The 72,089-nt window shown below is 34.3% G+C and overlaps 2 protein-coding genes across 4 annotated transcripts in view; one reads left to right on the plus strand and one right to left on the minus strand.

Moving 5' to 3' along the window:
* The window catches only part of AGL20 (AGAMOUS-like 20), a 15,524-nt gene extending 4,712 nt beyond the window's left edge, over window positions 1–10,812 (plus strand). The window contains exons 3-9 of one of the 2 annotated variants that reach the window (XM_039021399.2): window positions 400–484; window positions 1,304–1,351; window positions 8,678–8,748; window positions 8,889–8,988; window positions 9,077–9,118; window positions 9,260–9,301; window positions 10,304–10,812. In XM_039021399.2, the coding sequence (XP_038877327.1) occupies window positions 400–484; window positions 1,304–1,351; window positions 8,678–8,748; window positions 8,889–8,988; window positions 9,077–9,118; window positions 9,260–9,301; window positions 10,304–10,462 (547 nt within the window). In that variant the 3' untranslated portion in view covers window positions 10,463–10,812. The remainder of the gene's footprint in view (window positions 1–399; window positions 485–1,303; window positions 1,352–8,677; window positions 8,749–8,888; window positions 8,989–9,076; window positions 9,119–9,259; window positions 9,302–10,303) is intronic. The other variant, XM_039021400.2, reaches the window with a different exon arrangement.
* Window positions 10,813–41,412: 30,600 nt separating this feature from the next.
* On the minus strand, window positions 41,413–47,075 carry AGL6 (AGAMOUS-like 6). 2 transcript variants are annotated; one of them, XM_039021398.2, is made up of 8 exons: window positions 46,753–47,075; window positions 46,420–46,495; window positions 45,302–45,363; window positions 45,099–45,198; window positions 44,517–44,558; window positions 42,466–42,507; window positions 42,195–42,315; window positions 41,413–41,681 (listed from the first exon to the last, which is right to left on the minus strand). In XM_039021398.2, exons 1-8 carry the CDS (start codon window positions 46,932–46,934, stop codon window positions 41,632–41,634), a joined length of 675 nt encoding a protein of 224 aa, XP_038877326.1. In that variant the 5' UTR covers window positions 46,935–47,075; the 3' UTR covers window positions 41,413–41,631. The 2 variants fall into 2 exon arrangements, with proteins under 2 accessions (XP_038877326.1, XP_038877325.1); XM_039021397.2 differs by having other exon boundaries at window positions 42,195–42,343; window positions 46,753–47,072.
* Between the last annotated feature and the right edge of the window lie 25,014 nt (window positions 47,076–72,089).

Genomic DNA, 72,089 nt, shown 5'->3' on the forward strand with positions numbered 1-72,089 from the left:
TTTGTTTTCAAAATCAATAGCATAAATACCATTCTGCTTCATCAGCAATAACATAATTGTTCTTACGTTTGATATTCATTTGTTGGACCATTTATAAATTTTCAAGTCTACAAAACAAGGGAAATATTGCGGTATTGATAAAAGATTAAATTTATGATAAGCCATCCAAAACAGTATCATTGTGGAGAAAGACAACTTTCAAATCACACCTTCAATTTATATTCTTCGATTTGTTTAAACATTCTTATTGAAAAATCATGTGGTGATCATTCTTGGCTATTTAGCATACAAACAAAATAAATATGAATATTGATCTCTGCATAAGCTCATTTAATTTGTTTCATATCCTTTCCAAAGAAAGAGTCTGATTTTCTGTCACTTTTCTGCTTTCTGCTTCAGCATGCAGGGAACTATAGAGCGTTACAGAAAGCATGCAAAAGCCAAAGAAGCCCTGGATCCTCCATCTGTTAATAATATTGTACAGGTTTTTTTCTTTCATTTTCATCTCCATTATTCTGAGTGTCCCACCTATTTTTCAATTAAAAACATATAACCATCTTAATAATGCTTGCATCAAGTAAAACCCATTTGTAAAGGCTAGGGATAACGAGCCCTTCAACATACCTCTACAATGCTATGATATTTTCTACTTTAGGCACAACCTTCATAGTTTTGTTTTGGTTTAACCCACAAAAAATCTCATACCATGATAGTTGTCCTCAATTATATAGTATAGATTTTCCCCTTACCCAGCCAAAAATTCTTCATACCATTGGAGATAGTTGTTATCACTTGTATACCATAAATTTTTCCTTTATCTAGCCAATGTAGAACTTTGGTCACACTCCAACAATCTTTCCCTCCAGCGAAGGACCACCAAAGTGTCCCATCAATAGTCATCTATCCATTTTTACTCTCGAGTAATCACTTTTAACAAGGCCAACTCTTTTCACCGGAGCTCATTCCATGTCGATTAACACAAATCACAATGATTATCATCAAGGCACATTGACATGACTAACTGTAAGGGGCATGTCTCTACAATAGTATGATATTGTCTATTTTGAACATAACCATAATGGCTTTATTTTTTATTTTACCTAAAAGACCTCGTATCATTAGAGATGGTTGTTCTCACTTATATAATATAGCTAGATCTTTCCTTTACTAGTTTGGTCACAGTAAAACTTGTTGGGTATGAATGTTCTTGTGGCTGTTGTTTTTCCCGATTGTGTTGGATGTTTTATTTAGTTGACGGGGCCTTTGGACACTTTGGCAATGTGCTTGTGTTTTTTCTTGGTAGCTTGATTTTGCAGGTATCCATGGATTAAGTGTGACACGTATTAAAGAGGTGAAACTTTGCAATAAAATTTCTTTTACCGATCAGTATCCATAGTCCGTTTGTGGAGGTCTTGAGCTAATTTTTTCGTGCTTATAATTCGAGAGTTAAACTATGGATTATAAAGATTAGTGGCATATTTAGGAAGAATCAGAATCACATTTTTCATGTTGAATATCATTTCAAGGGAAGTGAGATGTGTTGAAAAGTAAACATGTTTTAATTAGATGAATTATGGATGAATTAATTTATGAGAGAGAAAAATTAAAAGATGAGAGTTAATTAAGTATGTTTACTTAAGAATTAATTTAGTAGAGTTTTCACATGAATTAATTGTAGGATTTTAATTGTTCTATATATATTTAATTAGGGTGTGAGTTATGTATTTAAATTTATTAATGACAATCCAATAAATAGGATTGACATTTACATTGTTGATGTATCCAAGTGTGTAGAGAAGAACACACAAAGAGAGTTCAATCAAAAGTGTGAACAAAGTTTGAAGAGTCTTTCAATTAAAAGTGTTTTTGTTTCCTCTCAAATAATCGTTTGTTGGTTATTTATTTGTGAGTGTCCATCACATGTTTCCAATAAAGTGGTATCAGAGCTTGAGTTTGAAAAACAATAATTGTTTTGCAAATAACAGATAACAATATGGTTCCCTTCCAAGTGCCTCGATATTTGAAAAAAAATTATAGCAGTTGGTGTATTCGTATGAAAACTTTACTTAATTCACTTGTCAATAATGGTTATGAAGAACCAGAAAGTGATGCGACTTTAAATCAAGCTCAACGAAAAGCTTTGCAAAATACAAGAAAAAAGACCAAAAGGCTCTCACCATCATTCATCAAGTCATCGATGATCCAAATTTTGAGAAGATTTCTGAAGCTCACTAGCCGATGTCATTTTTAATTGACTTAGTTAGAAAAGTATGGAGATTTTAAGTAGCAAGAAGTTTCTTTACGATACAGATTTCTTTTCAATTTCCCTGGTCGAGGCGGATCCCTTTTTTGAATTTAGGGAGACTCCTATCCGATTGACAAGAGATGCTTGCTTGAGGCCTTGCACTAAGCACATACTCGGAGAGGGTCGCGAAGTGCAACTACTGCACATCAACCATGACAAATTTTGGAGAATATATACAAAGGAGTAGATCGAGTCAAGAAGGTTCGCCTCCAAAAATTGAGAGGTGATTATGAATTACTACATATGAAGGAATCTGAATTGGTTTCAAATTATACTTCAAGATTGCTAGCAGTAGTAAATGAAAGGAAAGATGTGGTGAGACGACAGATGATGAGCAAGTGGTAGGAAAGATATTTTGCTCATTGGATGAAAAATTCAATTTCATTGTTGTAACTATTGAAGAATCAAAGGATTTGAGTACAATGTCCATTGATCAACTTATGGGTTCCTTACGAGCCCATGAAGAGAAGCTTCTCAAGAAGAACAAACAAACAACTGAGCAACTTTTTCAGTCAAAGTTGCAGTTAGGAGATAAAGAAGATAGCTAAGAAAAAGGCAAGCGAGGTCAAGGACGTGGTAACAATCTTGGACATGGTAATTTCAGAGGTCGAGGTTGAGGAAAGTACGACCAAAGAAAATTTGATGAGTAATTCAAACTTTAATTCATCAAGAGGTCGTGGAACAAAATTATTCGAGGTCAAATGGAGAAAGATAAAGTAATGAAAAAAGATGTGATATAAGACAGATTGAATATTATAACTGTCATAAATTTGGCCATTATTTCTGGGAATGTAGGAATAAAGTAGAAGAAAATGCAAATTATGCTGAGAAAGATGAAGAAAACGGTGAGCCATCTTTGCTTCTAGCATGCAAAGATGAAGAAACATGTGAAAATAATGCATGGTATCTTGAGAGTGGTGCAAACAATATATGTGTGGATGTAAGTCAATGTTCGTAGAACTTGATGAATCTATTGGTGGTAATATTATATTTGATGATGCCACAAAAATTCCTGTTAAAGGAAAAGGTAAGATTTTGATCAACTTGAAGAATGAGAAGCATGAGTTTGTTGGAATATAAAGACAATATGCAAAGCGAAAGCAAAGATCAATAACGTTCTAATTACATTAAAACTAAATATAAGCATGCAAAAAAAGTTAGAAGATAAAACCTTTGTAGAATCCATTGTAATCTTCCTCTTTGTGCTTGATCAACACCACCAACGAAAAATCCTCGTTATTCTCCTATTGAAGAACACGGTTGTGGGACCATTTTGTTGGTGAAAGCTAAGGAATTTCACTCTAGTAAATAAGAGAGTAAAGGAGATTTTGTGGAAGAGATAATTTCAATATTCAAGGAAATATTAGTTTTTCTACATTTGAAAAACAAAACTATTTAAAGACAAAATACATGTAAAATCCTATCTTGCATTCTTCCACCTCAAATTCTACTAGCATGAAATCTCTAGGTGTCAGATTTGGAAGAGCCACTTCAAAAACCACTTAGTTAGTGGAAGAACCTAACAATTGGATTTTTCCACTAACTAATTTTTTATTATTAAAAAAATTTATAATAAAACAATTTTTTGACAAAATATGAAAGACTATTTTCATATTTAAAAATTATTTAATTAAAATAATTTTAATTAAATAAAATAAACAAATTTAATATCACATATTATATTGACTTTGACACCTAATTTTGATTAATTACATTAATCAAATTTCAAACACTTTCATGCTAATATTTATTTAAAACATACTCTCCAAAAACAATTAATTATATAAATGTAAATTATATCTCATATAAAATACAATTTTCCCTAAAGATCGAATTTGAACATTTCAAATTCTCACTTCACCTAGTTCTTTAATTTTGTCCGTATTGAGCTAGCAAGGAGACCCAATGGACCTAAGATCATGGGCTCTAACGATCCGAGACTAATCGTCAAACTCTTTAACCTAGTTAATCAACATTTGTTAACTAATAGAACTATCCACTATAGCCTGTAGGTGCCCATTTGATATAATCGTCGTCAATAAGTTGATCTTTCACAAGTTGTTCATAACCTTAGCTAGGTCAAATACCGAAACACCCCTGAGTTACATCTTTTCTCCTTAAGTACCACTGTCCCTCTAATGAATAATTGATTTAGGATCTTAATCACTAAATTTATTCTCTCTCAGGCCAATGAGAGGATGTGGCCCCTTGTTCAAGACCCAGGATCAACCCTTAAGGGAACAAACTTTCTACTATCCCTAAAATGGGTAGGAGTGAATTCCACCTTGCAAATTCTATGTCCCTGGCTATCTATCCAGTCTTATCCCTGAAATGGGAGGCATATTGAGCAACGCTGTTGAGCTTACCCTCATCTATGCAGATCAAAGGACAATCCTGAATAAACAGGAGTTCATAGACAGCTCGGGATTCAAATCAAGTTATCTAGGTCATAAAGAAGTGAATTAATCAGTGTTAACAGTAAACGGTATTATTATGTAATAATGATTATTTCATGGTCAGTCTTACACAATCTCATCGTGTAGAACACTCCCGCTCATATGTCTCTACATGAATGAACTGATCACATCATTTATGACACTTTACAACATTTGTAACAATCATAAAGCAGGTCATATTCAATAGTATCTCCATAAGTAGGTACCCAACCTAATCCAAGTACTATAGACTATTTAGGCTATTTTACTCCAACTTGATCCAGTTTATCTCTCTACATAAAGTAAAGTATTCATTACAATAGCCAAGGGTTCGTAGTCTATTGGATTTAGAGTTATCAATTCATTTTCATTTAATAACATTTGTCTGAATAAAATTCATGTATGTTTACTGTTAACAAACTACGAGTTTTAGAACATTCAATCCAACAGAGTTTATCTATAATGTTTATTATGTGCCTAATATGAAGAACAATATTTTGAGTTCGGGACAACTCTTAGAGAAAGGCTATAATATTTTGATGAAAAATTATAGTCTTTTGATAAGGAATAATCGTGATAATATGATTGCTAAAATGCAAATGGCGAAGAATAGAATGTTTTTATTAAACATTCAAACTGATGTTGCTAAATGTTTGAAAGATCCATCTTGGGTTTGGCACTTGAGACTTGGGCATTTAAACTTTGATGACTTGAGACTATTAGCAAGGAAGAACATGGTAAAAGGATTGCATATGTCAAACATCTAGATCAATTTTGTGAAGGTCATCTTTATGGAAAGCAAACAAGGAAAAGTTTTCCACAAGAATCTTCTTCAAGAGCAAGGAGACTGCTAGAGTTAGTTCACACTGATCTCTGTGGACTAATTAAACCAAGTTCTTTTGGTAAGTACAATTATTTCTTATTATTCATTGATGATTTTAGTAAAAAAAAACTTGGGTTTATTTTGTCAAAGAGAAATCAGTAGTATTTGGCATGTTCAAGAGATTTAAAGCTCTTGTCAAAAAAGAAAGTGGTCATTACCTAAAAGTCTTGAGATCATACAGGAGAGGAGAACTCACTTTAAATGAATTCAAAGATTTTTGCACAGAAAATGGAATTCGTCGGCCTATGACAGTTCCATGGACTCCTTAATAAAATGGTGTTGTTGAGAGGAAGAATAGAGTGATACTCAATATGGCTCGAAGTATGTTGAAAAGTAAGAAGATACTAAAAGAATTATGGGCACAAGCTATTGAATGTGCTATATACTTGTCCAATCGTTCTCCTACTAGAAGCTTGTGGAACAAAACGACTCAACAAGCATGGATAGGAAAAACACCATCCATTTCTCATTTGAGAGTATTTGGAAGTATTGCTTATGCATATATACTTGATCAAAAGCGTAGGAAGCTCGATGATAAAAGTGTGAAGCATAATTTTGTTGGCTATGATGCAAGTCAAAAGGCTATAAGCTTTATAATCTTGCTATAGAGAAGACAGTGGTAAGTAGAGATATTGTGTTTGATGAAGAAGCAACATGGAATTGGAATGGTGAACCAAATGAGTATAAGTTTTTATTTTTTTTCCTAATGATGATGATGAAACTAGTAAATTTGCTTCTCCATCAACACCACCAATGTTGCCAATCACTCCACAACTAAACATACTTTCATCATCTACAAGCTCAAGTGAAGGGTATCATGGCATGAGAAGTTAATGAGACATATATGGTGAGATTGAAGAGTTAAGTCAAAGTTTTAACAATCTTACTATTTTTTGTCTATTTGGTGGCAGTGAACCTTTGAATTTTGAAGAAGCTTTAAAAGATAAAAAATGGAAGACTGCCATGGATGAAGAGATAAAGCCATATAGAAAATGATACATGGGAACTTTCTATTCTTCCAAGTAGAAAGAAAGCAATCGGTGTCAGATGTGTATTCAAGACAAAAAGAAATGAAAAGGGAGAAGTGGAGAGGCACAAGGCAAAATTAGTTGCAAAAGGTTAGTCTTGAAGAAAAGGCATGGACTACGATGAAGTATTTGCTCTTGTTGCTCGCTTGAAAACCATAAGGTTGTTAATTTCAATTGTTGCTCAAAGTAAACGGAAGATCTTTCAAATGGATGTTAAATCAACATTCTTGAATGGATATTTGGAAGAAGAAGTATACTTAGAGCAACCTCTTGGCTATGTTGTGAAAGATCAAGAAGATAAAATCTTGAAATTAAAGAAGGCATTATATGGATTGAAGCAGGTGTCTAGAATGTGGAATAGCAGAATCAACAGATATTTCTTTGACAATATATTTGAGATGTCCTTATGAACATTCTCTATATATTAAGACTAATGGTCATGGAGATATTTTGTTGGTTTGTCTGTATGTGGATGACTTAATTGTTACAGGAAATTGTGCAAGTATGTTTGAAAGTCTCAAGAAGACAATGACCGAAGAATTTGAAATGACAGATATTGGGTTGATGTCATATTATCTTGGCATTGAGGTGAAGCAGCCAGAGGAAGGTATTTTTATCTCTCAAGAACGATATGCTAGAGAAATTCTAGAGAAGTTTAAGATGATCAATTTTAATCCTGTTACAACTCAAATTGAAGTTGGGATAAAATTGTCCAAATATGTGAAGAAGAGGATGGTGTTGATCCTTCATATTTCAAAAGCTTTATTGGAAGTTTGAGATATTTGATTTGCACACGATTGGATATTCTTTTCAACGTTGGATTGGTGAGTCTATTTATAGAATCTCCTACAATTACTCATTTGAAAATGGCAAAGAAAATTCTTTGTCACCTCAAAGGTACGCTTTATTATGGATTAATTTATTCTCCATCTAAAGAATTCAAGCTTGAAGGTTATTGTGATAGTGATTGGGCTAGAGATGTTAATGACCGAAAAAGTACAAGTGGATATGTGTTCTTTATTGGTAATACTGCATTTACTTGGAGTTCTAAGAAGTAACCTATTGTGACATTATCTACTTGTGAGGTAGAATATGTTGCTGCAATCTTATGTGTTTGTCATGCAATTTGGTTAAGGAATTTGCTGAAAACAGTTGGAATTTTGCAAGATGATGCAACTGTGATCCATGTAGATAAAAAGTCAACAATTGCTCTAACAAAGAATCCAGTGTTTCATGATCGTAGAAAGCATATTGATACAAGATTTCATGTTATCAGAGATTGCATTTCAAGAAAGGAGGTTCAAGTTGGATATGTGAAGACTAAAGATCACATTGTGGATATTTTCACGAAGCCTCTCAAAGTTAATGTGTTTAACAAGTTAAGAACTTTACTTGGAGTTTTCAGAAAACATGTTTAAGGGTGGGATGTTGAAAATTAAACATGTTTTAATTAGATAAGTTATAGATGAATTAATTTATGAGAGTTAGAAAAATTAAAAGATGAGAGTAAATTAAGTATGTTAATGTAAGAGTTAATTTAATAGAGTTTCACATGAATTAAGTGTAGGATTTTAATTGTTTCATGTATAATAAAGGTGAGAGTTATGTATTTAAATTTACCCATGACAATCCTATAAATAGGATTGACATTTACATTGTTGATGTATCCAAGTGTATAGAGAAGAACACACAAAGAGAGTTTAATCAAAAGTGTTAACCAAGTTTAAAGAGTCTTTCAATTAAAAGTATTTTTGTTTTCTCTCAAATAATCATTTGTTGGTTATTTATTTATGAGTGTCCATCACCCGCTTCCAACAAGATGTAGAGATTTTATGTATAGATTTGGGTGTTTGTCCCTAGTATTGATGTTTTCAAGTGACCTATTATATTTTTGTTTTGTTCTAAAGAGAGTAAGAATATAACCTGTTGCCGAAGTTCATGATTTAATTTGATGAAACTAAGGTTAAAATGAATTATCTAGGTAAGTAACCACATTTTATGATCCACATTGAATAATGTTTTGCAGTTGGAGCATCTGAATCATGAAGAAGCAGCTAGCCTGATGAAGAACATAGAACAACTTGAAGTTGCAAAACGGTTAGATAATTACATAGAACATAGAACAGTTAATTACTTCTTTTTGTTGTTGGTTAAATAATTGAACTTCTTGTAATGCATGAATCGGGGCTGGTCTTAATCCATTAATTTGAATGATATAATAATAATATAAATTACAGGAAAATGTTGGGGGAAGATCTAGGATCTTGCTCCATTGATGAACTTCAACAGCTTGAACATCAGTTGGAGAAAAGTGTTTGCAAAATTAGAGCCAGAAAGGTTTTCATTTTTCAGTTCTCTTTCTCTAGAAAGTATCTCTCTATTCATTCAATACTCTTCCTCTCTAAACCACATGTTGATTTTTCAGATAGAAGTGTTTGAAGAACAGATTAAACAACTAAGGCAAAAGGTGAAAAGATTCAGTTCAACTACTTTTCTTTATTTTTCAGGATTTTTATGGGGAAGAAGTGTTTTTTTTTTATTTTTTATTTTTTCTTTTCATGATGGATAGTGCATTTGTAATAAGCCTTATGGTTGAAATGCAATGCAGGAGAAAATCTTGCAAGATGAAAATGCTAAGCTACTTCAAAAGGTAAACAAATTTCTAAGTACATTTATGGTTGAATGATTAAAAAAAAAAAAACCTATTGAATTTTGCCATTTGTTTCAAAAATACTATTGAGCTTTTAGTGTAGAAATCTCTCATAATTTTGGCCAAAAATTAGAACTCAAACATATTCTAGGCTATTGTCACACTTCTTTCATATCTTAATTTTCATCTAAAAACAAATATTTTACTCTAAAGATAGCAAATATATTTTTGAGAGAATATAAATATCTTCTAAACAAATAATAAAGTCGAGGGTTTTTCTTTTTAATCTAAATTTGTAGTTTGCCTCAAGATTTTACAGTTAATAAAGTAAAAAAAGGGTGGGATTCATGGGTTATATTTTATATCAAGTCCTAAAATTTTAAGAACTAAGATGCAAATTGGTAAACAGTTTATAAACTGATTTTTTGTTTATAAGAAAATTGAAATTCATATTTAATTTAAAAGATTAGGAATCAAATTATTGAACATGAATCTTTATATCAAGATTAATACTTTACCGAATACTGTTTAAGGGAATTTGAAGTAATAAAACTTTAGGGATTAAAATGCAAAACCGGTTAAAATCCATTTTGTATTTAAAAGATTTGGGATCATATGGATTTTGTTGAAATTTATGTTGGGTTTATCATCCTTTTTAGATTCTAGCTTATTCATAAGAACAAGATTTTTTTGTTTTTTTGTTTTTTTTAAATGGTTGTTGGTAGGTTAAGGTATTATTTTGATCCATACATTTTGGATCTCATTTCATTTTTATTCTTGTATTGGCTATACATATTTTTAATAAAGTTTAAAATAGGTCATTTTTTCTGTATAGAAAAGATTGTTTAAAAGACATTGAGGTAATTGGTTAGGAGGGGTAATTTAATTTTGTTCACGAATAAGTTAAAATGTTAATAATATACTGTTTTTCTTTTCCCAAAATTATAATGTATGAGAAGAATTATGTAAGAATAATGAAATGTTTTGATTTAAAAATGACAGTGGGAAAGTGAGGGAGATGGAGGAGTAAATAATGAAGGAGAAAGAGGAGAGAAAATGTTAAACTATGCAGAAAGTAGCAGCCCAAGTTCTGAGGTGGAGACTGAATTGTTCATTGGGCCACCTGAAGCTAAGCCCAGAAGATTTCTTTCCCTTCACTGATTCATTTCCACTATACTCCCTTACCTTTACCTTTACCTTTTACCTTTTACCTTTACCTTACCTTACCTTTACCTTTACCTTACTTTATCTTACCTTACCTTACCCTTAATTAGTAATTACAATCTCTAATATTGCTCTTTTATCTTATATTAACAATAATGCTCCTTTTTCTGTTCCATAGAATGCTACCCACACTCAGAGAGACAGAATGGTATGAAAAATCTCTTTTCATTTTTCTTTCTTTCTGGAAAAAAAAGGGCTTGTAAATAATTCTCATTGGTCTTCAAGAATGGTAATGGAAGGATGTGGAAATATTAAAACTTTATGGAGATGTCTCTTTTTGTTGATTACCTATGGAAATCTATATAGTTGGAGTATACCATTTTTCAACAGATGTAGTGAAAGATCAATTGATTTATTATTAAATTAATTAATAATCAAGGAGGAGACGGTTTTATAACTGTCACCTTATGATCTTGTTAACCGATTTTGACGTGGGTTAAGGAGATAAGATACAAAAGGGTGTGGTTCAGTTTTCTGCTTCTCTCCAAAAAAAAAAAAAAAAAGCAAGATTCTCTTCTCTTCAATTTTACCATATCTTGGAAGAATTTAAACTATGGAGAAATGGAATTATCCTAGTGATAGTTGTCATTGATTGTTCTTCTTACTCGGGCCTTCTATTTTTGTTTCTGCTGCACACTTCAAGAGGTTAGTGTTATTTAAATTGAAATAAACCAACACTGGTATCAGAACAAGGTTGATATATAGTACATTTGAAGAGCTTTACGTTGATATATTATATGCTTATTTTAGCAGAGTATCAAAGAAGTTTTGAACTTTTGAAAGGTTTTTTTTTTTAATGTAGTACCACGTTTTTTTTTTCCTTTATATTTTTTTTCTACATCTTGCTGCTGTTAAAAGAATAAAACTCATCCTTGGTATGTTGGTAGGCATGCATTCCTCTAATTCAAGGTGATGCGCAACATCGGTTAGAGTCTTAATTCCCTCGTTATGGGCAAGATGCACTTTCATGTGCTCCCAATTATATGGAAGGAATCTAATAGCTGCCTTAACCTGCTGTTTATATTGTGATTAGGGTGTTTCTTATGTGTCAAACTTAATTGTGAGTTGCCTAACTTTCATGATAGAAGTTCACCAAATTTCAACTTCAATGCAACCCCTATGTCTGTTGAAAGCGTTGACGAGCCTACTCTATATTCATTCTAAATCTCACAACTTTTAAGAGAAGAAACTTGTTCTCTTAGAAAACTCAAAAACGCACAGGAGAAGAATATTGTTCTCTTGAAACTCAGTTTCTTTTCAAACTTCAATTTACTTCTATTGATTTTGATTCTTTTATCTTGCATACAAATGATGGAAATGAACTCTTTATATAGTACTCAAGAGACACTTCCTAAAAGATACAAAATAAATATACATGTATACATATCATTCATGTACTTGAACAATTATATATATATAGAAATGCATGTAAATTAGAAATGTATCTAGGAATGTGTTATCCATAATGTATCTAGCTTATTAATTTCTGACATATCCCCTTAAGCTAGACTTCCCTGACTCCGAGCTTCTCTTTCATTTTCAAGAATAAGTCTGTCTTTAATGCTTTTGTGAATATGTCTGCAACTTGATCTTGTGTCTTGCAATACTTGATATATATTTCCCCATCTTTGATCAATTCTCTGATGAAATGACATATGATCTATATGTGTTTACTTCCATGAAAAACTGGATTCTTCGAAAGTGAAATAGATGATTTATTGCCACAGAATATGACGGTCCCTTTTTTTTTTAGGACACTTCAATTCATGTAGTACCTTTCTAAGTCAAAGTGCTTGACAACTAGCTACAGACAAAGAAATATATTAAGCTTCCGTTGTTGACAATGCTTCAACATCCTACTTCTTTGATGCCCACGAAACTGTTCCAGAACCAATATTAAGTACATACCCAGAAGTACTTTTGATCCATTGAATTTTTCCATTTCTCATCTTGAATTGCTTCTTCAAAGTATATAGGATCAACATCTGCAAATAAAGCAAAATCAACTTGTTCATCATCTTGTATTCTTCTTGAAGTATTGAATATTTCTTGTCTTCCTTGGAGTAGTTTCTTCATCACTTGTGGAGTGTGATGAAGAAGGTGAAGTCAGTGGTTGAGTCTCTTCAAGCTCTAAGTCTCGAGCATCTTCGTTGCCATTCATGTCAACAAGTAATGGATTCTAGTCTTTATTTAGTGCATCTTATTGCCAGAATTTTGCTTTATCGAACTTGACATCTCGACTAATAATAACTTTCTAACTTACAGGGTTGTATAATCTGTAAGCCTTGGAGTTCTCACTGTACCCAACAAAAATGCATTTTTCCGATTTATCATCTAGTTTACCTCTTTTCTCATATGAAATATGATAGTAAGTAATACACCCAAACACTCTTAGGTGACTAACAGATGGTTTCAATCCGCTCCATGCTTCTTGAGGAGTAATACCTTGCACACTTTTAGTTGAAGCTCGATTTAGGAGATAAACAGTACAAGTTACTGCATCTCCTCAAAATTGATCTAGAAGCTTCTTGGCCTTTAACATACTTCTTGCGAGTTCCATTATTATTATGTTTTTCCTTTCTGTAATTCCATTTTGTTGAGGAGTTTTTCGAATAGTCTTCTGATGCTTGATTCCATTTTCCTTCAAAAAATCTACAAAGACTATATATTCTCCTCCATGATCCGAACGTAGTGCTTTCAATTTCAAGTTACTTTCATTTTCCACCATTGCTTTGAATGTCTTGAAACATTCGAAAGTAGAGCTTTTTTCTTTTAGCAGATAAATCCATGTTTTTCGACTGTAGTCATCAATAAATGTGAGAAAATAACGATTACCTCCATGTGTAGTGGTTCTCATGGGTCCACATAAGTTGTATGGATAAGCTCGAGAGGTTTTGATGCTCTCCAAGAACCTCTAGTCGGAAATGAATTTCGATGATGCTTTCCAAAAACACATGCTTCACAAAGTTGACCTTCCTTTTTGATATTTGGCAATCCACTCACCATATGTTGTTGACACGTGTGAGAAAAAGTGTCAAAACTCAGGTGCCCGAATCGACAATGCCACAACGATGAAGAGTCATTTACTAAAGTCTCAAAACAAACAAGCTTCTCAAAGCATACTTTAATTGGAAACATTTTGTTGTGAGTCATGCGTACCTTCGTTATGAGACCTCCATTCTTGGTTCTAATCTCACATATGTTATCTTTAGAGATAACATCATGTCCTCTTAGGAGAAGTTGCCCAACACTTAAAAGATTGTGTTTGAGACCTAAAATATAATACACATCAGTAAATCTTTTTGCTCCCTTTTTTGTCTTGACAAGAATATCTCTTTTTCCTTTGACCTCAAGCTTCTTATTGTCACCAGTCTTCACTACATATTGATGAGATTCATCTAAAGATATAAAAATATCCTTTCTTCCTACCATGTGGTTACTACAACCACTATCAAGATACCATTTTTCCTCAGTGCTTGTTTCTTGGACGTTGAATATGAGGAAGAGAAGACCTTGATCATTATCCTATTGGTCATGCATTAGAGTGGTTTCTGCTTGATTAGAATTAGCCTTCTTAGACCAACAGTCTGCTTGAAATACCCCTAACGTCTACAATTGAAACATTATATGTGAGAAAAATCCCTATGTCCACCACTTCTGCCTCTTCCTCTATTTGAAGAAGATTGATTGTCTCTGTTCTCTGACTCTGAATTTGTTACGACGTTGGATCGTCCATTGCCTCTATAGCCACGCCCACCTCTTCTTCCACTGGATCGCCCTCTAGAGGAGGATTGCATATGAAAAGCTTCTTCTGAAGAAGTAGAATCAAACAACTTTAATCTGAGCTCGTGAGATTGAAGAGATCCCATTAAGCTATTCATGGAGAGAGTTGACAAATCTTTGGATACAACAATATACTCATATCTTCTAGTCATGTGATAACTGGCAGAAATTTCAATTATCATAAGCCTTTTATTTAGAATCATGAAGGCTAATAAGTAGAAAATACAGTGATAATACTTAGCATTTGCGAAAATTTGAGTTTTGCGTCGATTAACACCTAAATTCTCACTGACCCCAATATTATGCGTTACTCCAAGTCAAAGTATCTATTTTTGTAGCTATTGCAGGAATCAAACGCACGCATTTGAAATAAGCAATTGCAGACAAACGCATGCGCTGAAGCCAGGCGATCACAAAGACAAACGCATGCGTTGAAAGTTGGATCGCATGCATCCATCGCATGGAAGTTACGGTGATCGAATACGTCCATTGCATGAAAGTTGCGATGATCAAGCGAATGCAACAATCAATTGGGAATTGCGGCCACGGAGTGACAACCATAATAGAAGGACAATCGCAAGATGGGTAAAACGTGTTGATGCTTCAGCTGAATCAAGCTCGGACGCATACCTTGGGAGTATCAACAAGATAAGACGATGTGAAATTACCCATACCGCGACAAAAGCATCAGTGAGCCATAATGCAATCATGATAGCTTTCGGCATTTAAACTCTATAAATAGCCTTTGGACCTTCATTTCAAGAGATCCGAACTTCTGCCTCAAGGCAGAGGTTTGCGATCACAGATGAGATCTTGAACAAGATTTTCAGTGAGAATTCTTCACCTCCACAAACCAGACCGAGTGGCGACCGGAGCTTTCGTCGGAGATAGAGCTCAAGAAAGACATCTCTACCATTCATCTATGGCACCATCGACAGCCTTGATGCAGAGTCCTTCATTTCTCTTCTAATCTCTGTATTGTATTACATTTTAGCTTAAGATATTAAGACATTTTGTGATTAATGCAAATCTTGATTCCTTCATTGCCGTCTTCTTCATCATCTTTATCTCTATCATTGTTTATCTTCAGTGTTTACTTATCAAAGGCGATCACATGCTTAATCGTGTAGCATAGAGATAGGACGCATGTAGTAGCCCACCGAGAGGTGTGCTTTGTGCGAGTATAGTGAGTTAATCCTCTTTGCTTGGTGAAAGTCTGTAGCAACACTTGTCTATGGGATATTGCATTGCTTGTCTATAAGTTAAATAGCCACGTCTAACTGCCTAAGAAGGTAAGAGATGGAACGCACTAAAGCAAAGTTCGCATTGTTTCTAGAGATAGGCAAAATCTTATGCTCGACGCAACCATGCACTATAGAGATATAGTCATGCGGCTGACCAACGAGAAGTGTGTGATGTGTTAGTGCAATGAGCTGGGATTACTAGGGCGATTTAAGATAATAAACATTACTATGCGTTAATGGTTGTTGTGTCTCTACCTATTCTCATCGCAAGTCTTTTATTGCTCTGTTTAGTTAAGAGTAGGAGTAGTGTGTAAATCCATTAAACTTCTTTTTATTTTTATTCATTGCCTCAAACGCATTGCTTCACAAGCATTATTGAGTGACAAGTCCCTGTGTTCGACCTCGGATTACCCGAGAAACTTGCGTTCGCGTTATACTTGGCGCGAGCGTAAGAAAACTTGTGATAGGAATGTGTGGTCATTGCATACTAGATTAACGCATCTTCATTCTGACGCATGACCTTAGACGAATGGGTGCAAACGCATAAGCCATGTCTAACGCATGATTGCATGTACAACCCCATCCGTCCCTAATAATAATCATTTTTCTACCAACATCATGCTTCTAAGGATCTTTTCAAACACCATTTGATCTTTGATTGTTTCTCCATTTGATCTCAATTGATTAACAATTAAGAGAACACGATTGAAAAAATCTTCAATAGTTTCAGCATCTTTCATTCGAATGATATCAAATTCAGCTCGAAGTGTTTGCAATCAGACCAATTTTACCTTTTCTTCTCCTTCGTACAAATTTTGCAATGCATCCCATGCTGCTTTAGCAGTAGAGACTCTTGATATTCGTTCAAAAATATTTTCATCTACAGCTTGGTAGATGAAAAATAATGCATTCTTATCTTTTTTTTCTAGTATCTCTCAACTCATTGAGTTGTGGTGAAAGACCATCCTCACTTTCTGGCTCCGAATATCTTCTGTCAACAATATCCCAAAGATCTTCAGATCCATAAAGAACTTTCATTTGTTGGCTCCACCGTCTATAGTTTTTTCCCTCAAAGCTAGGAAGTTGAGGCTGCAACATATTAAATGATATCTTTCAATCCTTTTTGCTCTGATACCACTTTGTTGAAAGCGCTGACGAGCCCACTCTATATTCACTCTAAATCTCAAAACTTTTAAGAGAAGAAACTTGTTCTCTTACAGAACTCAAGAACGTACAAGAGAATAATGTTGTTCTCTTGAAGCTCAGTTTCTTTTCAAACTTGAAATTGCTTCTATTGATTTTGATTCTTTTCTCTTGCATACAAATGAGGGAAATGAACTCTTTATATAGTACTCAAGAGACACTTCCTAAAAGACACAAAATAAATGAAGTACATGTATACATACCATTCACGTACTTGAATAATTATACATATCTAGAAATACATGTATCTTTAAATTAGAAATGTATTTAGGAATGTGTTATCCATAATGTATCTAGCTTATTAATTTCTAACATGCCCCCTTAAGCTAGACTTCCCTGACTCCGAGCTTCTCTTTCATTTTAAGGAAAAAGGTGCTTTAATGCTTTTGTGAATATGTCTGCAACTTGATTTTGTGTTTTGCAATACTTGATATATACTTCTCCATCTTTGATCAATTCTCTGATGAAATGATACTTGATCTGTATGTGTTTTCTTCCTCCATGAAAAAATGGATTCTTCGAAAGTGAAATAGATGATTTATTGTCACAGAACATGACGGTCTCTTTCTCTTGAGGACACTTCAATTCTTGTAGTACCTTTCTAAACCAAAGTGCTTGACAAATAGCTGCATGTATGTGACATACCAGTGGATCATGTCTTAAGTGACAACCAAAAATAGTCTGTAGTATATGGATATAGGAGGGAAACCTTATCTTGGTAACACTATGGACTCGGCCCATTTTGTGGAATTGTTACAAATGTTGTGACTTGTCATAAATGGTCTGATCTTGATCATTCATGTAGTGGACATGCGAGCGAGGGCTTCCTATACAAAAAGTTTGTATAAGACCTGACCTCAAAGTGTTAATGTCTTGTCATATAATTCTGTTCATGACTAAGAGTACACTTTACTAAGACGACCAAAGGTAACATGACCTCAATCCTGAGTGAATTGGGAACTTCTGCCATTGAGGGCGGTCCTTTGATTTGCATGGGTGCGAATGGCAAGAGTGCCGACTCAAACCTACCATTTTTGGAATTTGTTTGATTAGGGAGCTGGGAACTCAGCTTCACAAGATGAAGTTCACTCGTTCCCCAAAGCAGGGTTAAGTAGATAGCTTGCTTTCTTAAAGGTTGATCCCATGGCTTGAACAATATGGCGCCATGCACCTTCTCATGGCCCGAGAGGTATTCACACATAGTAGGACTACGTTGTATTGTTCATTAGAGGGATCAATGGTACTTAAGGAGGAAGATGTAATTATAGGGGCAAAACAGTAAATTGGTCTGCTACAATTACGATCATCTGTGAAGGGTCATCGTACTGATGATTGGTTATATCCAATGGACGTAGAAATATATCTATGGCAAGAAGAGTTCAACTGTCAGTCTTTAGTGGAATGTCTGGCAGTTAACGGATGGTGGATATCGTGACGAAAGAGTTTAGTTAGCTATTCACGTACCGTTGGAGCTTCAAGCCATAGGTCGGTCCCCTTGGTAGCTTGGATTGGGTTAGTATGAAATGTTCAAATTGACAAGAGGGAGTTCGATTATATATGATATAATTGAACAAGTTAATTAAATATGATATAATTAACTTTATGTATGAGATACATTAATTTGGAGAAAATTGGATATAAATATGATTTATATCTAGTGGAGGAAAATACTATAATTAATATATGATATTAATTTATATGTTATGAATATAATGAGTATAAAGGAAATGGGACGGCGTCTCTTCTATTTTAATAACAAATGAATGTATTGAAAGATCACTTTGAGATGCATAAATAGCTGACGGTGTGTTAAGCATGAGATGTGTGGACATTATGTTAAAGAGTGTGTGATCGCTTAGAAAATCAGTGTCTATACGATAGTGCCTGCATGATCACTTACACATACGATATTGCTAAGCGATCGCTTATCGATTACACCTTCGCGCACTATTTACTAAACGATCATTTACCTTTTTCCTAAGTGATCGTTTAGCTTCTGATATTTACTAAACAATCGTATAGACGATCGCTTAGTTTTTCCTACATGATCATTTAGATGATGATTGCTTATTTTTTCCTACATGATCGTATACTTCACCTAAACGATCAAACATATTGTCTATGCGATAGACGATCTCATCTCCCACTTGTTTGATCGTTGTGTACGGTCTCTCTTCCTCCTTCCCCCTACCAAATCCGAACAAAGCCCACACTTTGGATTCTCACTCCAAGAATACTGAGGGCTCTGAGTGATGGTTTCATCTCCGTTTCCTTCTATTCAAGTGGTGATTGTTCGAGGTAGACGGTTGGGTTTTAGACTCGCTGTGAAGAAGAAATCCCCAATTGGTATGATCTCTTGATCTCTTTAGCATTATGAATGCATATTGGTATGTTTGAATGTATATATGGTAATTCTGTCACAATAAATTGGAAAGATCCGCTTCCATTCGTAAGTACTCTTGAATAAGAGTTCTTTCACGTACACATTATGACATGAGGAGTGGGGCGTCTTGTGCAATGAGTTTGTACAAGATCGGACCACGAAATCAGTCATTCTTACTTTATAAGGTTGTTTACTGTTTAATATTGACTATTTCAATGTGATGACCTAGGTAACTTGATCTTAATCCTTAGCTAACCATTAACTTCTGTTTATTCGAGATTATCTTTTGATTTGCATAGGTAGCGCTGGCTCAATAAACCTCTATTTCAGGGGTAAGAACAAGTAGATAGCTGGGGACATAGAATGCAAGATGGAATTCACTCCTACCTGTTTTAGGGATAGTAGAGAGGTTGTTCCTTTAAATGCTGACTCCGGGTCTTGAACAAGGGGCCCCACCCTCTTATTAGCTCGAGAGGGACTTGATTTGTTGATCGGATCACAAATCAATTGTTCATTAGAGGATCAATGACACTTAAAGAACAAGAGGTAATCTCGGGGGTAAAACAGACAATTGACCCAACCGTTATTATGAACAACCTGTGAAGGGTTAACTTAATAATCATGGTTATATCGAGTGGACATAATGAAGGAAATCAAACACAAGGATTTCCATGAGCAGCGGAAAGATCATTCCAAATTACAATCATATATGAACTTTACAATTACAGTCATAAACAGAAACATACGGTTATGCATTAATTACAAAAATTACAACATGATAATACAAAAGATCAAGGACAAAAGCTACACACTTTTGTAGACTCATCGCCAAGCTCCTTGATCACGAACGCTCGCCCACAGCTACACAGCAACACACGAACGCTCATCCAACACGACCGCTACATTGCACAAACATTGTGCATTCGAACTCGGCGATCACCTCGATCACAAACACCCCAACAACACGAACGGCCTCCACAGACCCTCGACATTGTTGAGTTGAGTATGACACCACCAAGAAGGCTACCTTGATATGTGTGAAAATCCAGAGGGTGGGCTCTGTGTGGACTTGGTTTGAGGTAGAAGATGGAGGAAACAACAATCGTATAAACGATTAAGCAAGTGGGAGATGGCTGAACCTATTGTATAGGTTGATGCCCAATTGTTTAGGAAAAGCTAAGCAATCGTCTGGCAAAAGCTATGTGATCGTTTAGCTCATCGCTTAGCTGAGTGTCTATCGCCTATAAACACTCCACAATCGTTTACCTTATCCAAGTTGTTGCTTCGTAAATCCAATTACTTGTTAACTTCCGTGAGAATATTTCCGAGAGAGGAAATCTCAAATTGACAATTACAAAATGGAAAACATTTTTCCTTTTATCTCACGATTACCATGAACCACCAATAACCTCTCACTCAATTGGTTATTAGAGAAAAATAGTTAATTATCCAATAATTAATATTATTATAAATATAAATGATAACCAACTTATCATACTATATTTATAACCTATAGTTTTAATATTTCATCTCATAAAACAGATAAACCATAACTCTTTTTCTATTCCATGATACTTAATGTAAATCTCATTTAAATTAATCCTCCACTAGATGTATCTCATACATCATACTGATCATATCATATATAATCGAATTACCTCTTGTCAATCTGAACATTTCAAATCAACACCAAGAACTGATCCTCAACTGAATCCATTGAGCTACCAAGGGGACCCTATGGACCTGTAGCTTGAAGCTCCAATGGTACATGAATAACTGACTAAACTCTTTAGTCACGGGATCCACCATCCTTAACTGCCAGGTACTTAACTAAAGACCGACAGCTGAACTCTCCTTACCATAGATATATTATGTGTTCATCTTAACCAATCAGAAGTGCGACAACTCTTCACAGATCGCTCGTAAGTACAGCTGGGCCAATAATCGTTATGCCCTTGTAGTTACATCTAACTTCTTAAGTACCACTAATCCCTCTAATGGACATAAGTCATAGTCCTACTATGACTGAGTACTCTCTTCCAAAAAGAAATTGTGTCCACTATGTTCAAGCCCCAGAATCAGCCCTTAAGAGGGCAATCTCTCTACTTATCCCTGCTTCGAGAAAGGAGTGAATTTCGTCTTGTGGATTGAGTTCTCAGCTCCTAGATCAGACAAGTCCCCAAAAAGGTAGGCATATTGAGTTGGCAATCTGACCACTCTCACCCATACTAATCAAAGGACTGCCCTCAAAGGCAGGAGTTCCCAAAAAATTCAAGATTCAGGTCGTGTCACCTATGGTCATTTAAATGAGATGTAAGTCTCTAGTATCAACGATGTTATATACAGAGTCTAGTCATCTTGTGGTCCAGTCTTATACAAACTCTTTGTATAGGACACCCCCACTTGCACGTCTCCACATGAATGGTCAGGATCTACCATCTATAGTAGTTTACAACACTTGCAAACCTCTAGAAAGTGAGTCGTATCCGTAGTGTCACCAGGTTAAGGTATACAACCTTAATCATTATACTACAGACCTATTTAGGTTATCACTTAAGGCATGATCCACTTGTATATCGCATATACATGCTTAAGTTTACATAAGATAACCATGGAATTTTTTTATTGGATATGAGTAAATGCCAGAATGAAATACCAGTTATTTTATTCATCAAACAATGTGTATCATTACAAACAACGAGACTCCGGGAGAATTAGGACACTAATCCCAACACAAAATATATCTATAGTGAGGGGAGTGCAACTATGGACTTTAGTGGAGTGACCCATTAGTTAACGAATGGAGGTTAATTCAGTGTAAAAAGTCTAGCCAATTAATCTCGGATTATTGAAGCTCATGATCTGTAGGTCCATGAGGTCCCCCTACTAGCTCGTAAATGGATTAGCCTTAAAGTAGCGTGATATGTTAATTTCAAACGTTCAAATTAGAATTAAGGGAATTAGTAATTATATGTGATATAGTTACGCGTTTAATTTTGAAATTAAATCAAATTGAAGAATTAATTAATATTTAAATATTAAATTCATGAATAGGGATTCATGATGGTGGAATTTATGAAAAATTAATTTGATATTTGATATTAAATTAATTAGAATTAATTAAATTGTTTAATTAATTATTTACTATTACTTTTATCAAAAAATTAATCTATGAAATTAATTTTGTAAAATTAATAAAAGTTTTCAATTTTTTGAAATCAAAATTGATTTTAGAAATCATTTTTGAAATTTGAAAAAGATTGGAAAACACAATTTGAAAAAGTTGGATTTCTCCACTACTTAACCAAGTAGCTCACACTAATCCCACTTGATTTTTTATTCAATCTTCCAAGCATGAGGACAATCTTAATTGCATGATTGTCCTGCAATAAATAGAGAAGATTGAAGTGGAAATCGAACATGCATCAGTTGAATTTTTCTGAAAAAATTTGAGTTGAAGAAGGTGTTCTTCAAGAGGGTGCAGCAGTGAGCATCTTTTCCAAATTCCCATCATTCAAGCTTATTTTGAGTCCCACAACTCAATCTAAGGCTCAAAGAGAATAGTAGAGAATACCTTGAGGTGGTTCAGAAGAAGATTTGGAGAAGATTTACAACTGAATTCGAGATTCAAGAGGTTCTACAAAGGAATGTCTTTAAACCCTCTTATTACAGCCAAATTTAATGAATTAAAATACTTATTGATCCTTATTACTTCCGTTGTATGCTGATATATTCCTACAAGTTCGACCTCTAGAACTAAATCAGTGCCTTCTTCATCTGCCACTAGAAAGTGGAAGAAGAAGAAGGGAGGTCAAGGGAATAAAGCTAACCCTGCTGCAATTGGATACGAAGGTCAAGATTGCCAAAGAAAAATGTTTCCATTGCAACCAAGAGAGATACTGGAAACGGAACTGTCCCAAGTATTTGGCAGAGAAAAAGAATGCCAAACAAGGTAAATATGATTTACTAATTTTGGAAACCTGTTTAGTGGAGAATAATGAATCGTCACTAATTATGTTTGTCTTTCTTTTCATGGAATTAGTTTTTTGCAGCAACTCGAGATTGGCAAGATGACGATGCAGGTAGGAACTAGGCAAACCGTCTCACGTGGTAACAGTGGGAGGCGTTAGATTCCTTTTATAGTTTTTTTTTTTTTTTTTGGTTATTGAACAATGTTTATGTAGTTCTTGGTCTAAAACTGAACTTGTTTTCTGTAAAGTGCATGCTTGCACAAAATTATTCTATCATCTTTAATGTAGATAAATGTTGGATTTTATGTCCTAAAACTCGTGGTTTGTAAACAATAAACTCATTCTGTAAAGTTGTTATTGAACATACGAATTGCTTATTTCGTTTTAGAAATAAATCCAAGAAACTTAAAAGATCCATGACTACTATATGATGGATAATTTAGATTACTAAATCGTGAAGGACTTGATAACTAAAATTAGATGAACGCAATATGCATGTTCTTAAAGTATGCGTTGATTATCATGCATTGGAATGAATTATGCGTTAACGAATGTATGCGATGACCGTGCGTTCCTGTCACAAGTTTTCTTGCACTCGCGCCAAGTATAACGCGAATGCAAGTTTCTCGGGTGATCCGAGGTCAAACTCAGGGACTTGTAGCTAGACGTATGCGGTAATGTGCATGCGGCGGTTAAATAAAAGAATGATTGAAGGGTTGTTAAGCTAACACTACTCCTACTCTTAACTAACAGACAATGCAATGAGAATATGAATGAGAGATAAAGACACGACAACCTTTGACTTGTAGTAAATGCATGGAAAAAAAAGATAAAATGTGAGGATGTCTTCACTGCAACATTGAGCTTGACCGCAAGGGCAACTTCAGCCAACGCAAGTTATGCGATCATGCTACACACACTTGCGCCTAATTCTAGGACGTATGGGATGTATATGCGATAGTGTCAAGAAGCCTATGACTGCCTAAACCTCCATAACCCACTCACATGCTCTTGCCGCATGAGCATGATGGCTGCATACCACCGTATCCTACTTCCTGGATGCATGCAATATCCTATCCGTAGGGTGCATACGCTGTGTGATAGCAAATGGAGCTTATCTCTAAGTTCCCCATTCTTGCTTTTGCATTCCAATCCGCTCTCTTGAGTCTTAGATTTGGATGTTAAACTACTCTCTCAAGTATGCCTAAATGATGAATGATGTGCTCATAAGACAAGGTAACCGCATGAACTTGGCTGACGCAAGATTTATTCCTATCAATAGTGAACAATAGCTTACATTGCTTAATGCGACTAACCACTTACCCTCCCAGGTAGTTAGTTGTTGCTGACTTTACTCATAGAAAAGTGTTGCGTCCGCCTATAGACAGACATTGCTACAGCTTCACACTAAGCAAGGTTTTCTCACACACTCACGCAACACGCACCTCTCAGTGGTTTGCTACATGCTTCATATCTCTAATCCACATGACTAACTATGCGATACTCTAGTAATCTCCCTAAGTGATGCAATGAAAGTTAAGGATGCTAAGTAAAGAAGATGGAGATGGAATCGAAGGAAACATAGAAATGCATTGAACACATAATGTATTAATTTCTTAATCCTAAAATGTAATAAAATACAATATAAGAAAAGAAGAGAAAATGAAATGACTAGCTGGAAGCAATATTTTACTTCCAGTAGATGTGTGTCAAGGCTGTCGGTGGTGCCATGGATGGACGGTAGAACTGACTCTCTCGAGATCTTTCTCCGGTCGAAGGCTCTGATCGTCACTTGGAATGGAGGAAGGAGATGAAGAACTCTCAAGCTTTCTTCTCACGCATTTGTCTGGATCTCAAGGATCCACCCTAAGGCGAAAACCTTGGATAAGTTGAAATTCAGTGCATCGACTTCTATAAATAGAGCTTGATCGCTGACAACATTAATGGACTGCTCTGATTCTGACATTCACAGCGCGTTAGTCCTTTTCTGAATCTCTGCTGCTAACGGCGTGGTAGGTGAAATGTCAACATCATCTTTTGATTTTCCTGAGAGATGCGTTGATGCGTCCATTCCACCAACCTTGCATTGATCCCTCTATTAGGCGTTATCGTGTAGCCGCAATCATACAGTGACCGCAGTCGCTTAATATCGCAACTTTTACACGATGACCGCAATCGCCTGATTACCGCAATTCCTATGCGATGGACGCATGCGGCTAATCACTGCAACACCCATGCATTGATTGTATGCATTCACCTTTGCAATGAAGAGTTTCTCCGCATGCAGTCGTCTATGCGGTAGCCCGACTTCCATGTTTGCGTCCACTTCTTGCATTAGCTACAAAAATAGACAATTTAACGCATAATAACGCATAATAATGGGTTAGCCAAGATTCTCAATGCTGAACGCCGCAAGCTCATTTTCTCATGAATTCCTAATATAATTGACACATATTCTGCTTAACAGCCTTCATAATTCTAGATAAAAGGCCTAAGATGACATGCATTTCTGCATGTCATCACCACCCTAATCAAACAATTAAATTAATATAATCGAATTATATTTATTTAATTATAAAAAATAAAATACAATAAAAAAAAACTATAGTTAAACAATAGCTTGAACTCGAACTGGCGACTGCCAGCTTTGTGCGCTCGTCAGCCTCGAACGGACGTAGTGTCGCGATGTCATGGGAAAATTTGTCTTCCACCTCGCGTCATAGCATCGCGACGCTAGGGTTATAGCTATGCGACGTTGCAATCCAGAAAGCTCGATTCTACAAAATTTAATCCTTCAAATTCCGACATTCTTTGCAGCAACATCAACCACGAATGATAGAGACTTGAATAACAGACTCGATTACTTAAAATTAAATGCCCAAAAACATATGTATTGGTGGTTTCATGGTAACCGTGAGATAAAACGAATTTTTTTTTTTCTAATTTTAGCAGTGTTGAAATTTGAGATTTTGTGAATTCTCTCTCGGACACAGAATTTCACGGAAGTTTTCAAGTAAATATAATTTACTAAGTGACAACTTGACTAAGGTAAACGATCGTGTAGTGTTTATAGGCGACAAACACGTAGCTAAGCGATGAGCTAAACAATCGCTTAGCTTTTGCTAGACGATCGCTTAGCTTTTGCTAGACGATCGCTTAACTTTTGCTAAACGATTGGGCATCGACCTATACGATAGGTTCATCCATCTCCCACTTGCTCAATCGTTTACACGATTGTTGTTTCCTCCGTCCTCTGCCTCAAACCAAGTCTACTAGAGCCCACCCTCTGGATTCTTAAACCGAGAATACCAAAGTAGCCTTCTTGGGGGTGGCATACTCAACTTGATATCGACGAGGTTCTGTGGAGGTTGTTCATGCTGTTGGGGTGTTCATGACCAAGGCGATCCCTGAGTTCGATTGCACGGTGTTCGTGCCATGTAGCGTTCGTGTTGTTCGAGCATTCGAGGTTGCTGTGTTCGAACATTCGTGATCAAAGAGCGTGGAAATGAGTCTACAAATGTGTATAGAGATTTCTCTTCTTGATCATTTGTAGGTTCAAGATGTAATTTCTGTAATGAATGCATAACCATTTGTTTTTGTTTATGACCATAATTGTAATGTTCATACATGATTGTAATTTGGAATGATCTTTTCCTTGCTCATGGAAATCCTCGTGATCGATTTCCTTCAATTGTTTTATCGTGCAGACGATCGCGGGCCGTTTAGTATATGATGGTTGGAGACGTGATGCTTCGTTCGAGCGGTTGAAGACCTGGTTTGCATTTTTAAACCAGAGACTCCTTGTTTTTATAATAGTTAGCTTTAATTTTGTATTTTTTAAGGCAATTTTACCTGGTTCATCAATATTCTTTTTTTTATACATGTAATGTATGGTGCTTATATGCCAAAGTGTTTGACAATAGTTTAAAACCCATCTTAGGTTGTGTAATTATTCATGCATCATGTATTATAATTGTTATAATTGAGCATGAAGAAATTACTTGAAAGTATATGCATGCATCATGAAATATAAGAGTTATATTTTGCATGCAGTGAGCATTATCATGAATCATTCTTTTATTATAAATGTTATAGTCCAAGGGTGAATGGAAGCATGTTTTGCTTGTTTCATTGCTGTTTTGTATAAGTGTTATATAAAAGAAGTAGCAATGAATGGACAATGATTGAGCATGACACTTAGGTTGTTTATAAGCGTTATGAATGTCTTGCATGTATTAGCTTATCATTATGGTTTTGGTTTCTATTTATAAGTATTATAAAGGAAATTAGACCTAAAATCAAGAAGAAATAGTTGCATGCGGACTTAGGGTGAACTCAAGTTTTTTAAAAGAGTTTTAAAATTGGATCGAGATAGACCAAAGTTCAAGTGGTTCTAAAGAGTTTAGTAACCTAGATTAATCTTTTAAAATCAATTTAATAGGATTAAATTGATTGGAATAAAAGACTAAATTTTTTTAAATCTATCTATAAGAGACATTTTGTCTAAGGCAGGTTCTGGCTAGGCTGGGGCTCTTAAGTTGACGGAAATGTAACCCCTACCTGGGAACTTACCTGAAAAGGTGAATTAGATAGATTTTCAACAAGCATGCGACAATTTGGTCAAAGACTCCACTAAAGAGTTTAATGGATGATGATCAAAAGTTGTTTAACCATCCAAGGTAAAAGTTACTCTTGGGAAAACCTAAAAGTCACTTAGTTAAAATCCTTAGCCGTGTTTTTTCTAAGTAAGCTAAACCCTAGGTTATAAAATACTCAGTGGGAGGAAGAGATGTATTTGATATGTCTATGATTCCACTCATGTTTCTCCCTGTATGTTCACACCGTTAGATTCATGCTTAGCTTTGTGGTGCCTTGGGAGCATCCCCCTTCGGATGGTGTTTGCATGAGTCAATATCAAGATGAACAGAGAGAGTGTTTATAGTAAGTGAATGAAGGGTGTGTGTCAACACATCCTATGGTGTCTGTCATTGGTTTATACCGTGAGATCATTCTATACTCCCTCGTGGCGTCCTGGGAGTGTCCCCCTTCGGATGGGTTTTGTGCAGTTGGTCAAGATCAACGTGAACTCTAGAAATAGATAGGGTCGCTTTAGGTTTTGCCCCAATCAGATTTTTCCCTTCGGATTGGGTTTTGGGGTGTACCTCTAGGGCCTAAAATGGTGAGTCACACTTACGGAAGATTGTTAAGTAAGTTAATGATCATCTCTTAGCCAAATCAATGATGGCTAGTCGTTATAAGAGCAAGAGTTGTTCTGATATTAATGACTGGTTGAGAACTTCTCAATTCAGAGGAGGGATAACTGACCTCCCTTCGGCGGCTTTTTCTTCTAAACCTTTGAAGCGTCATTGCGAAACTAGATGTCACACGGGGTTCATATTAGTTTTGCTAAAACCTTTTTGGATGTTGTTTTGTTTTACAATGGGTATTTGCTTAAAACCTAATATAGGTCAATGTGTTTTTCTTTTCAGCAACTCGTTAGTATTTCTGTTGACTGCTTTTACTATGACTGACTACAACAGTGGAAAGAATTGTGTTAAATGTATTTCATGGCAAACGACCTCGTATTTTTCATGGTTAGGGAGTGTCCTCAAGTCCCGACCCTTGATGGACCGCGAAGTGTTCGAAATACATATGAGGTGTGGATGAAGGCTAATCTGTTGGCCCGACTTCACATTTTGGCTAACATACCTGATGTTTTGGCCAAAAGGGTTGGGCACATAGTCATTGCACGCGAGATCATGGACTCACTGCAAGATTTGTTTGAACGTCAGTTCTTACTTTTCGAGCATAAAGGGATGGCAAAACCAGTAGTGTCAGTTGTTTCAACAATGATCCCACTACTCTCCAAAAGAGGAAATAAGACAGTAAATCTGATTTATTGGTCTTGTAGACGTGTCTGGTAGAGAATGATGATTATGCTTGGATCTTAGATTCGGGTGCTACCAATCATGTAAGTTCCTAGCAAACGATGCCACGGAGAGAGATGACTCTTCGAGTCGGCACTGGTGAGGTTGTTTCAACTGTTGCTGTAGGCATGCTGAAGTTATTTGTTGACAAGAAACGTTATATGTTACTAGATAATGTTTTTGTAGTTCCTCATATTAAGAGAAACTTAATCTCGGTTTCTTGTCTCATTGAACAAGGCTATATCGTCTCCTTTTCTGAGAATAAAGTGTTTATTTTCAAGGATGGTATGGAGATTGTTTATGGTTCAATGGAAAATAACTTATATGTACTAAGGTCATTAGTTATAAAAGCTTTGTTTAACACTGAAAATGTTCAATATGGCAACAACAGCTAAAAGACCAAAGATTTCTCCTAAGGAAAACGCCCATCTTTGGCATCTGAGATTAGGTCACATCAACCTAATAGGATTGAGAAGTTGGTGAAAAGTGAAATTTTAAAGAGTTTAGAAGAAAACCCCTTGCCGGTATGTGGATCATGTCTCGGAGGCAAGATGACCAAACGACCTTTTACTAGAAAAGTTTACAGAGCCAAGGAAGCCTTGGAGCTTGTACATTTAGATCTGTGTGGTTCAATGAATGTTAGAGCTCGGGGAGAGTATGAACATTTCATCTATTTCATAGATGATTATTCAAGGTTCGGTTATCTCTACCTAATGCAACGTAAGTCTGAAGCACTTGACAAGTTCAATGAGTATAAGGCAGAAGTTGAAAACTTGTTAAGTCAGAAGATAAAAACACTACGATCAGATCATGGTGGAGAGTATATGAACCTCCAATTTCAGAACTATATGATAGAACATGGGATTGCATCCCAACTCTCGACCCTTGGTACACCTCAGCAGAATGGTGTATCTGAAAGGAGAAATAGAACCTTGTTGGACATGGTTCAGTCTATGATGAGTTATGCTCATCTTCCAGACTCGTTTTGGGGTTTTACAGTGGAGACTGCATGTTATATCCTGAATAATGTTCCCTCAAAAAGTGTTTCTGAAATACCTTTTTAGTTATAGAGAGGGCGTAAAGGTAGTTTACGCCATTTCAGGATTTGGGGTTGTCCGGTACATGTGCTAGTGACTAATCCAAAGAAGTTGGAACCGCGTTCGAAGGTTTGTCTCTTTGTATGCTATCCCAAGGAAACGAGAGGTGGATACTTCTATGATCCGAGTGAGAACAAAGTGTTTGTTTCTACAAATGCTATTTTCTTGGAAGAAAACCACATAAGGGATCTTAAGCCACAGAGTAAGCTCGTTTTGCATGAGATCTCTAGTGAAATTGAGACTGCTGAGGGTTCAACAAGAGTTGTTGAACAGGCTGACAGATCGACAAGAGTGGTTGAGATTGGGACGTCTAGTCAACCAGCTCAAGAGTTAAAACTGCCTCGATGTAGTGGGAAGGTTATGAACAGATCGCTATATGGGTTTGACTGAAGCCCAAAACGTCATTTCAAATGATAGGGTCGAAGATCCGTTGTCTTTTAAGAAAGCAATGGAGGATGTTGACAAAGATGAATGGGTTAAAGCCATGAACCAGGAAATGAAGTCAATGTACTTCAGTAACGTCTGGGAGCTTGTTGATCCACCTGATGGGGTAAGACCTATTGGGTGTAAATGGATCTATAAGTGAAAGAGAGGTGTAGAGGGAAAGGTGCAAACCTTTAAGGCTAGACTCGTGGTAAAGGGTTATACCCAGGTCGAAGGAGTTGACTATGAGGAAACTTTCTCACATGTTGTCATGCTCAAGTCTATCTGGATTCTCTTGTCCAAGCCACATTTTATGATTATGAAATATGACAAATGGACGTCAAGACTGCCTTTCTTAATGGTAATCTTGAGAAGACCATCTATATGACTCAACTAGATTGGTTCATAGTTCCAAATCAAAAGCAAAAAGTTTGCAAGCTTAATAGGTCCATTTATGGGCTGAAACAAGCATCTAGATCTTGGAACATCATATTTGACACTGTTGTCAAGTCGTTTGGCTTTTATCAGAATGCCGATGAGCCTTGTGTATACAAAAAGATCATCAATAGCTCAGCAGCTTTCCTAGTACTGTATATGGATGATATCCTACTCATTGAGAATGATGTAGGGTATCTGGCTAACATTAAGAATTTGCTATTTGCCCTGTTCCAAATGAAATATTTGGGTGAGGCACAACACGTTCTAAGAATCCAGATCATTCAGGATTGTAAGAACAAACGATTAGCCCTGTCTTAGGTATCGTAATTGATCAAAAGTTAATTAATTACAGGATGCAGGATTCCAAGAGGGGTTTGTTACCCTTCAGGAATGGAATCGTTTTGTTTAAGGATCAATGTCCTAAGACACCTCGGGAGGTTGAGGAGATGAGACGGATTCCCTATGCTTCAACTGTAGGAAGCTTAATGTATGCAATGTTGTGTACTCGACCTGACATTTGTTATACAGTAGGGATTATCAGTCGATATTAGTCCAATCCAGGATTTGATCAATGGACAACGGTCAAAACGATCCTCAAGTATCTTCGGAGAATGAGGGACTACATGCTCGTGTATGGAGATAAAGATCTGATCCTTACAGGATACACGGACTCTGACTTTCAAACCCATAAAGATTCTCGCAAATCGACATCGGGGTCAGTTTTCACTCTGAATGGAAGGGTTGTAGTCTAGCAAAGTATCAAGAAGGGATGCATCGCGGACTCCACTATGGAGGCCGAATACATAGCCGCTTGTGAAGCAGCTAAAGAGGTTGTTTGGCTGAGGAAGTTTCTTTCAGATTCGAAAATTTTTTCAAGTATGGATTTGCCTATCACTCTTTATTGTGATAATAGCAGGGCTATGGCAGATTCGAAGGAGCCTCGGAGTCATTGTCGAGGTAAGCACATCGAACAGAAATATCACCTAATCAAGGAGATTGTTTATCACAATGATGTGAAAGTCACGAAGATCGCATTGGAGCACAACGTTGCCGATCCTTTTACAAATGCCCTCATGGTTAAAGTATTCGAGGGTCATTTGGAGAGTTTGGGTTTGCGGGACATACGTCATCTTGTCTAGGACAAGTGGGAGATGATACTGGGGTATGCCCTAGTTTATTGTATATTGTACATTAGTCTCCTAAGTCATTAGGATAAGTGGGAAATTGTTGAGATTGGTGTCCTAATTCTCCCGGAGTCTCGTTGTTTGTAATGTTACACATTTTTTAATGAATAAAATAATTGTTATTTCATTCTGGCATTTACTTATATCCAATAAACAAAGCTCATTGGTTATCTTATGTAAACTTAAGCATGTATATGTGATATACAAGTGGATCATGCCTTAAGTGATAACCTAAATAGGTCTGTAGTATAAGAATTAAGGTGGGATACCTGATCCTGGTGATACTACGGATACGACCCGCTTTGTAGAGGTTTGCAAGTGTTGTAAATTACTACAGATGGTAGATCCTAACCATTCATGTAGAGACGTGCGAATGGGGGTATCCTAGACAAAGAGTTTGTATAAGACCGGACCACATGATGACTAGACTCTCTATATAATGCTATTGATACTAGAGACTTACATCTCACCTAAACGACCATAGGTGACATGACCTGAATCTTGAGTGTTTTGGGAACTCTTGCCTTTGAGCGGAGTCCTTTGATTAGTATGGGTGAGAGTGGTCAGATTGCCAACTCAACATGCCTATCTTTTTGGAGACTTGTCTGATTTGGGAGCTGGGAACTCAATCCACAAGATGAAATTCACTTCTTTCTCGAAGCAGGGATAAGTAGAGAGATTGCTCCCTTAAGGTATGATTCTGAGGTTTGAACATAGTGGACATAGCTTCTCTTTGGAAGAGAGGACTTAGTCATAGTAGGACTATGACTTATGTTCATTAGAGGGATCAGTGGTACTTAAGAAGTTAGATGTAACTACAGGGCATAACGGTTATTGGCCCAGCTGTACTTATGAGTGATCTGTGAAGGGTTGTCATACTTCTGATTGGTTAAGATGGACACATAATATATATGTGGTAAGGAGAGTTCAGTTGTCGATATTTAGTGGAGTGTCTGGCAATTAACGGATGATGGATCCTGTGACTAAAGAGTTTAATCAATTTATTGATTCTAAATGGGTTTTGCATAAGAAGATTTTGAGTTTTTGTCAAGTTGCTAATCACAAAGGGAGATTATTAGGAAGGCGACTGAGAGTTGTTTATTGGAATGGGGGATTAAAAATTTTTTTTCCATCACCGTTGATAATGTAAGTTCTAATGATGGTTATTTCTTATGTTAAGAGAAGACTCAAAAGTTGGAAATCTATTGTTTTAGATGACTATTACACATGAGGTTTTGTGCCCACATTATTAATCTTATTGTGAATGATGGACTGAAAGATATGCATGATTCTATTGCCAGTGTAAGGCTTTTATTTGTTTAGATATGGCAACTAGGTGGAATTCTAATTATTTAATACTTAAACATGCAATTAAATTTCGGAAAGCTTTTAGAACTTTAGAGGAGGAGAAACAGGACTCAGATTTTGTTGATTACTTGAAGGAAGATGACCGTGTAAATAAAAGATTGGGGCCCCCAAGTAAATCTGAAGAAATAGATGATTTGTGGATTAAGAGATTGAGAGAAGAAGAAAGTTCACTGGAAGTGGAGAATAATTTGACTTCTTATCTGTCTGACATGGAGATAGAAGATAAAGATGATTTTGAGATACTGTACTGGTGGAAAATGATACAAATATCCCATTTTATCAAAAAATTGTTCAAGATGTTTTGTGTTTTGGTAGTTCTGATATCTAAAGTCACTTATGAATCTACATTTAGTACAAGAGGGAGGATTCTTGATTCCTTTCAAAGTACTTTGACTCCAAAAACAATGGAGGCCTTGATATGTACACGAAATTAGATTCGTGGCGGCTCAGTGTTACTAGATCTTCATCCACAACTTGAAGAGTTAGAGGCTTGTGAAAATATTGAGTCAGGTAATTGAATGAATTTCTCATTGTACATATCTAACTTGTTTATTGTATATATCTAACATGTATTATGCTTAAATAATTAATATATTTAATTTTGCATGATTTATTTTATAGAAAGCACATCATCCTCTATTGTTTTGAAATAAAGAATTGGATTTGGAGCATAATGATGATTTTAATGATAAGTTTTACTACCATAAGATCAAACATTATTATTACTTATAAATGATCCTCTTGGTTTAATGTATTTGTAATTTTTCCAGGCATTGAGAAGTGAAAAGACCAAAGATGAAGAAGAAAATTCACAAGTCATTCGTCATGCCTCATGGTGCTTTTGAATGATTATTATTGGACTTGGAATTTTATGTAATAGACTAATAGTTATTATTAAACTAGGACTTTTTGTTTCTATTCTGAATGATTACTTTGAACTTGAACATTGAATTATTTGAGTTAGTTTCTTTTGAAGTTTATATTGAATTTATGGTGGTTGTATTCTAATGTAAATGCTAAAAATTTTGCATAGATTACATGTTGTTTGATTGTTAAATTTTTAATAATTAATGTAATATATTTAAAATTAGTTCACTTTTGTAAATATTAAGGTTTATTGACCCACAAAAATCAAATTGTTCAATAGAAGATGAAGTAACGAAAAAAAAAGTCAAAATTAAAAAAAAAAACAAAAAAAAAACAAAACCAGTGACCCAACCCGACCCAACCCAGAAATTTTGGGTTGGGTTGGTTTGGGTTGACCTTTAAAAAATGAACCGATATGGTTCATTATTAGCCAACCCGAATTTTCAGGTTGGTGCACAAAATTCCTCCAACTCGACCGATGTACAACCCTAGCAAAGAATATCTTCCTCAGAGATAAAATCTTCAAGTACATAACTATTCTTCTCGAAAGGATGAAAGCTATCCTTAGGACTTGAGTCATCAACGTCCTCAATTTTCATCATCTTATTCTTACTAAAGACAATCAAAGGAATATCATCATCATAAATATTCTCCCCAGTACTCTTCACAATACCAGGACTAATTTCTTTAATGTCCTCAGATATGTGCTCAATTTTAGCAATATTTTCTTTTTCAAAAATTTCCTCAAGATTCTTTTCAATAACATTAAACTTATGAAGACTAACTTAGAAAATATCACAAGCAGAGCCAAGGCCAGATGCAATAATATTCTCAGTAACTAGATTCTTAGGAACCACAACAGACAAATGAATCAAATATCTGACTAGGTCACAACTGACACCATCCTTTTCAGAAAACTCTAACTTAGCAGGACTATTCACACAATGTCAACATAGACTAAGTCTGAGGCGACAACATTTTCAAGAATATCAACATTAGTCTTATAGGAAGAAACAATATAAGCACGTTTAATCTCAACAGAATCATAAGCCACATTCGTAAAAACAACAGGAATACTACTTTCAAGTACCCTAGTTTTTTCTTGATTAATAACAGACTTATTTTAACATCATGCAGACCAATATTTGAAACAAGTCTGTCAACATTTCTAACAACAACATTTTTACTAGCATTTATACTACAAGTACTCACAACCATTTTGTCAACTAGACCACTATCAACAATCAAATTCTCAAGCACCCCAAAAACAGAAGACCAATTTTCAATAGTAACACTAGTAGATACAACTATAGAAGCAATGTCATCCTTTAAGACATTCACATAAAAATCATCCAAATGACTACTTGAAACAACAATAATAACTTTGTTCACCTAAGATACACAATTGATCCCAATAGAAGTATTATCAAAAACCTTAGAAACAACTAGATCAACAGTTTCTTGGGAATCAAACTCAGTATCAACAGAAGTATTGAATTCAATTTCATCAACAATCAGAGACTTAACATTCTCTATATTTTCAGATGAAATAACATGCACATGACTTATATTTTCAACGTTTCTAGTTGGAACAATAGATTCAATAGCAATATCAGGAGACATGAAGATTTTACCCAAAGATTCTGTAAGAACAGTATTAATAATGTCATCACATAGCACGTGAGTCTCAACAAATATCTAAGTAGCCATAGTATGATCAATCAAAGTTTTAGCATAAGCAACAATCAAAACATCAGACAACTCAACACGATTAACAACATAGTTAACATCATCAACGACCTTAATAGACACAACAAGATCAATATAATTCATAGACTCTATCAAAGTACTATTAGCATTATCAAACTTTTGGTCACCACTCCCAACCTTAGTTTCTTCAATAATCACAATCAACATTTCCCTGCTTATCGAAGTTAACTCAGCCTACTTTGATTTTCTTTGATCAAATATCTTTGGTTGCTATAAGACAATTTTGCACAAATCAAAAAGTTTCCTGGGGGATTCAAATTAAACTACTACCACAAGTTTCATTTGTTTATTATTATATCCCAAAGAGTAAGTAAGTTCTCTGACCATATTCATTTAGACTCATTCTGCAGAATCTAAAGTTGCATCATATCAAGAGTCATCTCCTGAAAAATACTATTCTTGCACTCGACTATCCTACTTTTCTGGGGAGAGAGCCAACTTCATTGTGCCTAGGAATGTTACAAAATTGATGAATAACATTAGGAGTCCACAAGTAACAATTATTAGAAGATCACGTACCTAACATGATAGTCACATTGTCTTTATTGGTCACCAAACATTTATCTTTTGAGAAGCTTACAGCAAGACCCTGACCACATAGTTGACTTATATTTATTAAGTTTATTGTTAATCCTTTTACAAGAATGACATCCTCTAATGCTAGAAATCCAAGGTACAACAGTTGTTCTTTTCCCAGTACTTTTCCTTTTACTCTATCTCCAAAAGTAACATGACCAAAACTGCATGGTTGCACATTGGTGACAAATGACTTTTCACCAATCATGTGATGAGAACATCCGCTATCAAAGTACCAGTCTTCTTTTGCTGAAGAACGAAAAGAGATGAACAGCACTGGACATCAAGACTCAAAAGAAGATCTAAACTTCTTAATTCTCCATTCAAATTTATTTCTATGTACTGGTTTGAAAGGATTGACAACTATCCAGGTCTTTCTAGAGTAATTCGAGGAAGGTAAATGACTCATTCTTCTCAACAAACGAAAATAGTAAGGACGAATGTATCCTGCTTTTCCACAGTAATGAAAAATCCATCTTTGTTTCTTATTGCAACTTCGAGTGGATGTTGACACATCCTTTGTCAAATGACAAAGGGACTGATATCGAAAAGTCCTGGGCTAGAACAAAATGATTTAACATAGATTATTCACTTTTATAGAACATTTACCCTACTACTTGAACCCGATGCCATGCTTATCAGAAACCTGCTTATTAGAGGACAAAATCATATTAAGATCATCAGTGCTTGAGTTCATCATGCAAACTGACTTTGACATCGATTCAGAAATGGTGCTTAACATACAGTGATTATCTTCAATTAATTTTCTATTCTCTCCTTTTGAAATTTCAAGACTTTAGAGTCCTTTATCCACAGTTGATAGACTTCTTCAAAAGAAAAGTTTTCAGATGTAACTGCATTTTATTCTATTGTCTTTTCTGCCACAGAAATACATTCAATAGAATGATCGATCACATTAGAACATTCAAGAGAAAGCCTTCCCATAAGAGCTCAAACTTCCTCATCAGAGTCACTGTTTGACTCAGTTTCATTATCTGATATGGTAGCAGAATATTCTTTATTTTGTCTTCTAAAAGAGTTTGGACATTCATTTTGAAAGTGTCCATACCCCTCACATTCTTGACATCTAAAATTTTGTACTTTGATACCTTGTCTATTGTTGGTTCCTTTGTCATTTTCTATCATCTTTGCAGGAACTTTTGAGAGTTTTGGATCAAGGTTATTGCTGATCTTACTAATGTCCTTGACATGGGAGGACACAGAGTTTCCACTAGATACTGAATGTCTATCCCATGTTTGAGAGCTTTGCCAACTGCTTTTCCATAAGGGAAATTGATTCAGCTAGATTTTCATCAGTTTATTTGTTCTTGCTCTTAGAACTTTCAATGCTCACTGAGGATTGTAGTGCAATTCCCTTGGACTTCTTCTTAAGTTGACTTTCAAGGAACATTTCAAATGTTCCAAGGGATCCAAATAGTTTATCAACTTTCATGTTGGCAATATCATGGACCACTTCAATAACTGTGACCTTCATATAAAATCTTTTAGGTAAAGAGTGCAAAACTTTTCAAACAAGTTTTTCCTCTGAAATTTCCTCTCTAAGGACAAAAGATTCATTGGAAATGTCCAAAAGACATACGTTAACCTCTGCAACAGTTTCATCATCAAGCATCTTCAGAGATTCAAATTTAGTAGTTAGGAGCTACAGCCTTGACATCTTCACCTTAGATGTTCATTCATGAGCAACAGTAAGTATATCCCAAGCCTCCTTTATTGAAATACAAGTATTGATCAATTTTAATACGTTCTTATCCACTCCATTGAAAATTGCATTCAAGGCACGAGAGACTCCTAACAATACTTCAACTTTATCCTCCAAACTCTTTCAGGTTTTAGATTGATAACTCCATTCTTATCAGCAACTTAAGGAGGAGACCATCTAGTCACAACATCCTTCCATGACTTACTATCAATAGATTTGAGAAAAGTAATCATCTGAGCTTTCCAGTACGAGTAATTCGTTCCATCTAAAATAGGAGGACGAGTAGTTGATCCACCTTCCCTGATCGAATCATTTGAATACTTAATGAACTAGCAGTTAACCCGCTCTAATACCAATTGAAAAATTAGGTAGATCTAACACAGAATACAATGTAAGCACGATATCACAAACAATATGTATGACAAGTGGGCAACATGAAAGCAAACAGAAAATAACGACACAGAGATTGGTCACCCAGTTCGATGCAAAATACCTGCATCTAGGGGGTAGTGTGCCTCGTGGAACGAAACTTCACTATAAAGAGTTTAACAATTACAACGAAAGTACTTATCTGATAGTTTCCCTCTTCAGTGACTCACGTATAGTATTTTCTTCAGTTTCAATATAGACTGCCCCTAAGTTTGAGCTCCCCTCACTTCCACAATAATGCTTCTTTAAGTTTTGTATGAGATCTCCTCAATACAACATACTTAGGCTCCCCCTAAGAGTGAGATCCCGCACATTCATCATATTTAGGCTCCCCCTAAATATGAGATTTCATCATCTACGTATTTAGGCTCCCCATAAATATAATATCAAATCAAACTCCTCCCAAGTTCTACAATGGCTACCAAACCAAAAAGATCTCAACGAAAAATATAAAGATTTTCAATTACAATACATGGAGGTTAAGGGTTAGACAAACCATAAGCTCAAAACTCTCAATACACACTTTCTAATTAGGCGGCTAACCTTAAAATGAATAAGAATATAATATAAATCGAGCTAGCTATGGGAGTATATTTCTGCTAGCTATGGGAGTATATTTCTTGAGTGAATAAATATTCTCTAAAGGAAAATAAGGAAGGTAGATGTGAAAATCTTGAAATCACGCAGACAAGTATGGAAAAGATATTTGTAGAATCTGCTACCAGACATGTAACAATATTTATGACAATGTCTTTGACATGTTTCACAACATGTTGCTCAAGTTTTTTAAGTAATAAAATCACTCAACCACACTACAATCTTATGATAATACCAACCAATCACACCGCACTAACAAAAGTTACTTTGGTTAGTCTATCTGTGTAAGAGTTGGTTCAAAATAGGTTCTAAATTAATCCAATTTTTTAAGTGTTTTTTCTAATGAATTTTTTTTTTTTAATTAAGCATTTTCTATAATCTAAAATCAAACTGTTTAAAGGTTTGTTTAGAATGGCGAGAGAAAAAAAATGTTTTTCAAAAAAAATTGTTTTTATTTAAACTATATTGATTTGGTTGAAAAAACATGTTTTACAAGGTATCCTAATCCCAGTATAAAGTTAAACGAAGAAATCTTTTATTTTTATTCACAATTACATTGCTTATTCAAACTTTTTCAGTACATCTTGACATAGAGTTTCTCATAGTACAGAGGCAGGTCCAATAACATTCACATACTTTGTTGAATCAATGGAATATACTCTTTTTCACATGAAAAGTAAAGAAAATGATTAAATAATATATACATATATATATGTATGTATGTAAATAAAATCAGAAATTTTCACAAATTTCAATCTCTTTCCAAAATATCCTGCTTCTTTCACCAAAATAAAATTCAACCCAGAGGACAAACAGAAAATGTTTGTTGCTTCCATTTTGCCAACTGGGTTTTGATAAGAAAAATGGTTGGAATTTCCCCAAAAGCCAAAAAGTTTGTATAGCCATAATATTATACGTAGATATCTTATACATATTGAATCTTATATTTTGTCTATTGTAATAATTAGATCTTTTACATTGATCAAAGACAATCGGAGTCATTGAATCCTTCACATCTATGAAGGATCATTTGAAGTCATTGGATTTGTGTGAATATCCATCTACTTTTACGATTTATGATAGGCAAACTCATGAGCAACAGAATTACCAATCGGAGTGAAATATATGAAAAAAATTTCAACTAAATTGACGTCTTACATATGCCAATTAACATAGTTAACCAAATTAAAAACAAAACTCAGCAACCATGTAGAAGTAGGTATGACTAAACAATATAATCATATTTAAATTGAATACTTCAAAACTAAATGGACCGAATCATATCTCATACCAAGAAAATTTATTTTTTTCACTAGCAAACCTAACAAGTCGTTAGTTACTTTATTACAAAAGTTACCCACACATTTCTTTATACTTTGTCTTATTTCATTTTGAACTTCTATGGTTTTATAAACACATTAGTTTGTTGTAGCAATAATGGTTATTCGATAAAGTCAATGAAGAATGATTTGACATTGTAAATTTTCGCTAACAAATGATTCCTTTTCAGCCTTTCATATGCATACACACACATAACATATTTCCATGTAATATATATATATGAGCTTTTCATTTCAACTTATATAGATAATTAACTTTTAATAATTAAGATCATATCTATAAAATGATACAAAGATTAAAATTAAGTAAATACAAGTTAAATATTAAAATAAAATAAAATTTGTAGTTTAAAAAATAGTAAAATTAATAAATTATTGAGATCAACAAATATACTTATTAAATAGGTAAAATGAATACGAATAATTAGAACAAAAAAAATGGATTGAAGGTATTTGAGGGATTATAAAGCAAATAAAATGACAAGCATTGAATGTAGTAGTAATTTGATATATTAAAAAAAAATGTTGTGGTAATAAAGATGGAAGGTAGGGGTAAGAGGGTAATTAAAGCGCCTGAGCAAAACAAACAGCACATATATTTTTAAACAGAGGAAATATAGACAATAATATATATTTAGTCCAAAAATTCATTGAAAGAAAAGAAAAGTAACAAAACAAGAAAAGAAAATTACTATGTTATTAATTAAGATTTTATGTTTTTTTTTTTTTTTTTCAGAAATGAAATTCAAATAACCCATCCTTGTATGAAGTTCGTCTCACATGTCATGCTCTTTTCGACAGATGGCCCCTCTTCTGATAAATAATTCTGGTACCTGTGTTTGTCCAAAATGATCATCATTATTTATTATAACAACCACAATAATAAATATGACATATACGTAGATTGCTCCACACATCAAATAATCCAAAGTTTAAGAGGCGATAATAATATTTGAATTTGTGTAACAGTAACTTTAGAGTTTATGACACACATTAGGATTAGGCAAAGGTTATTTATCTCAAGACTTTGTGATTTCTGATTTTTTTTTTTTGTTTAAAGGTATTGTAATTAAAGTGTGGAGTGAGAGAATCGAACCTCGAATCACGAGATTAATAATATGAACACTATGTCAGTTGAGCGCTATGCTCTTGTTGGCTTTTTGCAAAGGTATTGTAATTAAAGTGTGAAATAGGGGAGTCGAACCTCTAATCTCGAGGTCAATAGTACAAACACTATGTCAATTAAGCTATGTTTACGTTAAGAAGATAATTTTTATTAAAAACACACACGCTAGAAGCTACGTAAAGAGGAGAAAAAAAAAGATTCAAAAGAGATTTAAAGATACCCGATTTGTAAGAGAGGTTGGTGTTGGCATTCGATAGGGTTAGATTGTAAAGGATGATGCAATTGAAAGTTGTTGGCATGCCCAGCAGAGCCAGACCCAGAGCTCCAAAAACTTTGGATGCCTGTAAGATTTTGTCCCTCTGCTTCAAGCTATATATAAATATCATTCCAAACATATACACCAAATTAAATGTTATATACATATATATATATATATATATATGCTCAACATTAAAAAAAAAAATGGATAAAGAGACTTATTGGGTAAAAACCTTTAGCTTAAGCTCCCTGTTGAGCTCCCCAAGTTGACGCTCCTTTCATTTACAATACCACATCATAAATAAAAACATTCTTATAAAATATATACTAATTAGATGTTGAGTTACTTTTATATTTGTCCATTCTATCCAAAAAATCATATTATGTCACATGAATTCTTTCTAATTACACTTCTTTAATTTTTAATTTTCTTTCAAAAAATTTGGCGTGCGACTGTAGAGTCGTGCAAGTATTCTTAAGGAGTTTATATATATATATATATGAATAACGTATTTTTAAGAACAAATTCTTTAAAAAAAATTACTGAATTAAGGACTTCAATGAGTATGATTTTAGAAACTATTGGTTTCATTTATTTAAAAATGTGGTCAATGTTCATCTCTCTGATGGCTTCTACATGTATCATAAAGATGTTCAAAGTTTAAAATAATTCATCATAAACAAAATTGAATATATATGTAGAATATCTAATAACTTGGAGGTATAGTATAAATTTTATACTAATTGAGCTGTATAGATATTTTTTTAACATATTTAATATTGTTTTTATAATAAAATATTCATATGCTTTTTCATTCTATAAGTTAAATTTACAATATAGATCCTTTCAAATGAATCTTATGCAAAATGATAGTAATTAATAATTAAAGAAAACTAGTTCCATAGATAGAGAAAAATAATATTACTAATGATGGTAATAGTATTTCAAATGTTCAAACATTATCATAAAAAAAATAAAAAATAAATGAAATGAAATGAAATATAAGCTATAAAATAACAAAGTATCACTAACTAACGTAAATATAATATAAATATTAAAAATTATAACTCATTGGTAACGTATAGAATGTGTAAATAGTTTTTTTTATTATTAATTTAAATAATTATTAAAATTTTAAATTTATTACTTTCATCACATTTTCACAAAAATAAATTGGTAATTCAATATTTTTGTATTTGAAATCCGGCTAATAATGAAATAATAATTGGACGCAAAGACACAACCTCATCCATCCTTCAAATTGATTAGTCTACTTAGATTAAAATAATAATAATTTGATTTGGGGAAATGATTAGAAAATAACCCATTTTTAGTTTCACTTTTAGTTCAAAATTCGTTAAACTAGTTTTTCTTAATTTATCTCGATCGATGAGGATTGAAATCCACATCATTTTCGAAAATCTTATCTAATCTTTTTTATCTTTCCAAAATTTAAAATTACACTGCCAAATATTACATTAATTGGAGAAATTTGAAAAGATAATTGAATCAATTAGAAAATTCATGAGACCATAAATTGGGCCTCACATTTGCATGATAATATAAAATTTGAGAAAGATTACTAACGAAAATTAAATTTGAGAAGAGGTGAAAGTTGGCATTATAAGATTGGGAAAGATTGCATAATATTTTAAAAAAATATATGGATCCTGGTATTCATACCGAACAAAATAGCACCAATATTCTATATATTTACCAAGTCTATCTTAACTTTTTTTTTTTTTTTTTTTTTTTTGTAAAATTTGATCTTTCTCAAAATTTATAAATGACAAGGAAATCATCTAAAATCTATTTAAAAAATCAATTTTGATAATTGGTAAATCCATTTGAATAGTTATGGAACAAAAATTGGGTGAAGATTTGAAAAATTAAATTGGATAAAGATAAAAGAGAAATTTTGAAAATGTATAAAATTTGGAAAAATTAAATAATATTTGAAAAAAAAAAAAGTACAATTTCGACGTAAGATTTCACTGTGAAAGCCTAAAATAATAAAAATGATAATTTTCTAACTAAATCTCAATGGTCGATCTTGACGGAGGTAGATCGAGAAAAATTAGTTTAACGAATTTTAAAAAATTATGTTAATTTTAAAAAATGAAACTTAAGATGAGTTATTTCTGACCATTTCCTTTTGATAAGTTCATTCTCAAAATAATAATAATAATAATAGTAATAATAATTATGTGATAAGTCCTACGTTATACGTCTTGTTGAACAAAGGCCAAAAAGTAAAAGTTCTGAATATTAAATTTGCTTTACCTTTCTGCGCAGGTCTTCCATCTGTTCAATCATAATCTGTGTCTGCGATCGATGAATAACAGAATTAGAACTTTTTTTTAATAAATATTCATATTTAGTTTATTTTAATTTCTAAATTTTCGAAACAAATCTTCACACCAGAATCATTTTAGGTTCTTCGTAGTTTTTTCTATGAAAAAAATTAATAAAGTAAAAGAAATCTAAAAGAAGAGACAAATATTTGTGCATTCATTTAATGTGCAAGTGTCTACCTCCAGGAGTTTTTAATTAAACCTACATGTAGCAAGGTATTGCTTAGGTTTCAAACAAAATACATCGACTTTTTATTAAATAATTAATAAAAATTAAAAACGACAATTAATAAACTAAAATAAAACACTTTGAAATTGTTATTTAACAGTAAAAAAAAACACCTTTATCGTTGAACTTTTATAGAGAATAAATCATTATAAATTTTAAAATATAGAGATCTTACTTGTTACATTTTGAAATTTTCAAATACTAAATGGTTATTTTTATTTGAAATTTTAAAACCAAAATAAGAATAGAGAGAGAGAGAAAAAAAAGTTTTGTAAGGAATACCTTCCTTTGTCTAGCTTGAGCAAGGGCTGCTTCAAGTTGCTTCTCAAGATTTTGGAGCTCCTTTACACTCAATGGTCCAAGATCTTCCCCAAGCAAATGCCTATAATTGTTCAAACTTTATTAGAAGCCTTCAAATGCTTTCAAATAATCCTAACTTTCATTAATATTTATTTAAAAATTAAAGAGTTTAGAGAGTGTTTAACCTATGAGTGCGACAAAGAGATTCATATTTTGCTTTCAGTTTTGAGATCTCCTGGAACCAGTTCTGCATATTGTTGTGATTTAGCAGCGTTAGCAAATATAATATCACCATACATTTTCTTTCTTTAATTAATAGCAGTTGATTTATATATGAAGAACTGGGTTAACAATAGTTTATTGGGTCAAAACATTCACAACCTATATTGAGTTAATCTAAACAGGTTTGTAGGCTTTGATCAAGTTAAGTAGTCAAGACATATGAATCTTCATTTTGAACTTAAAAAATTAGACCTTGATCAAAAAATTTAAAAAAAAAAAATGGCTGAATAAATGTGTTTTAAGGCTTTCCATTCCATCATGGGTTAGGGTTCAATTAAAAAAAAAAATTCAGGATCATTCTGAAGTCTTAGTTATAGTTTTAACAACTAGTTCATTAGCATTTGGTTAATTTTCTTCTTTTAAAAATAAAAAAAATCGAAATAGACTCCGTATTTTAGAAAATCAAAAGGATAAAGAAACTGCTACTGAACAGACTGATTTTTTTAAAATAAATAAATAAACAAGTATATAATTTTTTTTTCCCAAATCCCAACTTGGTTGCTTTGATTAGTTTTCCCTATTTTCTTTCTATTACCTAATTACAGTTCTTTTTTCCCCTTTAAATATCTACTTCCAGTTTCTATAATGTACAATCCACTTTTTTGAATCATCCTAACATTTTAGGCAAAAAACAAAAAAATTAAAAATATAAAAAGCAAAATTTCAAACATATTATGCTCTTACAATTTAGTTAATCATTCAAAAATATTTTTTTTAAAAAAAAAAGGAAAGAAAGAAAAGGGAAAAAACGAAGTTATGCATAAATCCGGCTTACATTATATATAAAGCAACATAGTTTTGTTTATTATCTAATTAATCCAGTCTAAAACACTTAAAAACAATTTCTTAAAAAAAAAAAAGAAAAGAAAAGAAAAATTAAGACAAGTAGTTTTGAATGAATGAAAAATAGCTTAAACGTAACCAAAATGAGAACCAAATTAGAAGCATGAAAGCAGAGGTAGAAATAAAGCATTTTAGTAGTGAAAACTGAAAGAGTGAGAAAAGAAAAGAAAGGAAGAACCTGGGTTTCTCGTTCAGCATAGTTGTGTTGAGGAGAGAAGCAACAACGTTGGTAACGCTCCAATGTTTTAGAAGTACTGCACAAAGAAAATGGAAAATAAAACAAAAAAAAAAAAATAAGGAATGGACAAAAGGGTGAAAAGAAAAAGAGACAAAACATAGTTTCACATATATACACAGAGGTCTGAAAGAAGAAGAAGAAGAAGAATGAATGGAGGGTCTCCAAATACCAAGTTGATGAAAGAAAAAAGGAGAGTAAAAGGCATGGATGAAAGAGAAGGGGATCAGATCTGAAAAAAGAAAAAAAGAAAAGAGAAAGGGAAAGGGATGAAACCCTGCGCTGCCGAATTCGTAGAGCTTGCCGCGGGTGGAGAAGATGATCAAAGCAACTTCTGCATCGCAAAGAACAGAGAGTTCATAAGCTTTCTTAAGGAGTCCGTTTCGGCGTTTGGAGAATGTAACTTGACGGTTTATTTTGTTCTCTATTCTCTTGAGTTCCACTCTTCCTCTTCCCATTTTTTTACAACAATATGGAAACCCTTCTACTCCAAATCCCTTTTCCTTTCTGCTTTTGCCTTCCTTATTATTATTTTTATTTTATTTTGGTAACCTAATTTGTTTCTCTATTTGTTTCTCTCTCTCTCTCTTCTCTACTGTCTCCCATCCCATCTGTTTGTTTGTTTGTTTGTTTCAGCAGACTTTGAGAGAGCAAAATAAAAGAATGGTGTACCTCTCTTTTCTTTTTTTAAATTAAGACTATTTTCTCATGTTTAAATTCTTAGCATAAAAACAAAATTCAAAATTGTAAATGCTACTTTTTCACGTTTTCGAAACATAAAAAAAAATTTGGAGGTGAAAATAGTATTTATAAGTTTAGTTTTAAAAAATAAATAACCAAAAATCAAATAATTATCTGATATGTCTTTAATTTATCATTTAAACCCTCTCAGCTTTAAATCTTTTTCAAAATAATCCTTTCTAAGGTTTTTTGTCATTCAATTCATAGATGAAATACTTAATCTACACATATATGTTGCTTAAAACAAATCTACGCACATACTTAAACTAAATTTGAGATTAAGGATTTAAAAATTCATAAACAAAATTATACAAATTTGGTGTCTTGGAAGGTTCACCATCGGTCATTGATCTACTCTCTCTCAAAATGGAAGGTTCAATCTCTCCCATTGTGCAATTGCTATACTAAAAAGGTTAAATTCTCTTCAATAACTAAATCACAAAGAAATTTATAGCCAAGAAAAGCCAAATTATGAAACAACAACGTTATCTTATCTCAAGTAAAGTCTACATTTTGGATTTTTAAAATTTTGAACATTATTTTCACCTGTATAATATATATATATATATATATTAAATTCATCACCGGTCATAATAACTTTTAGACCCTTAATATCATTAATAAAATGAAAATGTGTGAATTATTTTAAAAGCATGTTGTTGATGCTAAAATTAGGTAAAGGAAAATCTAAGTTTGAAGATAGTAGTAGGAAAAATATTGCATAGTTTTAAAGAAGTTCGCATGTTAGAGATACGCAATTACGAGAATTTAAAAAATTTAACGTCTCAATGGAGTAGGTTGAGCATTGTCCTAGTATCAGTTTTTGGTTGGCTTCAATTTCTAATTAATCCAAGTTTCAAAACCAAATATAGTCAAGTCTTCAACGCATCTATCGGAAAACATTATATATTTAATTGCCCTTTGGTGTTCTAAATGATGTATCTATTATTACAAATTTTACCTTTGAAGTATATATGATTTTATATTTTTTAAAATATAATTAAAAATCTAAGTTACGAACAATATATATTATGCAAATTTTGGTAGCAGTTGGTTTATATAGTCATTTCGTCTATTACAACAATTTAACATCAATTACTAAACATTACCACTAATTTGCATAGTTAAAAGTTAAAATGTACCGAATACAAATTTATTTTATTTTACAGTTGATTTTTCTATAACTAGAGTTGCAACAATTACCACAATCATTCACAAAATGCTATAACAACTCCAAGCTAAGCCTTCGATTTTATTTAAAATTTTTATAATATCAAAAGGATGTCAAAATTAAAAGATCAAAATTTTATAGCTGTTTTATAAAGTACAAAACTTTTTCTTTGAGACAAGAAGTTATTTTAAAAAGAAAAGAAAAATGGATCTCTAGCTAACTTGGAGAAATTATGTATCAATTAATGTTAACTATGTTCACCTTAACCAAGTATGGAACCTATACTTTGTAAATGTTATTTATTTAAGAAATTAACCAAGAAACAACTTTGTTATTTGAAAAGTTTAATTTACAAAATTAATTAAAACCATTGCTTGGAAAAAGGTTACGGGAAAAAACATCTAAAAATATCCTTCTTAATTAGTTTTTTATTTTTTTTTATTTTATGGAATCCTTCCCAAAGTTATTGACCTAAAATATTAATGATAAATGGTAAATAAATAAATATAAAGTTTATCCGAAAAATTGATATTTTTGGAAACCCGTGTAGAATTAGAGATGGCTAGAAAAGGGTGTCTGGTATATTCACAATAATAAAATAGTGGAATAAATGAAGTTCTATTACGAATATTGTAATAATAAATCGATCAAAAGTCATGTATCATCTTTTATATTGTCCATGTACCTGTAATTATTCATATTTAGTATTCATGTAAATCTACATTTTACTTGTCACTTTGCCTAGTGGCATTTTGGGGATCTAAAAATAACACACACATTGGGCAAATTCCATACAAATTGGAGAAAGTGAAGAAATTTGAGAGTTTTCTCATTTCTTATTTTCTTATTTTATTTTATTTATATATTATGTTTTATTTATTATAATATTATATTATATTTATTATCATCTATGTTTCCGTTGTGCTCCGCAAATTCACAACACATTATCAACACGAGCTTCAGTCGTTTTCCTCACTAAAGGTAGATCCTAAAGGTATGTCAGTTTTTCCTCTTCGTTATAATTAGTAAATTTAATGTTATTTTGCATATTCAATATCTATTAAATTTCTAACATAATTACAATATTTTATGTTAGTGCTGCCATGACAAATCTCACAAAATTAGAATTTGTCGTCTTTGATATTAACAACAATAATTATTTGTCATGGGTACTTAATGCCAAAATTCACCTGAATGCTATGAATCTTGGGGAGGCTATTAAAGAAGAAAATATGACATCCAGTTAGGACAAATCAAAAACTATGATTTTCCTTTGTCATATCCATGAGGGATTGAAAATAGAATATTTTATAATAAAAAATCTTGGTATCTTGTGGAAAAATTTGAAAGAGAGATATGATCATCAAAAAACAGTTATTCTTTCTAAAGCTTGTTTTGAGTGGATGCACTTGAAGCTACAAGATTTCAAATCAGTAAGTGATTACAACTCCGCATTATTTAAAACTAGTTCGAAATTGTTATTATGCGGAGAGAAAATTATTGATTCTAATATGTTAGAGAAGACATTTTCTACATTTTATGTCTCGAATATGTTTCTGTAGTAGCAATATCGAGAGAAAGGTTTTAAACATATTCTGAATTAATTTAGGTTTTAAACAGTATTCTGAATTAATCTAGGTTTTAAACAGTATTCTGAATTAATTTAGGTTTTAAACAGTATTATGAATTAATTTAGGTTTTAAACAGTATTCTGAATTAATTTCATGTTTTCTCGTGTTCGAACAAAATAATGAGTTATTGATGAAAAATCATGAATCTTGACCAGCCGAAACGATATCATTCCCTGAAATGAATGCTCTAAATTTTAATAATAGTCGCGGTCGAAGTTGTGGTGGCGGTCGAGGTCGTGACCATAGATGTGGAAGAAAAAATTATTATTTCGTGGTGGTCATTTTAATCATTCAAATTTTTTTTAAAAAAAAACACATAAAATGATAATCACAAAGAAAAAACTCCACAAGATAAGAGTTAAAAAAATGTTGAAAATAAATGTTTCCAATGCAGAATGACTGAACATTGGTCACATAGGTGTCGTACGTCAAAACACTTAGTTGACCTCTATCAAGCCTCCCTAAAGGAAAAAGAGAAAAATGTAGCAGCAAATTTTGCATACCGGGATAATGATATATTTGACTCATCTCATATGACAAATTTAGATGTGACGGACTTCTTTGAATCTTCTGAAGAGAAGATTGGCACAGTCGATGGAACATCAAGTGTTTCTTTTGATTTTGAGAATATCTAGATTTAATGTTATTGTTTTATTTCATCTATTATCATGTTTTTTTAGTAACTTTCGTATGTTTTACGTGTTTGTTTTTCTTATTGTAATTATTTTCTTTTAACGAAGAAATATGGATCATTTTCATATGTTGGATGTTTAAAAAATAAGCAAAGAAGATCTATGTCTGGCAGACAATGCAACTACACATACAATACTCACAAGTAAAAAATATTTTTTCAAACTGACAATGCTGGAAGAAAAAGTCAATATGATATCATGTTTTGCAAACCTAAACGAAGATTTTGGAAAAGCCAATATTATTTTGCTTAGATGAACAAAATTTACTATTGATAATATAATGTTTTCTAGTCAATCAAAGAGAAATCTTCTAAGTTTTAAAGATATACGTTGCAATGGTTATCATATTGAGACTATAGTAAGAATAATGTGGAATATCTATATATCATATCCATTGTCTCAAATGAAAAACATATATTGGAAGAGTTGTCTGCTTTATCTTATGGATTATATTATACTCATATACGAGTAATTGAAACGTATGCAACAATGAGCCTGAAGCTCATGAATCTAGAAATATTTACAATTTGGTATGCCCGATTAGGTCATCCAGGATCTATAATGATGAGAAGAATTATTGAGAATTCAAATGGACATTCATTGAAGAGCCAAAAGATTTTTCAATCTAATGAATTATCATGTGATGCTTGCTCTTAAAGAAAATTAATAATTAGACTGTCACCAGCTAAAGTGGGGATTGAATCACCTACATTTTTAGAACGAATTCATGGTGATATATGTGGACCTATTAACCCACCAAGTGGACCATTAAGATATTTTGTGGTATTACTAGATGGTCACACGTATGCTTCTTATCAAGTCGAAATCTTGTATTTGCAAGATTACTTGCTCAAATAATTAAGTTAAGAGCACAATTTCCTAATTATACAATTAAGATCATTCGTCTTGATAATGTTGGTTAATTTACATCCCAAGCTTTTGATAATTATTGTATGTCAAATGGGATAAGTGTTGAACATCCTATAACTCATGTTCATACAAAAAATGGTTTAGCAGAATCATTTATAAAAATATTTGCAATTAATTGCAAAACTATTACTTATGAGAGCTAAGTTCCCTTCTTCTGTATTGGGGGGGGTGTGTGGCATGCTATTTTGCATGCAGCGTCACTTGTACATATTAGGCCAGTACTTTATCATAAGTATTCGCTATTACAATTAGCTTATGGTCATGAGCCAAATATTTCCCATCTGAAAGTTTTTAGGTGTGTATTATATGTTCCAATTATTTCACCACAATGCATTAAGATGAGTCCTCAAAAGAGGTTAGGAATATCTGTTGGATATGATTCCCCATCAATTATTAAATATCTTAAAACCCCTGACAGGTGATGTATTTACTACACGATTTGCTGATTATCATTTTAATGAGACAAATTTTCCAACATTAGAGAGAGGAATTAAGAAGTTGGAAAAAGAAATTACATGGAATGCACCGTTATTGTCTCATTTAGATCCTCGTACAGATCAATGTTAACTTGAAGTTCAGAAAATAATTCATTTGCAAAATATAGCAAATCAATTACCAAATGCATTTATAGATGTAAAGAAAGTAACTAAGTCACATATACCAATTGCAAATGTTGCATCAAAAATTGATATCACAATACAACAAGTTGTTGCTGATGAGTCTGGAACACGCCAGAAGCGTGTAGACCAATAGGTTTCAAAGATAAAAATCCTTGAAAATGAAAAATAATTAATAGTGAAAAAGACTTGGTTGAGGATGTAAATATCCATGAAGAAATCCTCGACGTGACTAGTAAGAAAGGTAAAATACCTAAAGATAATAATGAGATTTCAATAAACTATGTCATGATAGGAAGAAGATGGAATCGAACTAATGTAATTATTGACAACATTTATGCGTATAATATTGCTCTTGATATTATATCTAAAAATGAGGATCTTAAATCAAAATCTGTTGAAGAATGTCGACATAGAAAAGATTGGCTTCAGCAAAAATAAGCAATCGAGGCAAAATTAAACTCAATTTCTAAACTTCAGATTTTTGAACCAGTAGTCCGAACATCAGAAGGTGTTAAACCTATGGGATACAAATGGGTATTTGGGAGGAAAAGAAATGAAAATAATGAGGTTATAAAATATAAAGCAAGACTAGTTGTAAAAGGTTTTTCACAAAGACCTGGTATTGATTTTGAGGAGACGTATTCTTCGATGATACATGCAATTACATTAAGATATTTAATTGGCTTAACTGTGTATAAAAGTCTGGAGATGTATCTTATGGATGTAGTCACAACTTATTTATATGGATCTCTTGATAATGATATTTATATTAGAATCCTAAAAGGATTTAAGGTACTTGAAACAGATACATCAAATTCTCGGGAATAGTTGTGAAACCCGGATTTCCATTATTCCTACTTAAGCAGGTGGTTAAGGAAATTAACTAAGTAAAAGTTAAATCATATGTTGAAGTCAAGGAAATTTCTAGGTGTTGAATAGATTTTCCTTGAGTAGTTTTGAGTTAAGCTTAAATTGATGAAAAATTGACTAAGTGTTGGATTAGGCATTGCCATGCATTGGCCATAAGATCTTGGAGAGATTATTTGGGCCAAGGGAGAAGTTGAAGTGGGAGTGACGCATGCCTTGGAGGTTAGACCAACGCATTAGGCTGAATGGATGTGTTAGATGCGTTGGATGTGTTGGATGATGGATGCATTGGATGCGTTGGTAAAGGAAGGAAAATGGAAGGATGCGTTGAAGGGTGGCAGGCAGTTGAAGGATGGCAGCCGAGGATGAGGCATTGGGATGGTACAAAGGCTGGAGGGTTCCATGCGTCGAAGCGCCTCGGCCAAACTTCCCAACCATGTGTTGAAGCAGGCCAAGCTATCGTGCCAAGCGATGTGTCGAGCGGCCGAGCGAACGATGCGTCGATGGCAGCGCCCATGCGTCGAGCAGACGAGCAAGCCCTGTCGAGCGATGGGTCGATGCCAAGCTGCCGGCCATGTGATCCATGTGAGCCATGCATTGATGCTAAACCAATGCGATGGAGCCGTGTGACCTTGCGATGCGTTGGAGGTTGGTGGTGGCTTGCACGAGGGATGTGTTGGACATAGGCCATGCGATAGACTAGGTTGGACACATGGTGTTGGCTCTTGCGATGGTTAAGGGTTGCGATGGTGCTATGTTGGAAATTAAGGGAAATTAAGGGTTGCTATGCGTTGGAATCATACTATGCGTTGAGGACCTACTATGCGTTCTAAGTACACTATGCGTTGATACCTTAGGCTAGTTGTATGCATTGAGAATCACCCTAGTAAACGCATATTGAAGGGAACGAATGCATAAGAAGGTTGAGTTCATAAGAAAGACGTCATCCTAACATGTGGCTCGTTGAGAATAAACCTTCAGACTTAAGGATTTGAGGTGGAGGCTTGAGAAGACATGCAATTTGAAGCCTATACGTTGGCTACATAGGAGAAGGACACTTAGATTGCGTTGATCAAAGAGTTGTGTTGTTAGTGTGAGGAGGAAACACTTGGACATGCAGCAAGTAGGAGGTGTCGAATTTGGGGAATGCTTGGACGCCTATAAATAGGGCTAAAGACTTCATTTTTCAGATCACAACTCAAAATACATTTAAAAGAGTGGGAAAGTTGAGTAAATATTGCGTTGAGAGCAAAATCCATGCGTTGATCATAGAGCTTCAAAGAGGACGCATTGGACAGTGAAGTCTAGAAAATAGTATCAACTTAGGACGAGGAGTTCTCCCAAAATACTCGTGTGTTTGATGTGATTCAAAAGCCATCTGAAATCTGAAGGAGTCTAGTTTTTATGGTGGGGCTGCCGGAGAAGAAGCTCCAAGGAATCAGGCTGGAGAAGGAGGACAAGACCAAAGGGTCGAGCTGTCGAGTAAGCTGGGCCAGTCTTGATGTTTTAATGATTTCGGCCAAACCACGAGAAGTTCTAAGCTAATCTTTTAAGGTAACATGTACGAGACATTTTAGAGCATATTTGTAGAAGGAATTATCTCTATATAAAGCCTATAACTATGTGTAATCTGAGCTTTAAGTTGAATCTGGATTTTAGGGTTCAAAAGGGAGCCCGAAGTGACAAAGGAATTTCTAGAGAGAAAGGTTCCTAAACGACCAAGGTGAGTGACTAAAATATTTAAAATATTTTAAGAAACCATGTGCTAAAGAAATATCTTTCAGATAAAGACATGTTTTCTAAGTTTTAATAAAGAAAGTCATTGTATGACTAGTTTTACTTAAAACTCGATACCAAAGGACATTTGAGAAGGTATCTAAGTAGCTCGATACTTAAGGACACAATTGAGAAGGTATCTGAGCAAAAGTACCCAAGTATGGGGTATTTCTTTTGATAAAAATCAGTTTTCTGGTCACTCACTGGGCTTTATAGCTCATGCTTTCCAAATGTTTTTTTCTTTTTCTTCTCAAGTAGCGGAAGGTGAGGAGTTCCAAGGTGCTGCTAAGGTCAAGATCTGCCACATGCCACAGTTACACTTCTGGAGGGATTTACAGTTGTCGTTGTAAACTTGAAATTAAGTCTTGGAGTTTTATAAATGTTACATTGTTGTAATAAAATTGGCCTACTTAATCAGTTGATTGTTGAATTTGTTCATTGATATCAGAGTTATTTCTGCAAGAGTTTATTAGGCAGTAAGTGTCAACGAAAGGGTTGATAACTGCTGCAGTCACGCCCTTTCTCAAGCTTGGAGGGGTAGTCTGGGGCGGGGTGTGACAACTTGGTATCAGAGCATAAGTTTCTAGGACAATTGAGGAATTAGTTTATACTAGCTTAGTATCAAAGCATAAGTTTCTGGGAAATTTGAAGGGTTAGTTGATACTAGTTTGGTATCAAAGTATATTTTCTTGAAAACTTGAGGGATGAGTTTAGTAAAACCAAAGGGAACTGTGGTAAAGTAAAGGTTTAAAGAGAACCCTAAGAAATTAGTCAAGGTAGACTAGGAGGAATAGCGAAATTGGCATGACCTAGCAGGCAACCGGAGCTGAAACTCACAATGCTACCTGAAGATCTACCGGGGAAGGTAAGTGTGAATTTAAGTTATTCTCATTTAGTATTTGAGATAGAAATGTTTATGTTATAGATAGTTGGTTCAACATCTAGCTTAAAGATGGCTAGGAGAGGTATTTTTAGACAAACTAAGAAATTGATATCAGAGTAGCGCAGTGGAAGCATGGTAATAGACAAGGTTATAAAAGGTTACAACAGTGGTAGTTGTGAAACCTTAAACTAGAGTTAGTTCGAGTAAATTTTGAGGACGAAATTTTCTTAAGGGGGAAGTAAATATGAAACCCGGATTTCCATTATTCTTACTTAAGTAGGTGGTTAAGAAAATTAACTAAGTAAAAGTTAAATCCTATGTTGAAGTGAAGGAAATTTCTAGGTGTTGAATAGATTTTCCTTGAGTAGTTTTGAGTTAAGCTTAAATTGATGAAAAATGACTAAGTGTTGGACTAGGCATTGCCATGCGTTAGCCATAAGATCTTGGAGAGATTATTTGAACCAAGGAGAAGTTGAAGTGGGAGTGATGCATGCCTTGGAAGTTAGACCAACGCATTAGGCTGAATGGATACATTGGATGCGTTGGACGCGTTGGATGATGGATGCGTTGGATGCGTTAGATGTCACACCCCCTCCCAGATTACCCACCTAACCTAGAAAGGTGTGAAGATGCCAAACATCACCTCCCCCGATGACATTTAGCATCTTACTAACCAACTTAACCTGTGCTTAAATCTGAACGGTTACATAATAATCCTTTAGTACCTTTAATTTCCATTCAGCATATTCTATATTATCCACAAACAAGTTTCATAAAATTTCTATCTCCTGTTATATACAAACCGTGAACAAAGTTTAGACACAACGGAAACACTTTCAGACATTACACAACAAAACAACTCCTCTTGTCCCATACTCCCAAAACCATGACACGTAAGGTTCGTGATATGCAATCTATTTACAACAGTGCAAGGCCTACAATGTAGTAGAAGACTTTTGTCGTGTGGTAGTAAACAGCTCAGCATTTTTTTGGAACTTTAACGCTACCTGGGGAGGGGGGGGGGGGACATACAACATCGCAAGCATGAGCTAATGCCCAGTGAGTGGTAATTGAATATAAACATAAGTTATCGCTTTCTAAATCATCAAAAAAAGTAATTAAATCATTCAATAAAACATTGGCCAAGTATAAAAGATTCAATAGCATCTCAAACACGTGCTAATAAAACAGTGGCATGATAAACTCTCATAAGCACATTTTAAAGCATTCAATCGTTATCAGAAAACCACACCAACTCTGTACCCAAATACTCGTTTACAACGGCAGGTTACTCTGGACAAAGAATGCCCCCCGTGGTGTAAACCAAATCAAAAGGTCATACGTCCACGCAGAGTTGCCTCAAGGCTAAGCATAAATACAAACCACAGGTCCAGGTTACTCTGGACTCCCCGGTATACTCTGGCCACATCTGACCCTAGTGGTAGCCCCCTGATAGCCTAGGTGGCGCTACAGGTGTAGGTTCTTCTGGACTTCCCAGTATACTCTGGCCACATCTGACCTCGGTAGCCTCCTGATCGCCTAAGCAGTACTACTGAAACACATTCAAGTAGCATGGGAACATAACCATCTCTCGGGTACAAGAATCAGTAGTTTGAAACCATTTCCACAACCATTCAACAACCTTGTTCCACCATCAAGAAGTTTTCATAAAAACCATACAAATCACAAGTATGTAAACTCTTATTTCAAACTACATTTTGATTAATCAAGATTGTATAAAACCATCGAGAGTTTAGAAATCATGATTTAAACATTTTTGAAATATCATTCAAGTAAAACAGATCATGCCATCACATTTCATAAATCATAGCATACTATCATATAGAATTACTTTCTATATCAAAACATTCGAAAATAAACCACTCACTATCACTGGCACGAGCTCCTTGGGTTGTAAGCCTTTCCAACCTCAATTTGACCTGAAATAAAGTCCCAAGGTTACTAGACACTCACGATAGGTAAAATCAACCAAAACAACCCATAGTGATTCAATGTAACCACTTGAACTCATTTTAACACCTAAACATTCACATTTTGCTCCTTAAGTCCATTTTCCTCACATTACCCAAAATGGCCCAAAAACCAGTTTTTAATCCAAAAGTATTCATTCAAGGGTCAAAATATGAAGAAAATCTTAATTGGGATTCAAAAATGCTCACCAGCACCCAAAACACAAAAAAAAACAAGCAATTGGGCACTAGAAATGGGCATGGGCGCGGGCCGTGGGCATGGGTAGGCGAGGCTGGCCATGGGTGGGCAGGACTGAATGGACTAAGGCGTGTTGAGGGGCGCTGCACGGAAGAAGGCGCGCTGGTGGGGCTGGCAACCTTAGGGGAGTGGCTGGCCTACTGCTACCCTGTTTAAGAAAACACTAGTTTCACTTTAACCAACTTTTAACCCAACTTAAAGCGAAAATTTGCAGATACTTCCTTCATGAAATATGTTAGTAAACCTTTAAGCTAACTAACCTCAAAATTACATCTCTTAACTCGTATTCCAAGGCTCGGAATCTCTCCTGGACTACACCTTACTCGGAATTTCTTCAGTTTTCCGATCCCAAATCTCTCGAAAAGCCCTAGAATAGACTCATAACTCAATAAGCTTTAATATGGTTTAAATATGGAAGCTTTTTCACGAGTATTTTGAGAGAATGATCACATTCTTCAGACCCTAAATTTCTAGCCAAAGCTGCACATTTTTTCCTCCAATCAAAGTCCTCCACCCAGCTGCTTGTTTGCCCTACTATGTGGCTTTTTATTTATTTTCCTTATCCTTTATAGCCTTACAATACTTATCAAGTTAAATTAATTTTAGATCTTAGCAAATTAATCCAATAATATTTTTTAAAGAAAACAAACAACTCCAATGCCCCTCTCGGCTAACTTGCATTTCCTACAAAAAAAATTTCTTTCTTTCCTTGTAACCCTTAGCAATAACAAATCATGTTCACTATACAAGTGCCCAATCATGAAAAATTGTTCCAATAATAACATGTATTAATACATTTCTAAAAGAACTTGCATTTGTTAAGTAATTTCCAACTTTCATTCCAACACTTAAAATTAGAACTTTCTTAGGTCATACAATCCAAGTTATTCATTTAGGTACATAAGCTCACTTATCTAGGTTGATGCTAAGCATAAATAAGAGAAAAAAGGACAAGGGCTTACTAGTCAATACCCCCTTTTTGTGATTTTCGTCCTCGAAATTCAGCAGAAAGTCATCAAGAGAAAAAAATAAGGATATTTGGCTCTCATTTGTTGTTCGCTTTCCCAAGTTGCTTCTTCCACTGCATGGTGTCTCCACAACACTTTGACTAGTGGAATCATCTTGTTCCTCAATACCTGCTCCTTCCTGTCTATGATTTGTATATGTTCTTCCTCATAGGACAAATTTTCCTTAAGTTGCAATGGTTGTGATTCTAGAATATGAGATGGGTCCGATATATATTTACACAACATTGACACTTGGAGGACATCATGTATCTTGGAAAGCTCCATTGGCAATGCCAAACGGTAGGCTGATGGGGCCTATGCGTTCCAGAATTTCATATGGTCCTATATATCTCAGACTCAGTTTTCCTTTCTTACCAAAGCGTAGCACTCCTTTCTAAGGAGAAAGCTTTAGGAAAACTCTATCTCCCACCTCAAATTCCAAATCTCGACAACGTTTGTCAGCATAACTTTTCTGGCGATCCTGATCTGTTTTAAGTTTCTCCCTAAGGATTTTAATAGTATCAGTAGTGATTTGCACCAATTCTGGTCCGAACAACTTCCTCTCACTAACTTCGTCCCAACATACTGGGTTCTACATTTCCTCCCATACAAAGCTTCATATGGAGCCATTTCAATACTGGCTGGATGTATTGTATAGGCTGAGCTATAGGCTTCCTCTAAAATCTCTTGCTTTATGTCCACCCTATTAGGAACACAAACACGGTTATATCTTATTATAGCTTCGTCGCTCCTTACATCATAATCTGTCTGATGACCTTGCTCCACTATTTTTCATATCTGCTTCAATATTTCATCATTTTTCTGTGCCTCAATAATCTTGTCAATTAGGGTAGGCCTTACTTGAATTTGTGCCATTAAACCTCCTTGGTTATCTGCTGCTAACACTACATTACAACCCTTTAGTTCACATAAAAGAGATGAACTAATAGCATTTGATGAAGCCTTTGCGTATAATGCCTTCTTGCTCAATGCATCAGCTACCACATTAGCCTTGCCTGGATGATAATCAATGGTACAGTCATAATCTTTGATCAGCTCTAGCCACCTTCTTTGCCTCATATTTATCTCCTTCTGATCAAAGACATACTTCAAGCTTTTATGATCTGTAAGTATACGACATTTTTCCCCATACAAATAATGTCGCCAAATCTTTAGCGCCAACACTACTGCTGCTAACTCCAGATCATATGTTGGGTAATTACATTCGTGTTGTTTCAACTGTCTGGATGCATAAGCTATCACTTTACCACTTTGCATAAGAACACACCCTAAGCCTTGGTGAGAAGCATCACATTAAACTTCGTACTCGACACCAGGTGTTAGAAGTGTTAAAATAGGTGCTGAAACAAATCTCCTTTTCAATTCCTGAAAACTCCATTCACAATCCTCCGTCCACACAAATTTAGCATTCTTCTTGGTCAAATTTGTCAATGGAAGTGACAACTTCGAGAATCCCTCAACAAAACGGCGGTAATAACAAGCTAAACCCAGAAAGCTACGTACCTCAATCACTGTCTTGGGTTGCTCCCACTTAAGTACTGCTTCTATTTTCTGTGGATCCACTGTAACACCTTTGGCTGAAATCACATGTCAAAGGAACATCATTTGCTCGAGCCAAAACTCGCATTTGCTGAAATTTGCATACAATTTCCTATCTCGCAATGTCTGTAACACCGTTCTCAAGTGTTCAGCATATTCTTCCTTACTCTTAGAATAGATTAGTATATCATCAATAAACACAATTACAAACCGATCAAGGTAAGGATGAAATATCCTGTTCATCAAATCCATGAATGCTGCAGGGGCATTCGTCAATCCAAATGGCATTACTAAAAACTCATAATGCCCATACCTTATCCTGAACATTGTCTTTGGAATATCTGATTCCTTAATTTTCAACTGATGGTACCTCGACCGTAAGTCAATCTTGGAGAACACCGAGGCATCCTTTAGTTGATCAAATAAATCATCAATTCGTGGAAAAGGATAATTATTACGTATTGTTACCTTATTTAACTGTCGGTAATCAATACATAATCTTAGTGTACCATCCTTCTTCTTCACGAACAATACTGGAGCACCCCACGGAGAAACACTAGGTCTAATACAACCTTTATCCACCAGTTCGTGCAGTTGAGTTTTCAACTCTTTCAGTTCTGTCGGTGCCATTCTATACGGTGCTTGGGAGATCGGAGCTGTTCCAGGCACTAAATCAATAGCAAACTCTATCTCTCTATCAGGTGGTAATCCTGACAGATCATCTGGAAAAACATCTTGGAATTCTTGCACCACTGGTATATCTTCTAATTTCAACTTCATATTAATTTGTTTATCCATCACATGAGCCAAATAAGCAGCACAACCTTTTCTTAACATCTTACCTGCCATTAGTACAGAAATCACACATGCAGGTAGGATTCGTCTAACGCCTTTAAAATTCACTTCGACTTTTCCTGGTTGTTTAAACACTACCTCCTTTCGATCACAATCTAAAGAGGCATGATATTTTGACAAGAAAATCATCCCTAGAATTGTATTAAATTCCTGGATACCTAGGGGTATGAGGTCAGCAGACAATTCACTTCCATTAACATGTATTGTACATTCTTTATATACATCTTTAGCCACAAATTTTTCACCCAATGGCGTACTAATTAACAACTATTCTGGAAAACATTCTAACTTTTTATTAACACCCACAACAAACACACATGTCACAAAAGAATGCGTAGCACCAAGGTCAATTAATACATGAGCAGGTTTACCAAAAACAATTAACGTACTAGTCACGACATCTGGTGTTTCATCAGCTTCTTGTTGGGTCATTGCAAAAATTTTCCCTTGAGCATGGTGCCTTTTGCTTAGCACCGCTTGAACCCTCGCCTTTGGAAGTTGTTGGCATAGTTGGCTGATCAACTGTTTGAGAAGTGGTTCTTTGAGTAGTATTACCCTCTCGTAACAACTTAGGACAATTTCTGCGGAAATGTCCAGGTTGTCCACAATTAAAGCATACATCATTCTTTCCAAAGCATGGACCCTAGTGACCTCTGTCACATTCTGCACAAATAGGTCTTCTCTCAACATTTGCAGAAGTACCACTGGTTGGTCTCATATGTGAACCTACTATGGACTCAAATGGTCGTTTTGAATTGTTAACAGATGAAAATCCTCTTCCTCTACCTAATCTAGAACTAAAAGAACCACTGTATCTCGATTTAAAGCTTCCCTTGTTTGAAACTCCTAGGGTAAACCTCCTACTAAATCTGTCACGTTGTTGGCCCGAGGAGGTACCTGCACGAGCATTTTTTGCAGATTCTCGCTCTATCCCCTTCTCAGAGATACTCCTCTCGACTCTCATTGCTGTTTCAACTAATTGAGCAAATTCATTCCACTCAGCACTTGCAGTAACGGGTGTACGAATATCTTCCCTCAAGCCATCCTCAAATCTTCTGCATATGTCCCTCTCATCCTTAATTAATGATATAGCATATTTGGATAGTTCTATATATTTTTTCTCATATTCTGCCACTGACATCGTTCCCTGCACTAATTTCAAAAATTCATTCTGTTTCATATTACGAAATGACCTTGGATAGAACTTGTCATAGAAGAAGCTTTTGCATTCCTCCCAGCTGATCTGTCTATCTCCGTGGCATAACTGAGTCATACGCCACTAGTCATTTGCCGCTTCTTGAAGTAAGAAAGTGGAAAGTTCCACCTTTCTGTCATCTGGGCATCTCATCACACCAAAACACTTTTCTACCATTTCCATTCATTTCTCAGCATCTGCAAGATTAGCTATCGCTGAAAATGTTGTGGCACCCAAGGCCTTCAAACATTCTATCCCATAGCTCTTCTCAGGGTTATCACGACCCTCACACTGGCTGCAAGTTCCTGAGCAAACCTAGCCATCATCTGTTCCCCAAAATTCATCTCTGCCTAGGGTTGATTAGTTCCAGATTCTGATTCCTCAGTTCTACTTATAACACCACCAGGAGCTTTACTAGTTCCATCAACCGGTTATTCCTTCCTCCTGCCACGACGAGTCATAATCCCTAAATTACAATATATGACATCATATTCAGTAAAAATCATGAATATCCTGCTACATGCAAGCCTAAAACATGCTGACTCTCTAACACATAACCCTCAGGTATCCCAAAACCATGCTCCAATACCAAGTTGTCACACCCCTTCCCAGATTACCATCCTAATCTAGAAAGAGGTGTGAAGATGCTAAACATCCCCTCCCCCGATGACATTTAGCATCTTACTAACCAATTTAACCTGTACTTAAATCTGAACAGTTACATAATAATCCTTTAGTACATTTAATTTCCATTCAACATATTCCATATTACGATATCCACAAACAAGTTTCATAAACTTTCTATCTCCTGTTATATACAAACCATGAACAAAGTATAGACACAACGGAAACAATTTCAGACATTACACAACAAAACAACTCCTCTTGTCCCGTACTCCCAAAACCATGACACGTAAGGTTCGTGATATGCAATCTATTTACATCAGTGCAAGGCCTACAATGTAGTAGGAGACTCTTGTCGTGTGGCTGTAAACAATTCAGCGTGTTTCCGGAACTTTAACGCTACCGGAGGGGAACATAAAACATCGAAAGCATGAGCTAATGCCCAATGAGTGGTAATTGAATATAAACATAAGTTATCGCTTTCTAAATCATCAATAAAAGCAATTAAATCATTCAATAAAACATTGGCCAAGTATAAAAGATTCAATAGCATCTCAAACATGTGCTAGTAAAACAGTGGCATGATCAACTCTCATAAGCACATTTTAAAGCATTCAATCGTTATCAGAAAACCACACCAACTCTGTACCCAAATACTCGTTTACAATGGCAGGTTACTCTACACAAAGAATGTCCCCCCAGTGTAAACCAAATCACAAGGTCATACGTCCACGCAGAGCTGCCTCAAGGCTAAGTATAAATACACACCACAGGCTCAAGTTACTCTGGACTCCTCGGTATACTCTGGCCACATCTGACCCCAGTGGTAGCCCCCTGATAGCCTGGGTGGCACTATAGGTGCAGGTTCCCCTGGACTTCTCGGTATACTCTGGCCACATCTGACCCAGTAGCCTCCTGATCGCTTGAGCAGTACTACTGAAACACATTCAAGTAGCACGGGAACATAACCATCTCTCCGGTACAAGAATCAGTAGTTTGAAACCATTTCCACAACCATTCAACAACCTTCTTCCACCATCAAGAAGTTTTCATAAAAACCATACAAATCACAAGTATGTAAACTCTTATTTCAAACTACATTTTGATTAATCAAGATTGTATAAAACCATCGAGAGTTTAGAAATCATGATTTAAACATTTTTGAAATATCAGTCAAGTAAAACAGATCATGCCATCACATTTCATAAATCATATCATACTATCATATAGAATTACTTTCTATATCAAAACATTCGAAAATAAACCACTCACTATCACTGGCACGAGCTCCTTGGGTTGTAAGCCTTTCCAACCTCAATTTGACCTGAAATAAAGTCCCAAGGTTACTAGACACTCACGATAGGTAAAATCAACCAAAACAACCCATAGTGATTCAATGTAACCACTTGAACTCATTTTAACACCTAAACATTCACATTTTGCTCCTTAAGTCCATTTTCCTCACATTACCCAAAATGGCCCAAAAACCAGTTTTTAATCCAAAAGTATTCATTCAAGGGTCAAAATATCAAGAAGTCTTAATTGGGATTCAAAAATGCTCACCAACACCCAAAATGCAAAAAAACAAGCAATTGGGCATTAGAAATGGGCATGGGCGCGGGCTGTGGGCGTGGGTGGGCGAGGCTGACCATGGGTGGGCAGGGCTGGATGGGCTAAGGCGTGCTGAGGGTCGCTGGCACGGAAGAAGGCGCGTTGGTGGGGCTAGCAGCCTTAGGGGAGTGGCTGGCCTGCTGCTACCCTGTTCGAGAAAACACTAATTTTACTTTAACCAACTTTTAACCCAACTTAAAGCAAAAATTTGCACATACATCCTTCATGAAATATGTTAGTAAACCTTTAAGCTAACTAACCTCAAAATTACAGCTCTTAACTCGTATTTCAGAGCTTGGAATCTCTCCTGGACTATACCTTACTCGGATTTTCCAGTTTTTCGGGCAACCTTCACTATTTTCACGATTTCTTCAGTTTTTTTATCCCAAATATCTCGAGAAGCCTAGAATAGACTCATAACTCAATAAGCTTTAATCTGATTTAAATATGGAAGCTTTTGCACGAGTATTTTGAGAGAATCATCACATTCTTTAGACCCTAAATTTCTAGCCAAAGATGCACACTTTTTCCTCTAATTAAAGTCCTCCACCCAGCTGCTTGTTTGCCCTACTATTTTTATTTATTTTCCTTATCCTTTATAGCCTTACAATACTTATCAAGTTAAATTAATTTTAGATCTTAGCAAATTAATCCAATAATGTTTTTTAAAAAAAACAAACAACTCCAATGCCCCTCTCGGCTAACTTGCATTTCCTACAAAAAATTTTCTTTCTTTCCTTGTAACCCTTAGCAATAACAAATCATGTTCACTATACAAGTACCCAATCATGAAAAATTGTTCTAATAATAACATGTATTAATACATTTCTAAAAGAACTTGCATTTGTTAAGTAATTTCTAACTTTCATTCCAACACTTAAAATTAGAACTTTCTTAGGTCATACAATCCAAGTTTTTCATTTAGGTACATAAGCTCACTTATCTAGGTTGATGCTAAGCATAAACAAGAGAAAAAAGGACAAGGGCTTACATTGGATGTGTTGGATGATGGATGTGTTGGATGTGTTGGATGCGTTGGATGCGTTGGTTGCGTTGGTGAAGGAAGGAAAATGGAAGGATGCGTTGAAGGGTGGCAGGCAGTTGAAGGATGGCAGCCGAGGATGAGGCATTGGAATGGCACAAGGGCTGAAGGGTGCCATGCATCGAAGCGCCTCAGCCAAACTACCCAGTTATGCGTCGAAGTGGACCAAGCTACCATGCCAAGCGATGCGTCGATGGAAGCACCCATGCATCGAGCGGACGAGCAGCCCTGCCGAGCGATGCGTCGATGCCAAGCTGCCGGCCATGCGACCCATGTGAGCCATGCATTGATGCTAAGCCAATGCGTTTGAGCCATACGACCTTGCGATGTGTTGGAGGTTAGTGATGGCTTGCACGAGGGATGTGTTGGACATGGGCCATGCAATAGACTAGGTTGGACGCATGGTGTTGGCTCTTGCGATGGTTAAGGGTTGCGATGGTGCTATGTTGGAAATTTAGGGTTGTTATACGTTGGAATCATACTATGCGTTGAGGACCTACTATGCATTCTAAGTTCACTATGCATTGATACCTTAGGCTAGTTATATGCATTGAGAATCATCCTAGTGAACGCATATTGAAAGGAATGAACGCATAAGAAGGCTGAGCTCATAAGAAAGACGTCATCCTAACATGTGGTTGGTTTAGAAGAAACCTTCAGACTTAAGGATTTGAGGTGGAGGCTTGAGGAGACATGCAATTTGAAGCCCATGCGTTGGCTACATAGGAGAAGCACACTTAGATTGCGTTGATCAAAGAGTTGTGTTGTTAGTGTGAGGAGGAAACACTTGGACATGCAGCCAAGTAGGAGGTGTTGAATTTGGGGAATGTTTGGACGCCTATAAATAGGGCCAAAGACTTCATTTTTTAGATCACAACTCAAAATACATTTAAAAGAGTGGGAAAGTTGAGTAAATATTGTGTTGAGAGCAAAATCCATGCGTTGATCATAAAGCTTCAAAGAGGACGCTTTGGACAGTGAAGTCTGAAAAATAGCATCAACTTAGGACGAGGAGTTCTCCCAGAATACTCGTGTGTTTGATGTGATTCAAAAGCCATCTGAAATCTGAAATAGTCTAGTTTTTATGGTGGGGCTGTTGAAGAAGAAGCTCCAAGGAATCAGGCTGGAGAAGGAGGACAAGACCAAAGGGTTGAGCTGTCGAGTAAGCTAGGCCAGTCTTGATGTTTTGATGATTTCGGCCAAACCACGAGAAGTTCTGAGCTAATCTTTTAGGGTAAGATTCCCGAGACATTTTAGAGCATATTTGTAGAAGGAATTATCTCTAGATAAAGTATATAACTATGAGTAATCTGAGCTTTAAGTTGAATTTGGATTTTAGGGTTCAAAAGGGAGCCCGAAGTGACAAAGGAATTTCTAGAGAGAAAGGTTCCTAAACGATCAAGATAAGTGACTAAAATATTTAAAATGCTTTAAGAAACCATGTGCTAAAGAAATATCTTTCAGATAAAGACATGCTTTCTAAGTTTTATTAAAGAAAGTCATTGTATGACTAGTTTTACTTAAAACTCGATACCAAAGGACATTTGAGAAGGTATCTAAGTAGCTCGATACTTAAGGACACAATTGAGAAGGTATCTGAGCAAAAGTACCCAAGTATGGGGTATTTCTTTTGATAAAAATCAGTTTTATGGTCACTCACTGGGCTTTATAGCTCATGCTTTCCAAATGTTTTTTTCTTTTTCTTCTCAGGTAGCGGAAGGTGAGGAGTTCCAAGGTGCTACTAAGGTCAAGATCTGCCACATGCCACAGTTACACTTCTGGAGGGATTTACAGTTGTCGTTGTAAACTTGAAATTAAGTCTTGAAGTTTTATAAATGTTACATTGTTGTAATAAAATTGGCCTACTTAATCAGTTGATTGTTGAATTTGTTCATTGATATCAGAGTTATTTCCGCAAGGGTTTATTAGGCAGTAAGTGTCAACGAAAGGGTTGATAACTGCTGCAGTCACGCCCTTTCTCAAGCTCGGAGGGTAGTCTGGGGCGGGATGTGACAATAGTATTCAATAAAGGTACAGAGATCACTATATAGATTGAAACAATCAGGACGGATGTGGTATAATCGCCTGAGTGGATATCTATTGAAAGAAGGATATTAAAATAATTCAATATATCTGTGTGTTTTTATAAAGAAATCAGAATCAGGATTTGCTATTATACCTGTATATATTGATGACTTTAATATAATTGGAACTCTTGAAGAGCTTTCAAAGGCAATAGAATATCTTGAAAATGAATTTGGAATAAAAAATCTTTGAAAAACAAAATTTTATCTTAGTTTGCAAATTGAATATTTAGCAGATGGAATATTTATTATCAGTCAATTTATACAGGAAAAACTTTGACAAGATTTTATATTGACAAAGCACATCCATTAAATATTTCAATGGAAGTTCGTTCATTGGATATAAAGAAAGATATATTTCGATCTTGAGAAGATAATGAAGAACTTCTTAGTCCTAAAGTACCATATCTTAGTGAAATTGGTGCACTTATGTATCTTGCTAATGATACATGACCATATATTGCATTTTCAGTAAATTTATTAGCTAGATATAGTTCTTTTCCTACAAAAAAAAAAAACATTGGATGGGAATGAAGCGTATACTCCTTTACCTCCGAGGAACAATCGATATGGATTTTTTTTATTCAAATAAATCAAAATTTGATCTAGTTGGTTATGCAGATTCTGGATATTTATCTGATCCACACAAAGCTAGATCTCAAACAGGTTATTTGTTCACATGTGGAGGAACTTTTATATCATGGCAATCGATGAAGTAGACTATAACAACCACTTCCTCAAATCATGTTGAAATTCTTGCAATTCATGAGGCTAGTCGAGAATGTGTATGGCTAAGATCAATGACTCAGCACGTTCGTGAAACGTGTGGCTTGTCTTCTAATAAAAATCTTTCAACAATATTATACGAAGACAACACAACTTGCATAGCCCAAATCAAATATGGATATATTAAAAGAGATAGAACAAAGCATATTTCACCGAAGCTTTTCTACACTCATGATCTTGAAGAAAATGATGACATCACTGTACAACAAATTTGTTTGAAGGATAATCTGGTAAACTTATTTACAAAGGCATTACTAACCACAACTTTTGAAAAATTGGTACATAACATTAGAATGTGGTGATTTAGAGATCTTAAGTGATGTTTTCATGAGGAGAGTAAATATATTATATTCTTTTAGAGGAATATATTATATGAAATATGCACTATTTTTCTTTCACTAGGATTTTTTTTCATTTGATTTTTCCTAGTAAGGTTGAGACATATTTCATATATATATGGACATCTAAAGGGGAGTATTATGAATATTACAATAATAAATAGATGCCTATTGCTTAGTGTCCCAAAAACCATGTGTCACCATTTATGTTATCCGTGTGCCTTGTAATCATTCATGCTTGGTGTTCATGTAAGTCCACATCCTACTTGTCACTTTGCCTATAAATAGTGGCATTTGATAGATCTTAAAATAATACACACATTGGGCAAATTCCATACAAATTGGAGAAAGTGGAGAAATTTGAGAATTTTCTCATTTTTCATTTTGTTATTTTGTTTTATTTTATTTATTTATATATTATATTTTATTTATTTTAATATTATATTATATTTTATTACCATCTGTGTCCCCATTATACTCCTCAAATTCACACTAAATTTCAAAATATTCATTATTAATAAGTAAGATAAATCATCATTATTATTTGACTTTGGCATCTCCAAGTTCTTCGTATATTGATTTATCTATAATTAACAAAAAGAATTGCTTGCTTTTTTTGTCCAATGTTCCATCAATTTTTTAAAGTGTAATTATTAAATTTAGGTTAAGTAACATTTTCAATGTTCATGCTACATGCCTTTTTAATTAAATCTACTTAATTTTTTTTAAAAAAAAATTAAAAATCTTTTATGCCAAACACAATTAATCATCTTATAAGACATTATTATATTACCATTATTTGCATATCTAACATGCTAAATAAAGGAATTTTTAAAGGGACACAAATTTTTGTAAAAGAATAATTTCCTAGTAGATTTCATGTGCAAAAGGCACTAAGGTCACCAGAAAAAGAAAAAAAAGAACAAAGAAAGATATGAGAATGAGGCTTAAGGGGCCCCTAATTTCCTTTCCATCCCACTAACTAAACACACCTATTATTCTTCCATTTCAATGCAAAGATTTCATTATTGAACTTATTATTATTATTTTTTTAAAAAAAAAAAGAAACATGTAGAATAATCTATCAAAATAATGCAATCCCATTCACAGCTTTTTATCAATGAAATGACAACACTCTGTTTTTCCATGTGCCCAAATATATGCATGATAAAATGATATGCATTCTATCATAACTACTATTCTCATATAGTACACTATTTTATTGAAATTATAATTCAAATAAGGCTAAGATTCTAAATTTCCATAAAAGATCCATCCTCACTATTTCTATGTTCTATGATTTGTAATTATATACAATTCAGAAAAACACAATTTATTTCAAATATAGAAATTGAATAAATGATAAAATTGTGCACAGATAAAATAATTTAATGAATGAAAGAACTACATTAACACACATATATATATATATCAAATTTTCTTTAAGAAGCTTGAGATTCATGGAATTGAAATTTTAGTAACATATTTATTTAAGTAGCTAATTGGGATGTGGGAAGCACAATGATGCTGTCTTGATGTTTTGAGTACTTGAATGGAGGATACACAAGAATGAATAATGACACTACCATACCTAACACTATCTCAATTCTCTTGCAAATTTTGGCATGCACAACCTTTTCTTTTCCATCACATTTTTGGTATTTTGAGGTACATCAAAAAATATTGGCAAGTATATATGTGTACATATTCAATCATGTCTCATGTATGCTTCATATCAAACTCTTTATACTTCTAAAAGATGTAATATTTTAACTTATTTAAATTTTAAATATTATTTTAAATCACAAAACTACTACAAATATTTACAAATAATAGCAAAATATCACAACTTATATGCTGTAGACTGTGATAGACTACTATTTACGTTTATCATGATACAGATTAGATATAGATAATAGTCTAAAATTTTGCCATGTTTGTAAATATTTTGATTTATTTTGTCTCGTCAAATTAGAAATACTTCATTAAGCCCTCAAACTAACCACAAATAGGATTTGAGAAAGCAAATGGTTGATTTTTTAAATTTCTTTTTATTATTGAACTAAATCTGTAGATTGTAGGCTAATACTTAAGAGAGTGAAACCGAGTTGTTTGCTAAATTATACTCTCTTTTTTTCTTTTACAAATGAAACTAAATTTAGAATGAACATTCTTAAAGTTATTAGAAATATATAAAAGAAAAAAAAGTTTGTTTTCAAATATACAAAAATAATCAAAATATCCACGAATATAACAGAATTTCAGTGTATTTTGATAGATTACTATCATGATAGATACTGATGAGTGTGATATTTTACTATAATTTACTAATAATTTTAAAATTTTATCATTTAAGATAATATCTATAAAAAAAAAAAAAAAAAAAAAAAATCTAAGCATAGAAGTAATCAAATAAATATGTAAGCAGTGAGATTAAAAAAGGTAGAGGTATAAAGAACACACTAGAAGTTTTACGGTGGCTTAGAAATCTCTACTCCACTTTCAGGATTATTATTTTTATAATTTACTGAATTGATTCTTTTATAAATTCAAGACTCAGCAGATACCACTCTTTTTTACTGAGTTCAAGATCAAATATTCACTACCAAATCACTTTTTAGAATTTATTATTAATCTGCTCATTCAATTTCAACTACATTCACACCAATGAAAAGATATAATAAATTTAAAATCTACAACTTTTAAGAATTAAATTGTTCTTGTACTAAAATGTCAAATAATATTTTAATTAAAGAAATATGACGTCTGACTTAATTTTTATTTGAGAGCTTGTACTGTACATTCTATTCTAATCACACCTAAATTTAGTTCAAGAATATTAAGAAAAGGTTAGAAAAGTAAAGAGGTTCGAAGTTGACTAAATTTTGGTTGGAGAATGGGACAAATGTGTATTTAGTTTCGTTTGGTAATCATTTCTTTTTTTTTATTTTTTTAAATTATATCTATAAAC

This window comes from Benincasa hispida, chromosome 12, assembly GCF_027475165.1.
Source record: "Benincasa hispida cultivar pf3 chromosome 12, pf3_genome.v1.1, whole genome shotgun sequence".
Classification (NCBI taxonomy): domain Eukaryota; kingdom Viridiplantae; phylum Streptophyta; class Magnoliopsida; order Cucurbitales; family Cucurbitaceae; genus Benincasa; species Benincasa hispida.

Bases quoted from the DNA above. Each gene is read 5' to 3' on its own strand.
- AGL6 (XM_039021397.2), bottom strand. From the start codon at position 46,934: ATGGGAAGAGGAAGAGTGGAACTCAAGAGAATAGAGAACAAAATAAAC. The intron at 46,496-46,752 runs GTTTCATCCCTT...TTCTTTGTGCAG, and splicing joins TACGAATTCGGCAGCGCAGG to TACTTCTAAAACATTGGAGC. The intron at 44,559-45,098 runs GTATTCCTTACA...CATCGATCGCAG, and splicing joins CTCAAGCTAGACAAAGGAAG to ACACAGATTATGATTGAACA.